General features: G+C 36.4%; 8 protein-coding genes and 1 long non-coding RNA gene across 11 annotated transcripts; 5 read left to right on the top strand and 4 right to left on the bottom strand.

The window, feature by feature from the left end:
- Nucleotides 1–10,812: 10,812 nt before the first annotated feature.
- LOC105950937 (uncharacterized) lies at nt 10,813–16,347 on the top strand. Its single transcript, XM_012974324.2, has 13 exons — nt 10,813–10,983; nt 11,080–11,141; nt 11,433–11,507; nt 12,963–13,041; nt 13,121–13,191; nt 13,313–13,414; nt 13,768–13,857; nt 14,009–14,083; nt 14,830–14,862; nt 14,968–15,045; nt 15,320–15,361; nt 15,692–15,789; nt 15,949–16,347. The coding sequence occupies exons 1-13, from the start codon at nt 10,929–10,931 to the stop codon at nt 15,968–15,970; spliced, it is 882 nt and encodes a 293-aa protein (XP_012829778.2). The 5' UTR covers nt 10,813–10,928; the 3' UTR covers nt 15,971–16,347.
- Nucleotides 16,348–22,074: 5,727 nt separating this feature from the next.
- On the bottom strand, nt 22,075–23,699 carry LOC105950939 (extradiol ring-cleavage dioxygenase). The gene is made up of 3 exons (XM_088819873.1): nt 23,292–23,699; nt 22,632–23,011; nt 22,075–22,555 (listed from the first exon to the last, which is right to left on the bottom strand). Exons 1-3 carry the CDS (start codon nt 23,616–23,618, stop codon nt 22,360–22,362), a joined length of 903 nt encoding a protein of 300 aa, XP_088675999.1. The 5' UTR covers nt 23,619–23,699; the 3' UTR covers nt 22,075–22,359.
- Nucleotides 23,700–34,443: 10,744 nt separating this feature from the next.
- Nucleotides 34,444–37,099, top strand: SKL2 (shikimate kinase like 2). 3 transcript variants are annotated; one of them, XM_012974326.2, is made up of 8 exons: nt 34,444–34,739; nt 34,818–35,026; nt 35,101–35,295; nt 35,550–35,611; nt 35,685–35,751; nt 35,831–35,949; nt 36,063–36,236; nt 36,313–37,099. In XM_012974326.2, exons 1-8 carry the CDS (start codon nt 34,536–34,538, stop codon nt 36,423–36,425), a joined length of 1,143 nt encoding a protein of 380 aa, XP_012829780.2. In that variant the 5' UTR covers nt 34,444–34,535; the 3' UTR covers nt 36,426–37,099. The 3 variants fall into 3 exon arrangements, with proteins under 3 accessions (XP_012829780.2, XP_088675988.1, XP_088675992.1); XM_088819862.1 differs by having other exon boundaries at nt 34,483–34,739; nt 34,800–35,026; XM_088819866.1 differs by having other exon boundaries at nt 34,495–34,739; nt 34,811–35,026.
- Nucleotides 37,100–37,446: 347 nt separating this feature from the next.
- Nucleotides 37,447–39,211, bottom strand: LOC105950941 (NAD(P)-binding Rossmann-fold superfamily protein). Its single transcript, XM_088819870.1, has 7 exons — nt 39,034–39,211; nt 38,754–38,852; nt 38,590–38,678; nt 38,453–38,508; nt 38,210–38,356; nt 37,999–38,124; nt 37,447–37,915 (listed from the first exon to the last, which is right to left on the bottom strand). Exons 1-7 carry the CDS (start codon nt 39,160–39,162, stop codon nt 37,635–37,637), a joined length of 927 nt encoding a protein of 308 aa, XP_088675996.1. The 5' UTR covers nt 39,163–39,211; the 3' UTR covers nt 37,447–37,634.
- A 1,064-nt stretch (nt 39,212–40,275) lies between these two features.
- Nucleotides 40,276–46,471, top strand: LOC105964947 (uncharacterized). The gene is given in 4 exon segments (XM_088819933.1): nt 40,276–40,474; nt 44,157–44,279; nt 44,375–45,900; nt 45,902–46,471. Coding segments are annotated over 4 exon segments (2,418 nt in total).
- Nucleotides 46,472–47,510: 1,039 nt separating this feature from the next.
- Nucleotides 47,511–48,727, bottom strand: LOC148772829 (uncharacterized). The gene is made up of 3 exons (XR_016032947.1): nt 48,414–48,727; nt 48,149–48,324; nt 47,511–48,032 (listed from the first exon to the last, which is right to left on the bottom strand). It is a non-coding gene; the product is annotated as an uncharacterized LOC148772829 (long non-coding RNA).
- Nucleotides 48,728–52,858: 4,131 nt separating this feature from the next.
- Nucleotides 52,859–55,019, top strand: LOC105950942 (dolichyl-diphosphooligosaccharide--protein glycosyltransferase subunit DAD1). Its single transcript, XM_012974329.2, has 5 exons — nt 52,859–53,057; nt 53,146–53,193; nt 54,059–54,146; nt 54,267–54,310; nt 54,662–55,019. Exons 1-5 carry the CDS (start codon nt 52,968–52,970, stop codon nt 54,743–54,745), a joined length of 354 nt encoding a protein of 117 aa, XP_012829783.2. The 5' UTR covers nt 52,859–52,967; the 3' UTR covers nt 54,746–55,019.
- Nucleotides 55,020–56,241: 1,222 nt separating this feature from the next.
- LOC105954707 (uncharacterized) lies at nt 56,242–57,795 on the top strand. Its single transcript, XM_012978388.2, has 2 exons — nt 56,242–56,721; nt 56,806–57,795. Exons 1-2 carry the CDS (start codon nt 56,242–56,244, stop codon nt 57,793–57,795), a joined length of 1,470 nt encoding a protein of 489 aa, XP_012833842.2.
- Nucleotides 57,796–60,165: 2,370 nt separating this feature from the next.
- LOC148772828 (uncharacterized) lies at nt 60,166–61,371 on the bottom strand. Its single transcript, XM_088819840.1, has 2 exons — nt 61,345–61,371; nt 60,166–60,981 (listed from the first exon to the last, which is right to left on the bottom strand). Exons 1-2 carry the CDS (start codon nt 61,369–61,371, stop codon nt 60,166–60,168), a joined length of 843 nt encoding a protein of 280 aa, XP_088675966.1.
- Nucleotides 61,372–70,705: the final 9,334 nt, after the last annotated feature.

Below are 70,705 nucleotides of genomic sequence, written 5' to 3'. Positions count from 1 at the left end.
GAAAGAAAACTTCAAGTCTCTTGAGAAAGAGGGCTTGAACTTTAATTAATAAAACTTGGAGATAGTAATTATAAATAACCGAATGCTTTGAGTTGTTTTGCTATATGTGGTCTATGTTCTTTGCTTGAGTTGTTATGTGTCTTACTTGTTTTTGTGATTTTGTGAATAAACTATGTGCCTTTATGAAATATGTGGAAATATGTGTGCTTATGTGAAAGCTAACTTTGAATATGTGAAATGAAGAATATATACTAACTTCACTTGCACGTTTTTAAAGTTGGAAAATCTTGTATAACATAGATCGAATAAGCACGGGGTATGAGGGACCGGTACCCAAAAAATGAGATGAAGAGTGTGTGGTTTGATTCCACTTATGAAACGGGTTCCAAATAAATGAAGGTTTATTATTGTCTATGGTTTTACTTGATTTTTCAAAGGATATCCGAACGAAAATGTTTTTTCTCACACGCCTAATCAAGTTGCTTGAAATGAATGAAAGTATGTACTGACCTCACTTGAACATTTTTAAAATTGGGAAATCTTGTAAAACTTAGATCGAATAAGCACGGGGTATGAGGGACCGGTACCCAAAAAATGAGATGAAAAGTGTGTGGTTTGATTTCACTTATGAAACGGGTTCCAAATAAATGAAGGCTTATTGTCTAAGGTTTTACTTGATTTTCCAAAGGATATCCGAACAAAAATGTTTTTTTCTCACACGTTGTATGAGCACTTGAATGAATGTATGTGTAAAAGAATGACGACTCCCTTGTAAGGGATTACTCTTATTCCTTATGAAATAATGAAAGAAAGGTCTAAGAGGTAAAATGAGAATGGTCTAAGAGGTAAACCGAGAAGGTAAAGGTAAATCGGTAAATTTCTTAAAGAAATGGTGATTGAGGTATATGTATACTTGTATATGTATCTATATGTATGTATACGTATGTGTTAAGTGTATATTTTTACACTTTATCGTATCTTTTTATTTGAGCTTTTGGTGTGTTTAACGATAATTAGTGCTTAAAAAGTTGATTTATTGTATTTTAGGTACAAATTGAAGAATTGGAAAAGTATGGGGTCAAAACTGCAATTTTGGCGAAAATATGGGTCAAAAGTGAAAATATCAAAATTCTGAAGATTTAAGGCTCGGACCCCCGTCCCAGTTTTAGTGCAAATCGTGGGACCCCCGTCCGAGACTCCGAAGTTGCGCAGAAAAGGGATTTTAATTGCACAAGGAAACTGTCTTCTTCCCCAAGTTTTCCACCCTATATAAGACCAAGCCAAGCACACAATTGGGAATCCATCTTTGGACGCAAATTCAAGAGCATAGAAGATCAACGAAGATTCAAGCATAGTTTTTCTTATTTAATTTATTTATTTTATTTTATTTATCATAAGAATTACGAGTAGCTAAGTCTTTATTTCTAGGATTTTATTTGGAACCCTATGTGGGATTTATGAACTCAATTCTATGATTTTATGCAAGTTTTAATTCCGGATTATTTCTTCTACTTGTTTTATTAAGTTCATGAAACTGGCCACTTTATGCGCTTTTATGTTATTGTTAATCGCATGAATCGGAAGATCGGGTTAATAATTAGAACTGTGGTAGAAGAGCCTTTGTGGTATTAACATAGGAATATAGTTAATCTCTTAGGTAGCCATTATTGAGATTTGTGTTTAATGCTGTGTTCTAGAATTAATTGCATAGGAATATAGTAATTGAATCTAGAGGATTAGAATCGTAATACACGCGGAAGCGGGTTATGATTATTTTAGCATCTCAGGTTAATAATCCGGGTTAATTGCTTGCATAATTGAAGGAATTGGGGGAGTAATAATCACATAGGGGGAAGAATAAAATCCTAGGCTTGCTTATCTTGATTAAATCTTCGTTTCAAATTGCTTTCTTGTTTTTGCCTGTCTTTTAATTTATTTTAATTTAGTTAATTCTCTTTAAAGTCGACTGTGTAGGGTGGGCTTGATAATAATTGGTAGAATTTAGCGTCTAGGATTAGATAATTAAATATTCCCTGTGGGTTCGATATCCGGACTTTTAGTCCACTATATTACTTGTACGATACGTGCACTTGCGTGTAGGTTTTCGACCAACAAGTTTTTGGCGCCGTTGCCGGGGAATATTTTAATTATTTATTTTATTCTAGCTCTAAATTTGAACAATTTTCACGATTCACCCAAATTATTTTTTTTATTTTTTCGTTTTAATATATTTTTTTTTTTCTTTGGTTACATGTCAGGTTACAATTTTCGCGCAACTCAAACGGGATATGAATGGCTTCCGTCTGGCGAATACCTCCAAAATACCTTTAATATGCCGTTCCTTTGTTCAATATGTGGTGGAGAACATTACGCTAACCAATGTTGGTATGCACCGAAGGCGAATAATTTCATAGATAATACCAACAGAGGTTACTGGAACACATACACCAACACGTACGAGCAGAGCAATTCAAGCCAAGATTTCCACAATTTTCAACATCGTGAGCCGCAATTTGATGATTTTCAAACCTATTATGCAAAGCCACGAGAACCCACTATTGAGGAGTGTTATAGGAAATCCATCCTTGAAGATTTTATGAAATCCACTCAAGCATCTATCCGAAGACTTGAAATAATGTTGGAAGAGATGAAGCTCAAGAGGTCTCTTGAAAATATTTCAGACAATATCGAGAATGGTTGCAACAAAGAAAATTCGTCTGAAACTTGTGATGAGAAAAATCCTTTAGACCTAGAAAATAGTGTCGATGAGAGGGAAAAAGAAATTACGAAGACACTTGAAGATGATGAATCAGACAATGAAATCGAGCTCAACTCCAAAGATGTCTCGGAACAAGAGAAGAAAGAGATGGATGTGGTTAATGCAAATATTCAAATTGATGATCTTATTGTTATTCCTGACGTGGCTTTGAAGGCATCAATAGAGGTTGATAAGAAGGCGAATGTGTTTGAAGTGGAGGTTATACGCGGACGTGAGGTTTTTGTTTACCGATTTAAGGGAGCGGGTGATGAAGATCCCTACTTGGCTTCGTACCGATTGATTACAACTAAGAAAGACTACAAGCTAAGGTGGACCCTGACATATTGCAATCCTATCCCTGTATCGGTTGCAATTGAAGTGACAAAGCTCATGGATGGATGCGCAATCTACAAGGCTTTGGATTGGACATAACAATTTCAAGAAGCAAAGTCCGGCTGAAGACTTAAAATTTAGCGCTTCTCGGGAGGCAACCCGAGCTTTATTGTTTTTCGTAGTTTTCGTTAATTTTTTCGTTTCGTTTTTTTTTATTGTCCTAAGCATGCATTCTAATTCACTATTTGAATTTTACTTTTCAGGGTCGAAAACGTGATCGAGGGTCGAGTCGGCCGTCCGAAAAAAAAAAAAAAAAAAAAAAAAAAAAAAAAAAATTGCACCACTGCCTGTGGGACGGCCGTCCCACAAATAGGTGTAAATGTGGGACCCCCGTCCCACAACCAGTAAGGAGAAAAAATTTCGGACGGCCGTCCGAAATTTAGCACAAAAACCGGGACGGCCGTCCGAACCTATTTGGGGCGTTTTAAATGTTTAAAAATCATATTTTCTCCCCCATTATTTCCTAAACCCTCCTCATTCCTTCTCTCAAACTCCCACACACAAATGGAGGCAAGAGAATCGAACCAAAATCTTCAAAATCTACTCTTTCAAGACACGCCCACAAGGTGTTCGATAATTTGCTCCAACCAAATTTTGTGTTCGATTGTCAACCAATTCTTACCGAATCTATTCCAATCTCTCTCCCAACTTTCTTGTCCAACAAAAGAAGCCGCACGAGTGAAGCTTCATCTTCTAAAGGCAAAGGAAAAGGCAAGAAAAGTGCCACCAAAACGACGATTCCTCTTCCAAAGCCGCTCCTCAAACCCGAGACGACCCCGAAGCCTCAAGCTCCCGTGCCGATCGACGATTCCAAATGAAGATGGAGCGAGAGAGCTTTCCGATGATGAGAAGCATGAGAGAGCTAGGGAGGAGCACCCCGATCACATCGACTCCGACTAAATCAGGTGTTTTTTATCCTTAAACTTTGTGCTAATTTCGTTGAGGGCAACGAAAATTTTAAGTTTGGGGGTGAAAAACATGTTATTTTTGTGCTTATTTGTTTTAGTTTGCATGCATTAGGTTTTATTCGTTTTTATTGTTTTTCTCGTTTTCCGGAATATAAAAAAAAAAAAAAAAAAAAAATTGCTTGAGTCGAATGCCTCTATGATTTATGATGATGAGAGATGATCAATGTTTGATGATGAAATTGCTTGTTTTATGTGATAAGGATTTGATGTTTGTTTAGCTTTCGATTCAACGGGACTTAGAAGCGAATTATTGCTAGGAATCACACTTTGTGCATTGCTTTGGTTGAATGTTTTGTATTTTAAATTTGGAATTAATTTGTGCTAGATCATGCTATGTTCGGTTTTAAGACTCACCTTAGGAAATTTATGATACGAAGTATTGAGTAGTGAGTGATTTGGGATATGATTTGGGCCTTCTTTGAACCGTTTGAGCCTTTCAAGCCGACCGTTTTATCGAAATTATCCTTAGAACCTTGATTTGAGCCTCGGAGAAAAGGTGTTCTTTCTTTTAGCCAATGTGTAAGGTAGAATAGGTGGAGATTCTTGAAAATTACCCCTTGGAGTTCAGTCAAAAAAATTTATAAGGTCCTTCTTCTTCTTCGAAAAAAAAAAAGAAAAAAAAAAGAAAAGAAAAAAAAAAAGAGATAAATATATATGCTTCTATATATATATATTATATAAAAAAATAAAAAAAAAATAAAAAAAATAAAAAATAAAAAAGAAGAAGAAGAGACTAGAAGGGAGAAATAAGGACTAGTTGGTGAATTATTTTTGAAAACTCGACCCCTTGCCTCAAAAGAAAAAATGGAGACCTTTGAACTTTTGAGAATCGAGTTTACTAAAGTCCGTAGAGGTGAATTCATTGTTTCAAACGCCTATCTTTCAAATTTTGGCGTAATCACCTAAATTCAAGAAGAATAGCCACACATACCCATATTTCCTACCTCGAACCAAAGAGCCTAACAATTGAAAGCCACAAAGCCCCAATGATCCCAATAGCTTAATGTTCGATATTAGTAGAGTAGAATAATTTGGTGAATATTTGGAGTCAAGCATATGCATGTAAGTATAAATTCTTTCTATCTTTAATTTGCAAATATTGGATGCTTGAAGCAATTGTATGAATTGTGGTTTTTGGTAATGGTGAGTGACTAAGGGTTGTTGAATTTTGAGCTTCCGAATGCCTAAGAATTGTCATTATAATTACAAGTTCTGTAAACGTGAAGTTGACCATTGATCTATGTGATGAGATGTTATCGTTGAGTTATTTGCTTATTGGTAGATTTTGCTTGAGGACAAGCAAAAGTTCAAGTTTGGGGGTGTGTTAAGTGTATATTTTTACACTTTATCGTATCTTTTTATTTGAACTTTTGGTGTGTTTAACGATAATTAGTGCTTAAAAAGTTGATTTATTGTATTTTAGGTACAAATTGAAGAATTGGAAAAGTATGGGGTCAAAACTGCAATTTTGGCGAAAATATGGGTCAAAAGTGAAAATATCAAAATTCTGAAGATTTAAGGCTCGGACCCCCGTCCCAGTTTTAGTGCAAATCGTGGGACCCCCGTCCGAGACTCCGAAGTTGCGCAGAAAAGGGATTTTAATTGCACAAGGAAACTGTCTTCTTCCCCAAGTTTTCCACCCTATATAAGACCAAGCCAAGCACACAATTGGGAATCCATCTTTGGACGCAAATTCAAGAGCATAGAAGATCAACGAAGATTCAAGCATAGTTTTTCTTATTTAATTTATTTATTTTATTTTATTTATCATAAGAATTACGAGTAGCTAAGTCTTTATTTCTAGGATTTTATTTGGAACCCTATGTGGGATTTATGAACTCAATTCTATGATTTTATGCAAGTTTTAATTCCGGATTATTTCTTCTACTTGTTTTATTAAGTTCATGAAACTGGCCACTTTATGCGCTTTTATGTTATTGTTAATCGCATGAATCGGAAGATCGGGTTAATAATTAGAACTGTGGTAGAAGAGCCTTTGTGGTATTAACATAGGAATATAGTTAATCTCTTAGGTAGCCATTATTGAGATTTGTGTTTAATGCTGTGTTCTAGAATTAATTGCATAGGAATATAGTAATTGAATCTAGAGGATTAGAATCGTAATACACGCGGAAGCGGGTTATGATTATTTTAGCATCTCAGGTTAATAATCCGGGTTAATTGCTTGCATAATTGAAGGAATTGGGGGAGTAATAATCACATAGGGGGAAGAATAAAATCCTAGGCTTGCTTATCTTGATTAAATCTTCGTTTCAAATTGCTTTCTTGTTTTTGCCTGTCTTTTAATTTATTTTAATTTAGTTAATTCTCTTTAAAGTCGACTGTGTAGGGTGGGCTTGATAATAATTGGTAGAATTTAGCGTCTAGGATTAGATAATTAAATATTCCCTGTGGGTTGGATATCCGAACTTTTAGTCCACTATATTACTTGTACGATACGTGCACTTGCGTGTAGGTTTTCGACCAACAGTATGATTATATGATTCTTTGTCTAAGTGTATTTGATATTCTATGGAATTCTCATTGAGTCTCAAAGACTCATATAGGTGTTGAATTTCTTGTAGGATTACCCGATTTTGAGCCAGAGGATCGTGGTTGAAGTTGAGTTCGTGGATCGGGAGAAGAGTCCATATGGAGGCATGGTGGATTGTGGGTGCTCTTATTATACTAATGTGGTTTTATTTGTACAATTTGCTATTAAGGATATTCGACACCGTTCTAGGTGTTTATTATCGTTCTCTCCCGCCTATTGGAAGAACTTACTATTGATGCATAATATGTAATGTTACTTAGGAGTAAAATTACCTCTTTTGATATATGTTATGGTATTTCCTCAAAAACTTATGTAACCTCAGGGCAAGTTTTCATAAAAAACCTTATAAAATGCCCGTCGGCTAGTTGTGTGTTATGTTCTGTCTAGTAGTTCGATAATTCGTGTTAATTATCTCTTTCCATACATTATTGCATGAAATTTTACAGGATAATAGGTCTCTCTGTTAGGTTCATTTTGATAGGTCTTTTGTATTATTTGGATAATCCATGAATTAATTATGAATTGTTTCCCAACACTGCTCTGAAACAGAGTTGTTGTAGTATTTACAATAAAATACAAAGTTTTTCTCACTCAAAAGGATTTATTCTACTTGGAATGGAATCCTAACTCACTAATGTGCCTTGGTATAGAATTTGAGGATATTTGAAACAGTAGGGAATTTATAAAGAATTTTCAAAGGTCACTCCTCTGTTTTAGATTTTCAAATTGTACAGTTGTACCATTTTAATTATTCCTTTCAAATGGCTCAATGTATTTAAAAACTGTTTTTATTGGATGATCTAGGCCCTTATTAGAGCATTTGATAAAAATTTCAAGTGTTTTTCACGAGTGGTTAGAGAGTTATTAATTTGTTTGATTGATAGATCGAAACTGTCCAAAATTTCCTCACTTTGCTAAAATGGGACTTAATCTCTAGTCATGCATGCATAGCTTGTGAAATTGATTAAGTGAATGTTGTTTGTTAATATGTGGACACTCTTACTCTGATTCTAAAAGAAAAATTTTGTCTGAATTTTCTATTCCTGATAAATAAATTTCAAAGTCTTCCGCTATCATATTCCAAAATACTAATTATGTATAACTAGAAAAGGGGTGTCACAGTCAGCATATAAATATTACTCTATTACATGATAATAATGAGTTGTGTTGTGTTAATATTATTGTCCTAGAGATTAATATAGCAATATTACTGTGTTAAACTGCAGTATAGTTAATTTTACTGTGTTTAACAGTAATATAGTTAATTTTACTGTCAATCACATCAATATTGCCGTTTAAAAGGGGGGGAGATGTTAAAGGAAAAAAAAGACAATCGAAAAAGACGCGGAAAAATCAGGAAGGAAAAAAAAAAGTCTAACGCCGGAGACCGGCGAAGACAGGGGCTTGATTGCAAGTGTCACCGGTGTTGTGAGCCACTAGATTGTGGATTGTGAATTTGAGACCCTCATCATTCATAATGTTTATTTACAAAAAGACCCCTCATTTTTTCATAATTATATTCACCCCTGCAGTTTGTAGATTTCTTACATTTAACACCCTTTTATAAGGGTTGATGCAAGAAATTTTTTAAAAAAAAAAGTTAGGGGCGCTGACGGACGAAATTGTCCATAAAAATGTGTTTTGGGCCAAAATTGAATAATTTGTGAAATTTTTGGTCAAATTGAGATTAGATTAAATTAAATGATGAAATTGGAGCATATTAAATTATGATGGGTTATTTTAGTATTTTACAAACCTTTGGACCATGTGTGGACTTTTTTTTAAAAGAGTTTATTGTCTGGACCTCTTTATGAATAAGTATTCAATGATGGGCTTATTTGTAAAGTGTCCTTAAATGAAATTCCCATAAAAATAATATGAAGTAAAATGACAATTTTAGTGGGAAGATACTTAATGGATTTATTAAACTTGATTATATTAAATACAATAAAAATAAAAATAATTAATTAAATAAATTACAATTAAACTATGAAATGAGCGGAAAAAACTTCATAAGGTTTCCCAGGAGCAACCTTACTTTTATTAATAAGATATAAGATAAGAATAAAATATTTTCTATATAATTAAATAATAATATTTCCATAAAAATAATATTAAGTAAAATGACAATTTTAGTGGGAAAAATATGTAGTTTTGAGGCCAAAAAATCTAGATACTTAATGTATGTATTAAACTTGATTATATTAAATAAAATTAAAATATTAATAATTAATTACATAACTTACAATTAAACTATGGAATGAGCGGAAAAAACTTCATAACGTTTCCCATGAGCAATCTTACTTTTATTAATAAGATTGGAGTACATTTTATAATATGAATAAATGGTCAGAGCATTAAGGTAAAATTCACAAATGATTGGATTGAAAGAGCGATTGAATTACCCAATCTCACCTCAACAGACCAGATTGCGGATTCGATTAGTGAGGGATAGGAGTTCGAGTTAATGTCACCCTATAACTCTCCATAACTCTATGTTATCTCCACCATTAGCTAAAAGTAATAGTACATTAGAACCCTATCGGAATAATGTATCCAATGCATTATCTCGTTAGAGTTTCTAACTACGTTTCAGGGGGTGAGTGTAATTATCAATACCATAGGGACCTTAAAATTATTTAAGCATACCTCAGGGGTGTGGGTGTAATTTACCCATTTATTAATTATAATTTAGGGCGAATGGCAAAAAGGCTCATCACATGGGACTTAAATGCATTTTGGTCCACAAAAAAAACAGTCTTTCAATTAAACCCATCCCCATGTCTTTAGTCTAAAATACCCTCCATAATATAATTCTTATCAATTCCATCCATTATGCTCTAACTTTATTAATATTACACATTGACCCCGGATTTAAACAAATATATCACATTAACCCCCAAAATATTTTTTTTTTCAGAAAATAATTTTTTTTTCCCGGCCAGATTCCGGCGTTGACTTTTTTTTTTTGAAATTTTTTTTTCCTGAAAATTTTTTCCGGCCGGTCAACCACCGTTGACCGGTGGTTGACCGCCCGTCTCCGGCGTTGACTTTTTTTTTTTTGAATTTTTTTTTCTTAGAAAAAATATTTTAATTAATATTATTGTCTTGGCTACTAAAAAACTGTCTCAGACATATTACTGTTTGAGACAGTAATATTAGGAATATTATTTTCCCGAACAGTAATATTATTAATATTATTGTCTAAGACAGTTAAATTACTGTTGGAGACAGTAATTTAGCAGTCAGGGCAGTAATATTAATTAAAATAATTTTTCTTAAGAAAAAAAATTCAAAAAAAAAAGTCAATTAATAGCTAAATTACTGTCTCCGATAGTTAAATAACTGCTGGGGACAGTAATTTAACAAGGAATATAGTAATATTAATTAAAAATATTTTTTTAAAAAATAAAAAAGTCAATTAGCAGTTAAATTACTGTCTCCGACAGTTAAATAACTGCTGGAGAGAGTAATTTAGCAACGGATACAGTAATATTAATTAAAATATTTAAAAAAAAAGTCAAATAACAGTTAAATTACTGTCTCCGACAGTTAAATAACTGCTGGAGACAGTAATTTAGTAGCAAAGACAGTAATATTAATTAAAATATTTTTGAAGAAAAAAAAAAGTCAATTAACAGTTAAATTACTGTCTCCAACAGTTAAATAACTACCGGAGACAGTAATTTAGCAGTCAAGACAGTAATATTAATTAAAATATTTTTTTAAGAAAAAACAAAATTATAAAAAAAAAAAGTCAACGCTGGAGACCCGGTGACCGGGCGGAAAAAAATTTCAGGGAAAAAAAAATTTCAAAAAAAAAAAAAAAAAAAGTCAACGGCGGTGACGGGCGGTCAACGCCGGTCAACGGCGGCGACCGGCGGTCTCCGGTGGTGGCGGGTTAAAATTGAGGTCAAAATTGAAATTATGGTGAAAATTGGTTAGTTGATGAAATTGGGCTAAATTGGGATATAAATCGTGAAATTGAAATTGAATTGAGTTTCAATGAATTGGGGGTAATTTTGGTATATATAAAAAGATTTTCCTTATTTGCAAATAAGTTTGAATGAGGTGGATTTGTTTGAAAGACAAAAAAATTAGATGTCCCTCTTTTAATTCATGTACCTATTTGTCATTTTCCCTATAATTTAGCGTAAAAGATATGACCTCACTCCACTTGGAAAAGTCCTCAAGAACTCTCGAAAACTAGAAAGGAGGTAAACTGAAATTGTTAGGGTTTCGAATTCCGTTGACCATGGCTATGCAAGCTGGAATGGGATTATCGAGGATCATCCTCGTAGTTGGAGCTGGTATGTATGCACTACGTTAAATACGTATCTTGATTTTGGTACAAATGTTCTGAGTTTGATCTTCTGGAGTAAACTTAAATTTCTTCTCTGGAATAGGTTATACGGGAACAATACTCGTGAAGAACGGTAAATTATCAGACGTATTGGGAGAGCTCCAGGTATTCTATTTTCTTCTGCAAAATTAATTTTATTTTACTGAATCAGTGTATGGGTAATCGGTTGATTTATCATTGAAATTCGAGTTTTCATTGCAAGAGTTTCTTTTTTCTGTTTTTCGATTTTAAGCTGATAATATATTTTATTATATTTGAAGATAGTATGCGATGTATTGATTGGGAAATTTAAGTAATATTTGTCAAACTAGAAGTTTCTTGAGCTGCTGCAATGTATTTCCAGTATGTGTGTGTGTATTCTGTATAACAGTTATCAATTTTGCGGATATTTTGAAGAATTTGATTAAAGGCGCTGAGAAAAGAGGGGATGCAGATGGAGACTCCGACTATTCTGATGCCATTGCTACCCAGGTATTACAAATCACAATTTCAACTGAAAATCTTTATTCCGTTTTAACCAAGGCTTTTATATCACAATTTTAAAATTTAGCTATTTATACTTATTAATCATTCACAAAGAATAAATCGAATTGGTACTTATAATAACAAAAGAAAAGAGAGGAATATACAACTTTATGTAGTCTATCGAAACCATACCATTTCCTTTAGTGATTCTCAAGTAAACTGCTGACTTGTTAGTTAACAATTAGAGTTACCCTGCACATTGTTTTACAAGTAGAATCGACATAGAGCTTTAATAGGATGTGCTATAGCCTATAGGCTTCTTTTTTTCTTTCTTTTTTTTTTTTTCTTTAAATTTGTACAAGTTTGATTTAATTTTAACAATGCAAAATCAAAGATAGAATTTGTAATAACTCAATAAAATGTAAGAATAATACTCGAGGCTGTATTTGAAATTTTAAAAGTAGCCGATAATATAACTCAATAAAATTGCAATAACTGTAGGCTGGATATATCATTTATATTGTGTTAAGATTACTAATTCAGCGAACAATTTCTAATTTAGATCTACAACTGTTCTGATCTGATTTATATATAGTAACATGCACAGTATTCAAAAAAAAAAAATGGATTGCATAATTAGCTAGTTTTTACTTTTTAGAAATACAAGACTGTTGTCGATTGCCCATATATTTGTTATTATAATACGCAACCAGATAATCTCTTGTGAATGGGTGATAAAAGAAAGAGAAAATGCCATATTCAGTTGGAATAGTGCCAAAAAATATAAAAGTTTGGATTCAAACTGTAATAGTTTTAGGAACTTCAAATGAATTGACTGATTTGCCCTCGCATGACATAAATTTAGTGGAGTCATAATGGGATATTCCACCGGATGGAAGCATTCGTCGGTAAAGTGAAAATACCATGCACTTTTGATGGTTACGTGAAAAATATTTGTTCAGAGGGCAATGTGAGAAAACTTTTATAGTTGGATGGCAAAGTGTAACTACCCATTCAATTTTATTGATGTTTATTCAATGGCAATAGTATTTAATTTTGATTACTTAGTAAGATATTGTACTAATACTTTTATATTGTTTGTTTAAATGAATTTAACAAAATGACATCATATTCAATTAATTATAGTCTTGAACAAGTTTGGAGTCATTCTTATTTGAATATTTAAATTGTCTTGGGCAAGCGTGAAAATGGATTCAACCCTTGTTGACATTCTTGTTTCTATGAATAAAAATGATACTAATTTAATCTTCTTGAACTTATGGATGATCTTTGTTTTAATATGCTAAATAGGGCTGTATGTATGTCTGATGTTTGACTGTGAGAATGACTGTTTTGGAGGTAGAAATCAGATCTTTGCTGAAAGATTTATGTATTTCCATGCGACACTAAACGATGATACCTTTGAATCTTTAAAAGTGATTGTGGTTTATTTTCTCGAAGGTTCGTCGCTTAGCCATGGAGGTTCGCCAACTGGCCTCATCTAGGCAAATTACTGTTCTAAACGGGAACTCTGGCCAAAGTTAGTATCTTGCATAAGCATCGGAACTTGAAGGATTTTTAGCTGTGTTAGTTATTCTCATTCCTTCTCTTCGTGACAGGTAATTTGACATCTCTAATAGTGCCAGCTGCTGCTTTGGGAGCTTTAGGTTATGGATACATGTGGTGGAAGGTACAGTTGTATATCTTTATATTCATTTTCTTCCCTTGGTGCATTCTCCTCACAGCTCTTAAGTTATTTTTTGTATTTTACGTTTTGACTCCTCTTTGAATCTCTGTCCTTTAAATGTTAGGGTCTTTCATTCTCAGATTTGATGTATGTAACGAAGCACAACATGACAAATGCTGTTGCAAACTTGACAAAACATTTGGATCATGTCTCTGAAGCTCTTGCAGTAAGTATATGTTTATCTGATTAAAATCATTGCAACCATCACTATTTCTGTTCATATATACAGATTTTGTATATTTCTATACCCGAATTGCAACTCGTGACCATTACTTTGTGACTGGCAATAACTGAAATCATCTTAACCGAAGGCGATTAACTACATCATTAGCTACCGTCTCTTATTTATGTAGTTATGTTCTAAGGTTCTTTCTTGTTTTCCTGTCTTTCAGAAGTTAACCATTGTTGCATCGCATTAGTTAAAATACCCTCAAGACATCTTTACTTGTTATTTTGTACTGCTTGTTATTTTTACCATAAATGAGTGTATTGATTTTCTGTGGATACTTTTTCTGATAGGCAGCAAAAAGGCACCTGACACAGAGAATAGAGAACTTGGATGGAAAACTCGATGAACAAGTAGAGATTTCAAAACTAATTAGAAATGAGGTAAATCTATTTTGCAGTTATTAATATTTAATTGTGGTTTTAAGTTTTTCTAGTAAGTAATTTGTGAAACAGGCGTATGATCTAGCTCAACAACTATAATTCACATGACTATATGTCGGAATGTGACTAAAACATTAAATACGTGAAACAGGTCGGCGATGTGCGGGGTGATCTCTCTCAAATTGGCTTCGACTTGGATGAGTTGCAGAGGATGGTTTCTGGTTTGGTTGGTCACTTTTTGAAATACTTTGTTATTTTTTGATTAGTTTACTGAGATTTTTTAAAATCATTATCGAGATATTACATAATGCAGTCGCTATATTGTAAAGCGTGGGTGTTTTTTATTGTGAGAATGATTTGTAGTTTTGGAGTCATTTAAAAATGTATCTTATTAATTAAAAAAAAAAAAACACAATAATTTATAGTAACAGTTATAGGATATGTTGATGCGCATAGATCAGAAATACCTGAATATAGATCAGCAAGGATACGTTCGGTAAACAAACAAAGTCACCTGTAACTGGGGAATGAGAGAGAACATAGTTTTCTTCTGAAATTATGGGGAGCTGCCAGCCTGTACTTGATTTTGTCATTAAGGAGGAACTTAGAGGCTGTTGAAGTAATTAACCAAATTAGATTCTCGGTGTGTTGAAGTATCTCCCTCCCCATTACTGTCATTTTCTAATACTGACAAGTACGGTGATACGTATTCATCTTACATTCCAAAAAATATTTCTTTAGATTTTTGTGTATTCAGGCAACTAAATCTTGGCTGGTTCATCAAATTATCTTGCTTTCTTGGTTCTGTGATGTTAGGAAAAATATGACACAGTGGATGTGCTCAAGTGTTGAGTAATGTCTATTAGATAATACCGCTTTGGATTTTGAGTAGTGGATATGCTTACATTGTAATGTTTTGTATTGCTTTGTTACTTCCCTTTCCCCCTCCTGATTGTGTATCTGGGATTGCAGGATGGCAAGCTGCATTCATTAGAAGATAAACAGGTGAATTAGCTATTTAACCAAACAAGCTGCTATGATACCTATTTGCAACTAATTGTTTTCTAATGCACATATATATTATAATATTTTTCCTGCATATCACTATAGGAGCTTGCAAATGCTGGGGTAATGTACCTTTGTGGCATTGTTAATGGCAAAAAGGTGAAAATGCCTGAAATGCTTCAGGTATGTAATTTCTTCCCGTGTTTCATCAAATTCTTGATACAAGTAATATATGTTGCATGCAGATCTATAGATTTTTCAGGGTTTAATATTGGTGGGAGGGGATGGGGTGGATGTCCAACTCAGTGCATTGGTGTCATTTTGTAAAAAAATTATGTTAACTAACGCCTCTGTTTTATACTCACTCTCACCACTATTTATTACATCTGTAAATTTTTCAGTGTTTAATGCTCTTTTATTACCAATATTTACGCAAGTCATCCATGGGTTTATGCAGGATCAACTTAAAATTGCTGGAAGCTCGATACCAAGCCTAATGGTAATTCATCATTTTCTAGTCAAATAATGGGCTAAAACTGAGAAGAAAAGATAATCATTATATCATTGCTATCTTGATAGCTATGCTAGCAGGCTCATGGGTTTTAGTGCTCGCGTGTTTGATCTTTTTGGATTCCAATTACAATATATAAGTAATTGGTTATAAATTGGTAGCAAAGAAGTGATAATTGATTAATAATCCTGTCATTTCTTCTTTCAAAGTTGACCTCTAACTTGTGAGTTTTGGTTTTGTTGAATGTTTTAAAGCCAAAATGTGGTAACTAGGAGAAACACAGCCAACTCTAATGTGCATTTTCGTATGAATTTGCAGGGTCTCAAAGATATTGCTGATCATGGAAGTAAGTTATTAACGGATGCAAACACAGCACAAAATGATTCTGACAAGTTGAATACAAAAACCTTGATGAGGTATATATATATATATATTATGTTTTATATATTCTCACATGGTCGGAATGCATTTTGAAGTGTGCGTATCGAAAAGAGGAAGTTGCTTGTTTTCGCACTTGTGCTATCTTGCATTTATTTCAAGCTTGCATTTTAATACCAATGTATGCTGATTCGCAGGACGGCATCGAAAAAGTGTTGAAAGCCGACAATATACAACCAACAATGTGGATTGTGCTTGTGGAGGGAGGAATGTTCATCCAACTTCAAATGTCATATTAATTAATTAATTAATACCCTTGTGCCACTTTGATATTTTACTTTGCCATGTTTATAAATTTCAAATTTGTATACTTTGAGATTTCAAGAACTACACCATTACCAGCCATTGTTAATGTTGGGCTAATAATTTAGTTTGAATACCACACTGTCGGTAAACCCGTAATTTGTTAATGTGTCTATAAATAGTTTGTTTGCCTGAAATTATTTTGAACTTTGACCCATTTATAAGGGCTATATGATTTCAGCGGTGGTACTGCTCAAGATTAATAAGTTTGTTAATTTGATCTTTTTTCTGTATACGACTCTTTTGCTCGAATCGTGTGGTTATCCTCATTTCTCCATATTAAAATCATGGAGCATCTGTAATGTGTTCAAAGCTAGGTGATATGCCTAATTGGGCCAACCCAATTGGCCTACAAGTTATTTACCTACTGGGCCACGAGCCCAATATCGAAGACCAATATCACCGAGGCCCAAACACCTTCAAGTAAGGCTTGGGCCCAACAAAGCAAACCCAACCCAATAAACGACATATAAATAGAGGTTTTCCTCATTTTATTAAGGTACGTCCTATGAACTGAGCAATACTACAATACGTATTCTCTGGACTAATTCTATGATCAGCACGTCTGACTTGAGCGTCGGAGGGGTTTCCGCCGGATCAACCCCCGGCGTAGTTCACGTGTGTTCATTTCGCAGGTACCTCAGGATCATCAAGTTGTCAAGCTACCGATCCGCTTTGCTCTCCCAATACATTTTCTACACTACCCCAGGTGATCTACTTTTTAGCATCATCATTTTGGCGCCGTCTGTGGGAACGATGCAAACCAGATCACGTAGCCAACAAGATCCTCCTGAGGTGTCTGCTCGGAGAGAAAAGGACACAGCAAACGACCTCCCACCTCGTGGAGGCTCTGGCTTGCCACCTCCTCCACATCCCATGGATCCGCCTCGCGAGGTTCAGGTGATCCCCCTTGGGGACCAACCACTCGCCGATCCACCGCTCCCTGCTCCTCGAACGGTTCAAATAACCGAGGATGCGCTTCAACGCATGATAGCAGAAACTTCAACTCGCGCTGCCATAGAGGCCGTGACCCAATATATCGGCACGATGGGAGCAAATGCTCCCAACGCGATATCAGCACCTGCTCCACATGTGGAGCCACCTATGGCACCACCGCCGTCGACTCCCTGGGGGCTTACATATGCCCCCAAAATATTTCGCTCGCCAAGGGTTATCGACTCCCCGGGGGCTTACATCCGCCCCCAAAATATTTCGCTCGCCAAGGGTTATCGACTCCCTGGGGGCTTACATCCGCCCCCAAAATATTTCGCTCGCCAAGGGTTATCGACTCCCTAGGGGCTTACATCGCCCCCAAAATATTTCGTTCGCCAAGGGTTATCGACTCCCGGGGGGCTTACATCGCCTCCAAAATATTTCGTTCGCCAAGGGTTATCGACTCCCTGGGGGCTTACATCTGCTCCCAAAATATTTCGTTCGCCAAGGGTTATCGACTCCCTGGGGGTTCACATCGCCCCCAAAACATTTCATTCGTCATAGCAGGAGCCAACGCTCCTCCTCGTGAGGCCCCACTGGGTCCCCAACATGATCAATTTCTACTTACTTCTCGAACGGTTCAGATAACCGAAGAAGACCTTCAGCGTATGATCACGGAAGATTCAACTCGTGCTGCCACTGAATCAGTGGCACCATATATCGCCAAGGTGGGGCATCTCACCCCAGTGGTTCGTGACCGCCTCATCCTAAATGGGGGGCTATCCCATGCTAAAGTTGGGCATCTCATCTCAAGGGTGGTACATCCACTGACCTTTCATCCCCAAGGGGGTGCACATCCCATCTCAAGGAACGAGGATAATCTCCCTACTAAAAAAATAGAACATCCCCAAGGGGATGCACATCCCATCTCAAGGAACGAGGATAATCTCCCTACTTAAAAAATAGAACATCCCCAAGAGGGGTGCACATCCCATCTCAAGGAACGAGGATAATCTCCCTACTCAAAAAATAGAACATCCCCAAGGGGATGCACATCCCATCTCAAGGAACGAGGATAATCTCCCTACTTAAAAAATAGAACATCCCCAAGAGGGGTGCACATCCCATCTCAAGGAATGAGGGTAATATCCCTATTCAAAAAATAAAACATCCCCAAGGGGGTGAATATCAACCAAATAAAAAAGAAAAAGAAAATAGATGAAGAAGAAAGAAGAAGAAAAAGAGAAGATGAAGAAAAAAGAGAAGAAGACAGAAGAAGAAAAAAGAAACAAGAAAAAGAAGTAGAAGAGAAAAAAAGAAGAAGAAAAAAGAAGAAGTAGAAAAGAAAAAAGAAGGAAAAAAAAAAAAAAAAAAAAAAAAAAAAAAAAAAAAAAAAGTCTAGGAGGCGCGCGTGCACAGCACGCGCGCGTGGCCTACACGCGCCAGACGCGCGCGTGCACTGCACGCGCCAGCAGCAAAAAAAAAAAAAAAAAAAAAAAAAAAAAAAAAAAAAAGGCCAGTACGCGCGCGTACACAGCACGCGCGCGTGGCCTACACGCGCCAGACGCGCGCGTGCACGGCACGCGCCAGCAGCAAAAAAAAAAAAAAAAAAAAAAAAAAAAAAAAAAAAGGGGGAAGAGGAGCGCGCCTTCCCATGCACGCGCGCGCGCCTCCCAAGGCAACCTTGGAGCGCGCGCTCCCATATAATTGGGCACAACTTTCACCGCCTTCCACTAAATTGCGCGTAGATTTCGACTCGCTTCACCAAATCGCATGAGAATTTCAACGCGTTCCACCAAATTGCGCGAGCTCTTTAACGCACCTACCAAATTGCGTTCGCTATCAAATGGAAAAAAAAAAAATTATTTCTCCACACCATGCCAACGATTAACGCAAGAATACAACACCGATCTACTCTCGACAAGATCCGGTACCCTTTTCAACGTGGCTCCCACATCCTCTCGAGAGTGGGGGGCTTGCGAGACAACTCCCACGAGGAGCCAACTCGCTCGGAACTACAACCCGCAGCGAGACAACTCCCACGAGGAGATAACTCGCTCCGTCCTACAACCCGCAGCGAGACAACTCCCACGAGGAGCCAACTCCCTCGGGTCTACGAAACCATAGCGAGTTAACTCCCACGAGGAGAATACTCGCTCTGTCCTATAACCCGTCGCGAGGCAACTCCCACGAGGAGCCAATTCCCTCGGGTCTCAACGCCATAGCGAGATAACTCCCACGAGGAGCAAACTCGCTCGGCCCTACACACTCGTTGCGAGACAACTCCCATGAGGAGTCAACTCCATCGGTATTATGAACCCGTAGCGAGACAACTCCCACGAGGAGCCAACTCGCTCGGAACTACAACCTGTAGCGGGACAACTCCCACGAGGAGCCAACTCCCTCGGGTCTACGAAACCATAGCGAGATAACTCCCACGAGGAGACCACTCGCTCCGTCTTATAACCCGTTGTGAGATAACTCCCACGAGGAGCCAACTCCCTCGGGTCTCATAACCACAACGAAATAACTCCCACGAGAAGACCACTCGCTCTGTCCCACAATTCGCAGCGACACAACTCCCACGAGGAGCCAACTCGCCCGATACTACAACTCGTAGCGAGACAACTCCCACGAGGAGCCAACTCGCTCGGTACTACAACCGGCGGCAAGATAACTCCCGCGAGGAGATAACTTGCTCAGTCATATAACCCGTTGCGAGGCAACTCCCACGAGGAGTCAACTCCCTCGGGTCTACGAACCCACAGCGAGGCAACTCCCACGAGGAGCCAACTCACTCGGTACTACGAACCCGTAGCGAGACAACTCCCACGAAAAGCCAACTCGCTTGGTACCACAACCCGCAGCGAGACAACTCCCACGAGGAGCCAACTCGCTCGATACTACAAGTCTGTTGCGAGGCAACTCCCACGTACAACCACCTCGCTCGATAATAAGACTCGCTGCGAAACAACTCCCACGAGGAGACAACTCGCTCAGAGCAACCTCAATCCGCACGCTCCTCAATCGCGCGTCATCCAATGCTCCTACAACTTCGCTGCAAGACAGCTCTCTTGAAGAGACAACTCGCTCGCAATGCACTACATAATCGCAAGCTCAAGTTAGCACGATTACAACCCTAGAAACACTTAGAGATATTATGAGAATCTATATAGCCTGGCCAGCTTGATTACTCAAAATTTATCTACTTGTTTTCGATGGGTCCTTCATTAAAACGTGGCCACGGTCCAAACATACTTACGACCCACGAGGTCTAACAAGGGGCACGATCCCCATAAAAAAACTCTTGAGAGCCTGATCCCCTCCTCAAGTACATCACGCACAAGGCTATATGTAAACACATACAAGCAACGCGTCAAAAACATTGACAATGTCGATAAATAACAACTCCCACGAGGAGAATACTAGCTCCGTGCTACTACATTATCACGAGACAACTCCCACGAGGAGATAACTCGATCAACTCTATTACCCCCCGACGAGACAACTCCCACGAGGAGATTACTTGATCCGTGCTGCCACATTATCGCGAAACAACTCCCACGAGGAGATAACTCGATCAACTATATTACCCCGCGACGAGACAACTCCCACGAGGAGACAATTCGCTACTACATCGTCGCGGGACAACACCGACGACTCAAATAACTTACATAGCGACAACTTAGTCGCGCCAACGCGCATTCACGCCCCTCCGACACACGCTCCAATGCATTTTCGCACACCATCAGGCCATATGCCAAAGAACGAACACTACAATTTTCACTCTCGACACGATTGAGAACCCATTTCGACATGGCCCCCACATCGACTCGAGAGTGGGGGGCTTAATGATATGCCTAATTGGGCCAACCCAATTGGCCTACAAGTTATTTACCTACTGGGCCACGAGCCCAATATCGAAGACCAATATCACCGAGGCCCAAACACCTTCAAGTAAGGCTTGGGCCCAACAAAGCAAACCCAACCCAATAAACGACATATAAATAGAGGTTTTCCTCATTTTATTAAGGTACGTCCTATGAACTGAGCAATACTACAATACGTATTCTCTGGACTAATTCTATGATCAGCACGTCTGACTTGAGCGTCGGAGGGGTTTCCGCCGGATCAACCCCCGGCGTAGTTCACGTGTGTTCATTTCGCAGGTACCTCAGGATCATCAAGTTGTCAAGCTACCGATCCGCTTTGCTCTCCCAATACATTTTCTACACTACCCCAGGTGATCTACTTTTTAGCATCATCACTAGGAAAAGAATATATATATATATATATATATATATATATATATATATATATATATATATATATATATATATATATATATATATATATATATATATATATATATATATATATATATATATATATATATAAATTGGAGATTTGTCTTGTAAAGGCTTGGTGGAATCTTGAACTTCCTCCACTATTTTACTTTGATCTTCCCTTGGATGGTATTTTATCATTTGTATATTCGACAATCCAACCAAGGACCCATGGAAGAAAGAATTTTGAACAAAATAGAAACAAGGGGTGGAATTTTTTATTTGAATCAGACACCTTGAATTTTGTCCTGAACAAATTCTAGGAGTTTAAGGTTGCGGGGCTAGAATTTTCGAGATTGGTCCGAACAAGTTCCAATATTGGTTGAACCATGATGAAAAAGTGGTAGAGTCTCGTAATGATGCTTCAAGTAGTCCATCATTCAATTCCATACAACTTCATCAAATTCTTATCCTAATTACATCACCTAATCCTAATTAATCATACACCTTCATCAAATTCTTATGTTAATTACATCACCTAATCCTAATTAATCAACTGTGTAACTAGACCAGCTATCATGGATTAAGCATTTGAGTACGTTTAACTTATTAAGTGTGGATTAAGCATTCAAACAATATTATTTATTGCTTCTTCCATTTTTGATCTAAAATTTGATCTGTTAAATATAGAGACAAGTGAAGCAAGTAAACAAATTAGACCCACCCACCCACATATCAATGTTTTCATAATAAAATTGGATTACATATCAAATATATTCATTATACACACTACTGTGTAAACCACAACTCCGAATAAATAAAAGTTACAAACAGCGGCGGTAGATACAGATATAGTATAATCGGAGAAGCCAAGCAACATTTCATTTTATTCCGTAGAGAGCTAGAAATAGTATATATATATATATATATATATATATATATATATATATATATATATATATATATAAACACACACACAGACACACACAGTTATTCAGGTAATAAGTTAAAAGTGGTAGAATGAGTTTAAGTAGTAGATTGAGTGAACTTGTAGGAGGCATAAGAGAGAGTGTAATTAGACCAACTATCATGAATGAGTTCAGCCTTTGAATCTAAACCAGCAGCACCCATCGCTACGTGTAACGGATATAGATGGTCAGGTCTCGGATGTGCTTGCTTCGCAAATGGTGCCTTCTCCTCATACTTGTTCACATCTTCGTACCTTCAACCAAAAAATTCCAAATGAATTGAAAACAAATGAAGACTTTCGAAAGTAAGAAAGGAGTTGTAGTTAATACCTTCCAGTGAGAAGGGATTGTTTGAGCCAATTATTGAACTCGGCAGCCCAAGAAGCAACAGAGTTGTCATCGACGTTTTGCATGGTTCGTAAGTTATGAGTTGCAGAACCAGAACCAAGAATGAGTACACCTTGTTTCTTTAATGGAGACAAAGCCCTTCCAATCTTGTAATGATAAGTTGCATCCATATTTGTTTGTATTGATAGTTGACAAACAGGTATATCTGCATCTGGATACATTAGCATTAGTGGTACCCACGCTCCGTGATCCAAACCTCGATTCTTATCCTCTTCAACTTCTTCCGATAATATCCAAGACTCATCAATCAGTTTCTTCACCTTCTTCGCCAATTCAGGTGCTCCCGGTGCTGGATACTTCAGCTGTATACATCAAATTACAATTTCCATTTACCTCTTATCATTAAGTTATCTACCAACAAAAAAAAATGGTTGCAACTTGCAACAATTAATTTTGTTTATTATAACAAGAATGGATGGATGCAACAACTAGATAGATTATTTATGTTAACTAGAATTCATTTCATGAATTCCTTTTTTGAAATTATCCAAACATCACACAGACAGAGTCAGGGTTGTACATATAAATGAATTTGTGATATTGAATAATTGAATAAATAAAATTGATGAAGGAAAGAAAGACCTGGTACATGGGTTTGGGGAAGTTGTAGAAATCGTAGATGGTGTCGGAAGTGCCGTAAATGAGGTTGACGGTGGGGTGAGTGGTCTCCCAGTGTGCCGACACAACCAATATGGAGTTCGGTTTCTGAGTCAGCACCCTTTGCCGGAAAGATTGGAGGAAGTGTCTCGCCGGCTGAGAATCGTCGATAGCCAGCGTCGGCGAACCATGGGAGATGTAGAATGTCTCATTCATGTTCATGTTCAACAACGACGCCGTATTCAGCATCTTATCTTCTTCGGATGATGTGATTATTGAATTATTACTCACGCATGTACACGCAAACACCATCAGGATCGGATACAAGCTCAACAAAGACACGACACCCAATAATAAATATCCTACTGTCTTGTGTTGCGTGTCATAATTTTCGTGGTAGGTACGTTTTGACACCCCAACTACTCTCATTCATCAAATGATCAAAATTTACTAATTTACTTAAAAAAAAAAAAAAACAGAAAATAAATAACAAATATGTCCAACACAAACATCAATTTTTTGTCTTTCAAATAAACGGAGTTTTTGCTCATAAATACCTATCAACTAGTTTCATATACTCTTCGGTCCCTACTAGTATACTATTTCACAGTAATCTCCCTTTTAAGTTTCACTTACATATATCTCTCTATCCGACTTGAAATATCTAAAATGCCCCTTTTTTAATTCAAAATAACATCAACCAACCATCTCTCCCCATAAAACGTTGTTTTCCACCCAACAAATGTAAACACGTTTTCGTTCTGTGTTTTTTTCCTACCAAAACGCCATTCCTGATTAATCTATGGACGTGGAAATCTTTCAAAGTTAGATTTGGTGTAGCGTATTCAAAATTTTGTAAATCTTTCTTATTGTTTTTCCTGGCTAACAGAAAAAGTTTCTTTGATTCATGTTCTCAGAGGACATTCAGATTATGCATTCAAAGAGTATAAAAAACAGAGTATCAAGCTTACAAAATAGAGTAACCCATACGTTATATTCATACAACGATACGTTCGACTAGTTAGAACATATGCGTTTTCTTTTCCAAAGACATATATATGTTCCCCTAGATAGAACATATACATTTTCATTTCCAAAGACATGTTTATTCGTATAGTTTGCTTGTTTTAATTTATTGATTTACTGTTCAACGACTGTAAAATATGTCCAGAAACATTTTTGAGCAAAATATATACGGATTTGAATCATTAGGAGTGACAATATTTGATCAATTTGATCAATTTAGATCAATATTTGAATCATTATAACTCACGGACTTCTATATGACAATATTTGATCAATTTAGACTAAAAAAAACCTTATTTCTGGACATAAGTTTGGTAAGAATAATCATATGTTTGAGTATCAAACCATATACCTTCACATATAAATTCCGATACTATTATTATTTTAACATTTAATTTATTTTATTTTATATAATAATAATTAACCGCGTGATGACCGTAAAATGTGTTTATAATGATATTTGAACAAATTATAAAAGTATTTGCATCATCTGTAGTCCGAGATCCTACCAAATTAAATGATTAATTTACTCGTATTGAGTAGGAGTGACATTGTAAATAGAAGTGACATTGTAAATAGAAGTGACAATTCTCTAGAGAATACGTAATTCGATGAACCCAATATACCGTGTTTTGCACATTATAATCCATGGACATCTAATATGGTATTATTTAAACATTTTAGACTCCAAACCACTCAATTTATTGATACGCGTTTTCCTTACGTATAAATTACCGCAAGTGTACAGTATCGCATTTTGTAGAACAGTGGTTTCAAATATCGATCCACAGGGACCTACAGATTCACATGTTGACTAATGTAATTATATTATCGTTATATTATCTAGCCGATCATAAATGGTTGGAATTGTGATTAACCCTAAATTAACAACAAACAAAGTTGTGAACATGTAAATATATAGAATATACGTAAATAGAATAGCGACAACTCTTAACGGGAGGGTTTCAATTTAAAAAGGGACTTCTAGGGTAATATCCACCAATGTATAATTAACAACGATCTACAAACCCGTTATTTAAAGCCAAATTCCTATTCGTTAACCCATACGCTAAAATACTCTAACCCCCATCTCCAATGTAGTTAGAGTGTACCCACAGGTCCGACGTCTCCGTTCAGAACCTGATATTAAGAGAGCAGTTAGGTCAAGTCCTTAAGGGCTACCCGAGATGTATCACGTCTCCGTTTCCACAACCCAAGCAATGTTTTCCTAAGTTCAAACAAGAAATCCTCTCTCGAGTTCATTCCTATTTAAAATCAATCCAAGAGATGATCAATCAATCAGAAGCATTTAATACAGGAAAACATAAATGAAATCAAAACACGACAAATAGATAACAGAAATGGAAATTGAAATTAATATATACAATGTTTCATTACCCTAGAACAAAATGTTCTTAGTTCATAACAAACATAGTATCAAAAAGAATGTACACAAGAAATGAAGAACAAAACGTAAAGAAATTGCTTAAGAAAAACCCAAGTCAAAACCCCTGTCAAAGATTCCCGCGAAGAACTGTCGAAAACCGTAAAAAGTCTAAGAAGAAGTGAGAATGAAAGAGCCTTCCTATTTATAGTTAATGCAATGCTTCATCAAGAAGCTTCGCATTAACAAATATATGCTCTCGAAAAATGTGCCCAGATCGGGATACGGAGCTGCTGGATCGCGATCTGGAGGCCTCCAGGAACTGCCCACCTCCTTGCCAGATCGCGATCTGGATCTGGAACAAAACTGCACTGTGAGACCCCCCAGATCGCGATCCGGGAAGTCTGGATCGCGATCTGGATCTTGAGCAAAAAGCACACTGTGACAACCCCCTGATCGTGATACGGGATTGCTGGATCGCGATCCGGGTATGGATCAGAAAGCCTATTGTGACAACCCAAGATTGCGATACGCATACCTTGTACCGCGATCTGAGTCTTCTTTGCCACTTTATTTGGCTTGAAAAATCGGTTTCACTTTCAAATGGCTTCGACTCGACAAAAATAGCTAACAAAACCTAAAGAAAAGAAATAAAACAAGAAAAGCATAATATGAATAAATAAAGCCGAAAACTCGGACGAACGAAGACCAAAACTCGAAGATTCGATAAGTAAAAATTGTGCAAAACGAACACTTATCACATCCTTAAACGTAGATATTTACTCGTCCCGAGTAAATCAAAACAAAACTACAACACAAAGGAACAAAAACAACAAACTAAATCTAGGCCACTAACGTAGGGAATCACGATTGCATTTAGCGTATGCAACAAGCCTTTGAACCTCTGGGTACAACCAAAGGACGAGTTGTGTCTTGTGAGGGCTTTCAGACAACACACTCACAAAGTTGCCGGATTGGTCAAAACATTGCAATTAATTCCAAAGATAAAACGATCTAGGTAACCTAAAATTTTAGAATAACATACTGCTTAAGATATTCGACTTCCCTACCGACGCAATTAGTTGTTTCTACACCAAAATATTAGATAAACTCAAGAATCCGTAATCAAACTTAAAGCACAATCATCGAAGGTTTTGAGTAGAAATGTGGACGAAAAGTAAGTTTTGATTCTAAAATTCAAAAACTCGAATCGGGCACAAGTAAGTCTATTTATTCAATAGAAAAATGACAACAACATTTTTTTGGTGATTTTCATCACAATTTTTTTTAAAGGAGACAATCGTTACTCGTGCAAGGCTCGATACCACTGTGTTTTCTCTCTGACCCATGTATCGAACTTTAGTCCAGGAAACCCCCAAGCCAGTTAGCTCGAGAGACTAGGCGACGATGTGCACCCTACAGGTTAAGCTCGAGTCAGACAGGCCGGGAAATCAGAGCGTGAATCACGACAATTCCATTTTTTTTTTAACAAAACAACAACATAATGTAAAAACGTAAAAACTATTATTGATTTTTTTTAGCCAACAACTCGAATCGTGAAAACATAATTCAATTCTAACTCACCCCCCAAACCTCAGACTATTATACCCCTCAGAAAAGTGTGCTCATGCTTAATCGGAAAAGATTCAAAAGGCTCTCAAAACAAGTTGCAGAAATGCGGTAGGAAGGTTCATCTATTAATTGCCGGTTATGCAGAACTTCAATTTTAAGGTTAACTAACAAGTCTACTAATTCATTAACTGCTTTGCTTCAATAGAATCCGAAAATGCAACTTACACTCGATCCTATATCAAATGCATGTGACAAACATAACACTAGTACGAAAATCGAAATACAAAAATGAAACTAACTTATATGATATGCATGCAAAAGTTCAAATCAAAATAAGATAATAAAAACAAAGTCTAGCAAAATAAATCGTAAACGAAATACCAATCCAAGGACCATCCAAAACAAATGAAAATACAAAACAAAAGAAAACAGGTTCAACAAACACCACCTGAAAACTCCAACTCTAGCATAGTCCCTATGCTCAAAAGCAGAATAAAAAATAAAAGGGAAAGAAAACACAACGTCCCCTAGTCGTCATGGTCCTCCTCAATTTGTCGTCCCTCATTGGTTCCTCCTAGGCCTACGTCACCAGTGTAGTGGCTGCCACTACGGTAGATGGCCGTACCAAATATTTTTTTGCTACGGTAAATCCTAGTATTTCCAAGGCCTCCAATTCGGTCCTCTAGTAAAAAGTACCTTTTTATTACAGTTTTTTACCGTAGCAAAAAACTTTCGTAGTAAAAAGCAAATTTTCTTGTAGTGCATATACATCCACATATAAACTCCGATACCGTTATTATTTTAACATTATAATTTATTTTATTTTTGTTTTGTATAATAATAATTAACCGCATAATGACCGTAAAACGTGTTTCTAGTGATATTTGAACAAAATATATAAGTATTTGCATAATTTGGAGCCCAAAATGCTGCCAATTTGAATGATTTACTCGTATTGAGCAGAAGGTCTTGAACTAGGAATGACATTAAAGATAGAAATGACCATTCTCTTGAGAACACGTAATTCGATGAACCCGATGTACATATTTTTGCACATTATAAACCATGGACGTCTAATAGGTATTATTTGATTATTTTAGACTCCAAACCACTCGATTTATGAACGTACATTATGTAAGCACAATGTCTACGTCTACGAGAACACGAGGTATGCATAACACATATGTTCTAGCGAACAACGGTGAACATTTACAGTGCTTTAGTCATACGATTCTTCGTAAAGTCTAATACAGTTATTTTTTCAATATATATATATATATATATATATATATATATATATATATATATATATATATATATATATATATATATATATATATATATATATATATATATATATATATATATATATATATATATATATATATATATATATATAGAGAGAGAGAGAGAGAGAGAGAGAGAGAGAGAGAGAGAGAGAGAGAGAGAGAGAGAGAGAGAGAGAGAGAGATATCAATTTTCTACATATTTATTGACAATATAAATCCATTTATATTTAGTTTATTGATGTTTTTAAACATGTTTTAGAGACATGTAATGGCTACCAATTATTTATAAATTAAAAAATTCTTAAAATTTAATTATTGAAAATCATCGTATTATACATACACAAACGTATGTCTAGAGTACCGAATAAGTATCGTCAATTGCTATATAACGTATATGTTATGTACCAAAAAAGTATCATCGTTGTGTGGGTCAATGTTCGCGGCGGAAGGAATTGCATGGGCAGATTGCTCGTTGCCCGTGTCGTTTATCCCAAAGCTGTTACTGATTCACAATTACACCGATCATACAACGCACAATCCATATCCCCAGATGGAAATTCGTCAAGAACAAAAACCGATAATGAAAAAAAGAAAAAGAGGAAGAAAAATGAAGAGGAAGAAGAAGGAAGAGAAAGATGATGATGAAGATGAAGAGGAAGAAGAATACGATGAAAAGAATCAGAGATGATGAGAATCTGGAAAGAAAATTCTCGTTTTTTTTCCGACGTTGTTTTAATTTTATTTTGCGTAAACTTTTGAGTTGTTTGGGAACTATAATATTTGATTGAAGTAGGAATATGAAGTTTTTGGTTATAAGTATAGTAATATATATAAGAAAAAAAAATACAAAATCAATTAGCGAAGGGCAAACATGTCAATTCAAGTGGGTAGAAAAGTATCTTGTGATTAGGTATTTAAGAGCAAAAACCTCCAAATAAATCCACCTCATTTAAGTTTATTTGCAAATAAGGAAAACTCTTTTATGTATACCAAAATTGCCTCAAACTCCTTGAAACCATAATTCAACTCCAATTTCATGATTTACACCCCAATCTCACAACTTAGCCAATTTTCGTAATTTGACCATAACTCGGGGGGTGGGGGGTGGTTGGGGGGGGGGGGGGGGGGGGGGGGCTGTAATTTGTCCTTTATTTTAAGAGATGTCAACAAAAAAACATTTTTCTACCTCACTACCATGAGTTTGGCTCACGTGGTCCTAGAAGATACCCCGAATTCGACGACTGAAAACCCGCAGACCGAGGAAACAATGATGGACCTGGACAACTGGACGAATTCCGACTTCTTGCGTAGGAATTATATCCTTAATCATCTCGATGATACTCTTTATGATATTTATTCAACTTGTTAAACCGCCAAAGAATTATGGGAATCACTTGTGAAAAAATATAACACAGAAGATGTTGGTGCAAAGAAATTTGTAATTGGCAATTTTCTTAAGTATGTTATGGTTGATTCAAAATTTGTAGTGAAACAGGTTGAAGAAATCCAAGTGTTGATGCATGATCTACATGCAGAAGGATGTTCTATAAATGAACACTTCCAGGTTGGCGTAATCATAAAGAAATTACCCCCTGGTTGGAAAGATTTCAAGATCTACTTAAAGCACAAGCATCGTGAGATGTCGATGGAAGATTTAATTCTAAAGCTTCGAGTTGAAGAAGATCATAGAAAAGGAGACAAGGTTAAAGCTCCTACTATGTAGGCCAAAGCCAATCTGATGGAAGGAATGCCGTCGAAACCAAGATTCCAGAAAAAAAAAAAAAAAAAAAGGAAAGAACCTTACAAAGCATGGTCCTGCAAATTTCCATTAAAGGAAGTTGTTGGGTAATGAGGCAATAAAGAAAAATATTGCGGACACCATAAAGATCAAGCCAACCCCAACAACCAGGCAAATGTTGGAACATATGATAACAACTTTCCTTTAGTTGTTTCTGAAGTTAACATGGTTCGAGATGTTAAGGGCTGGTGGATAGACACAGGTGCAACAAGGTACATTTGAGCTGATCGAGATTTATTTTCTGATTATGTGCATAAGGTTGATGGCGAAAAACTATACACGAGCAATGCTTCGGCATATTCGGTGGAAGGAAAAGGCAATGTGGTGCTAAAATACACATATGGAAAAAAAACTCTAACTCTCTTGCATATCCTTCAAATTCTTGAGATTAGAAAGAACTTGGTGTTGGCCAAATTCTCACCAAAAAGGGTTTTAAACTTATATTTGAATCTGACAAATGTGTGTTTACTAAGGGAAAGGGTTATTTGGCTGATGATATATTTAAACTTAATGTGATTGGTATGCATGGTGTTAATAAAATAAATAAGAATTACGCTTATCTAGTTGATTCTCTTAATTTGTGGCATTTTCGACTAGGCCACATAAATAATCGCTCGTTACATAGAATAATGCAATTGGGATTAATTCTGAAAAGTGATAATAATTTCAATCATAAATGTGAAATTTGTGTTGAATCTAAATTTGCTAGAAAACATTTTAGGACTGTACATGGATCTAAATTTGTTGAATCTAAATTTGAATTACTTAGACTAATACATAATGATCTTTGTAATTTCAAATCAACTCCTACTCGTGGTGGAAAAAAAATATTATTTAACATTCATAGATGATTGCAGTAAATATTGCTATCTATATTTACTTCAGAGCAAAGATGAAGCCTTTGAGATGTTTAAGACATACAGGGTAGAAGTTGAAAACCAGCTTGAAAAGAAAATAAAAACACTCAAATAAGACAGGAGTGGTGAATACGAGTACACTTTATTTTCTGATTTTTTGTGCTCAACATGGAATTATACATGAAACAACAGCTCCGTATACACCACAATAGAACAGTGTTGCCGAACGGGGAAATCAAACATTTAAAGATATGATAAATTCCATGCTTAATAGCTCGGGGCTTCCACACAAATTTGTGGGATGAAGCTTTACTTACTGCGAATCATATATTGAATAAAGTTCCACATAAGAAGACCAATAAATATCTTTATGAAATATGGAAAGGACGAAAGCCATCGTACAAAACTCTTCAAGTGTGGGGTTGCCTAGCAAAAGTTCAAGTTCCATTACCAACATGGACTAAACTTTGACCGAAAACAATTGATTGTGTATTCTTAGAATTTGCTCTTAATAGTGCAGCATATAGATTCTTGTTTATTAAATCTGAAATTTCAGATATACATTCGAATAATATTATTGAATCTGTTGATGTTGAATCTTTTGAAGGAATTTTTCCTTATAAAGAAAACAAGGACACCTATTCTGTCTCGAATAATAAGAGAATTCGAGATAATGAATCTTCTTCTTTGCTTGTTCAAGATAATGACTTGGAACCTAAAAGAGGAAAAAAAAAATTAAAATTCTAAAACAATTTGGCGGAATTTGTTACATGCTTCATTGGAGCAGAACTCGAAAGCTTTAAGGAAGCTATGGCTTCACCCGAAGCCCATTTATGGAAGGAAACTATAAATAGTGAGATTGAGTCCATTTTACAGAACCTCACTTTGCAATTGGTGGATTTACCACCTGGAAACAAACCAATGGGTTGTAAATGGATATTTAAAAGAACTCTAAAGGCCGATGGTACCATAGATAAATACAAAGCTCGTTTGGTAGCCAAAGGGTATCGGCAAAATGAAGGCTTGGATTATTTCGATACTTATTCCCCGGTATCAAGAACAACATCAATTAGGATGTTAATGGGATATCAACAATACATAATATGGACATTCATCAAATGGATGTTAAAACATCATTTTAAAATAGAGAATTAGATGAGGAGATATATATGGGGCAACCCGAACAATTTACGTTCCATGGTCAAGAAAATAAGGTTTGTAAACTTGTCAAATCTTTATATGGGTTTAAACAAGCTCCAAACCAATGGCATGAAAAGTTTGATCATACAATAATGACACAATGATTCAAAATAAATGAGTGTGATAAGTGTGTTTACATTAAGAACACTAAAAACTCTTGTGTGATTGTACGTTTATGTGTAGACGACATGCTTATTATGGGAACGAGTAAAGATGTAATAAATTCAAAGATGTGAATTTTGTTGAATTCAAATTTTGACATGAGACTTAAGTCAAGCCGATGTCATTTTAGGAATTCAAATAAAGAGAAATAATGACGGATATATTCTTACTCAATCTCATTATGCAGAAAAAATTGTAAGAAAATTAGGGCGATTCGAGTGTAAGCCTATTGCTACTCCTTTTGATGCAAATTGAAAATTAAGGAAAAATAGTGGAAATGCAGTCTCATAGTTAGAAAATTCCCAGACAATTGGAAGCTTAATGTATTTAATGAATGCTACAAGGTCAAACTTGGCTTATTCATTAGGCATGCTTAGTAGATACACAAGTAATCATGGGCGTGATCATGGGCATGATCATTGGCAAGCATTAGTCAGAGTATTACCATGGATTATGGTTTGGATTTTACAAGATATCCACTAGTTATTGAAAGTTATAGTGATGCTAATTAGATTTCCGATAGTACTGAAACTAAGTTCACAAGTGGATTTGTTTTTACATTGGGTGGTGCAACAGTCTCATGGAAGTCAGGCAAACAAACGTGTATAACACGCTCAACAATAGAATCTGAATTTATAGGCTTAGATAAAGCGACTGAAGAAGCCGAATGGTTTAGAATTTTTTGCGAAAATATTCCATTGCGGAAAAAAACCAGAAGTCTCTGAACATAATACGAAGACATAACAAAATTAAACAAATGCTCTCTAATGGGATTATAACCATTGATTATGTAAAGTAAATAAATATAATTGATCGAAAGGCCTACTAAAAGAGCAAATAAAGTTTACATCAAGAGGAATGGGGTTAAGTATTGGAGTTATATCAAATAACCTTTTATTTATATATTATCTTTGAAAGATTAAAAATCAAAGAACTTACCATTCATATCAATTTACAATTTAACAAGCAAGGCCCATATATAATCTTAATTTAGTTGTAAAGAAAAAAAAAGTTAAAGAAGTAAAGAAAAACAATTGAATGTAAAATAAGTAACATTTTTTTTACTGAAATGCTATTTGCAGTATGATTTTTACTAAAATTGGCTTATCTGCAGCGGTAGTCTCATTTCATATTTTTCTAACTTTCTAAATAACTCGAAACTCTCTCAATTCAAAAAATTCGAATCTACGAATCTCAAGGTCGTTTTACAAATTTCCTACCGAGCAACAACAACAACTTCAATGGCCGATCCAGACTACTATTACAAGGTACAACAAGCACCAAAGTAGAAAAAAAAAAGTTTCTTTTTTTTAGAACGAAACCCGTAAAAAAAATCAAAAAGGGAGGGGTTTCGTCCTACAAAAAATGAAACCTCAAAAAAATTAGAGGTTTAGTCCTCCACATAACGAAAATCTGAAAATATTTGAAGGTTTCGTGCTCTAGAGCACGAAACCTGAATTGTTTTCAAAGGTTTCGTGCTCTACAACACGAAACCCTCCAAAATTTTCTAGGTTACGTGCTCTAGAGCACTACACCAAAAAAATTCCAGGTTCGTGCTCTAGAACACGAAACAACCACTTTTTTCTTCTTTTTTTTCGAAAAATCACTATATATAATCCTAAACACACAATTTTAACTAAATTGTAAATAAAATTGATTGAAAGTACTAAGATTAGAAAAAAAAAAATTACCATGATCGAGACGCTACGGATTGGAAGCGGAGATTTTTTCGAAGTTTGAATGTGTTAAGTGAGTTTGGGAGAGCGAGAGAGAAAGCATTTAAAAGAAAAAAAAAATCAAATGAATGAGATTCCGGTGCATTCAGTAAAACTCCATCTGCAAATAGCAAGGATTTTTTTTTTTTTTTCTTTCTAATTGATAAGCATTATGAAGTGCAAGTAATATATTATTATCTGGCAAGTGAGAAACACGCAGCAGAAAATGGCCACAACTGGGCGATTCCTCTGTCCGAACGCAAGCACCAAGTCTCGACTTGTTTTTCCGGCGAAATATTGTCTGCCATTAATTACACCTTGTAATTTCTTGTTTCTGAGAACCCATTTTGTGAACAAGAAACATAATACCCACCACATACTTCTTTGTAGCAACACTCCTTTTGTATCCACTGGTTCAACCCATTATGAGGTAATAATTACTGCTTCTAAAATTGGTTCTTGATTTATTTGATTTAAGAAATAATGATAGTTAAATAAAAGAATGCAGTTTAATGATGATTCGAGTGAAGTAGAGTTGAGATTGGAACTTGGAGAAGAAAGCAGCACAATCACACCTGGACAGATATTTGTAGATGGTACTGAAAACTCTTTGGTTATTAAGCTCAAGCATCCACATCAGCATTCTTCTGGCTATCTCAAGACTCTCTTTCAGACCAACACTCTTTATGGCTTCATTAAACCTTCCGAAACAATATGGTAATTAATATGGTATATATATATATATACATTTGAGATAAATGGTTGAATAAATAAATAATTACAAAAAACAGGTATATAGATGATGCTCAATTGGTAGTGAACTTGAAGAAGCAAGACTCAGAACTAAAATGGCCAGACATAATGGAATCTTGGGAGTCATTAACAACTGGATCCATCCAATTATTCAAGGGAACTTCTATCTTTTTAGTTGGTGATTCTACTGATATCAACCATAAAATTGCTCGAGAGTTGGCCGTCGGTCTTGGGTGCGTATTATATATTGCGCTCACCTTTTTTTCTTTTTTGGACTAATTAAAGAAAAGAAGTATGGTCGGTAGACGTAAATTTAACTCCTTAAGTAATGTATAATGTATATATATTTCCTTAATTCTCTGTCTAAATAGTTTTCATATTTACTCAATCCTGATTATAGTTTGAGCTAAGAGTCTTGTTTCTCAGAATTAAGAGATAGATTGATTGGGGTGATAAAGAGTTTTGTGTTTGTATATTGGTTTGATAGATATACTCCACTGAGCACAAAGGAGCTTCTGGAAGCATACTCCAAGCAATCCATTGATTCATGTGAGTTCTCAACTTGACACACTAAATAGATGCAATTTATATTATAAGGATGGATAAAATGGGGATTGTGCAGGGGTGGGGGAAGAAGGATCTGATGCTGTGGCAGAAGCAGAGTGTGCTATATTAGAAAGCCTTAGCAGGTAATTAATTGATTAATGTTGAATTGATTTTGAAATTGGGAGTTGTAGTAAGTAGTATGTAATGAATGACGAAATGCAGTCAAGCGAGAACAGTAGTTGCAACATTAGGAGGTAGTCACGGTGCAGCCACAAGGCCCGATAAATGGAGACATCTTTATGCCGGATTTACTGTTTGGCTCTCACAGTCTCAGGCCACAGGTCACACCCACACATACCAATATCAATATCAGTATATCAGTATATCAGTATATCAGTATCAATATGAATGAAGGAAAACAAATATATATGTATGTATGTGTGTGATGTGTCAGATGAAGAGTCGGCAAAAGAAGAGGCGATTGCGGAGAAAATGAAAATAAAAGGGTACAGCAATGCAGAGGTAGTAGTGAAAGTAAGTGGTTGGGATCCGACATACTCCAAAGCTGTGGCTCAGGCTTCCCTCAGCGCTCTTAAACGCTTGCTTCTCTCCAATAAAAATCTCCCAGGTAGTACATTATATAATAGATGATGATGATGATTGAATAGTGGTTAAGTATATAATAATAATTTGTTTGTTTGTAGGTAAAAAGAGTTTGTATATAAGACTGGGAAGCAGAGGTGATTGGCCAGATATAAAACCTCCTGCATGGGATCCTTCTTCTTCTTCATCCACCCCCAGCACTCTTGCATTATGATCATACCAATCCACACTCGTATTTTTTGCAAGTTTCTAATTTTGTCCAGACGAGGAAATCGGTGCTTTCTTTAAACATTCATTTCATTTTTTTCTTTAGCAAATACCATAACTAAGTTTCCCACTATACTACCAAGGTTATTCTTGGAAACTCCATCTATTCTGATTTAAAATATTTTTTAGTTGTCAGAAGAGTAGTCGTCGTCATAGTTTTTGGTATGAATCCAAATGTGATTACAATTAATCTCTCTTGTTTGAAAACAAATTCATTTCTACCCTAATTATAAGCCATAAAACGGACGCTAATCATTTTGGAAAATCGTTTGATTTTTAAAGCAGTGGATTGGATTATCCAACTAAAAAGTATCATTGAATTGGAAACAAGAGAGTGAAGTTTTTGAAAATTTTGCTGAAAACTTACACCAGATTTGGAAATATGATCACAAATGTCTGGGTCCAGCCTATAAATTTGGCAAAAGTTGGAGGGCAAACATTTTCTCTTGAACGGAAAGACAGCTGGCTGTAGGTGCCATGATCGAATCGAAGCACGTGTGTTGATTTCAAGAAAGAGCATGATCTTGTATTGTTGTGAGATAATAAAGATCAATTAATATTCCCCCTCGAGTGGATGTAGGCTTAATTGATAGCCGAGCAACTTTAAATTTGTGTTCACCATCCTCCTCTTTATTCCTCTTCGTTTTCATGCACGTTACTGAGAGTTCTTAGATCGACTTTGCTTTTGAGTTCGATTGAGCTCGATTCACAACAACTTTAGTTAATTGAAAAACAAGGATCTTTATAAGGCACGTACGTAACAAGAAAGAAATATGGGGATGAAGGATCTCTGGGGCTTCAGTTATGTTATATTTATGCAGGGTAAATTCAATAAACTCTATTTCTAACTTGTCAAGATTTTTGTAAGTTATTTAAGATTCTTTAGATTTCTTATGGAAAGTAAAGCATTCCAAAGAATCTATATTTTCAGTGTTAATTTCCGCAAAGTATATTTTTTCAACAGGTTAGCCATAATAGAGGCAAGATTAAAAATTGAAATAGGTATAAGCGCACTCCACAAAAGTTTATTCACATATTTGACAGGTAAATGCTAAAGCTTCAATACGGAAACACAAGCATAAGAAAATGGATGTAGTTGTTATAATCAAAAGTTGTGAGTTACTATAGCAAAAGTAAGAATAAAAAAGTTTGATCATCATGCCTTAATCGATGAGGCGGCCTCCTTGATCTGGTCAATAGTGAAAACACCAAAGAAATCATCATCTGTGACTGCGTTTATAGCAGCATATGCAAGATCGTTCACGCTGAGTGGTGGTGCCAAAACTAAATCAGACGCAGGCAGTGAGTTTAGCGGTTTCGTGAAATTCTGCACAGCACTCAGAAATTTCTCAAGAGGTTCTCCTATCAACTCAAGCGGGATTTCGTATCCATCAATCTTTCTCTTCCCGTATATGAATCCAGGCCTCAACACAACACCTGAATTTTGGATTATCAATTTCCAATCATGAAATTCAAAAAATGCATTATGCAATTTAATTATTAGATAATTCATCATCCACCTGAATTTGGATATTTTGAAAGAAGTTCAGCTTCAGCTCTCCTTTTTCCAGTGAAATAACCCGTCGATAGCATGAATGATGGCAGATTGTAATCATGAACCGAGATCAATATGAACTTGGGAATGCCTAAAAAAATATATATCAAAATCAACGACAACATTATCGCTTGCTTGCTGATAAAGAAGGAAATGAAAAAGTAGTGGTAGCTCACCATATTCCTTAGCAGAATTAATAGCGACAACGTTAGCTTCCCCGTTTATCCTTTGCATTTGTTCCTCGCTGCCAAAACCTCCAATTGTGGAAACAACTGCAGTAGCCCCAACAAGAACTTCATCCCAATTTGCATAAAAAACATCTCCTGCATGATTCAATAAATTCAAAAATCTTTGATTATTAAAGAAGAATGTATGATTGCTTAAAGGTAAAAAGGCTGTGAATCTCTAGAAGAACCTGCCTGTGACCCAATTGACCTGATCTACCCATGGCTCTGAATATGACGGCCTCCCCGATCTGAAAACAACTTCAGAATCAATTATTAATAATCAGAGAGAGAGAGAGAGAGAGTTATTCAGTTTTGTTTATTGATTGCACCTGCTGAGACTGATGACCTCTATACCCTTTGATACTGCAGCCTTGCATATAGCAGAACCCACAAATCCGCTGCCTCCTAATACTACAATCTGCTAATAATAAAACAGTTGGGCAAAGTTATTTTTAATATGAAATCGAGCAATATGAAGAAAGATAATACGCACTCGCTCAGCCTTAACATCAGCCACAACATCAATTGTGCCCACACTTGAATCCTCTTTAACCCCAGAACCAGCAGCGTAACTGCACTTGACACCACCTCTCTTTAATCTACAAAAACATTAATCCAAATAAACAAGTATCTTCCTCGTACTCAATTAGGATTGCAGAATTTGTGTAATTGAAGAATGCTAACAAAACCAGTTTCAATGTTATTTATTCAAACATCATCAAGCAAACAAAATTAATAAAAATTGGGGATGAAATAAAAATGAAAAAAAGAACCAACCGAGAAGAAGAATAGAAATTGAGAAAATAATGTGGATTCCCAGAAACGGAGGCAAAGAGGGGTGTGCTGCTAGATTGAGAAGAAGTTGCAGAAATGGAGGAGGTGATGCAACTAAGTGACGTCATCCCCCTTTACAAATCCTTGAACTGAGTGTGTGTGAACTGTGAGCCAGAAATCACCAGATTTTCAGAAGAATCCACATCAGACGAATTTTTTTAGCTATCAATATTCAACACTGATTTTCCTTTTATTTTCCTTTTTCCTTTTTAAAGTAAAGTTTTGTTTTTTCTGGACCAAGCATATTAATGTGTTGTGGTCTAATTGCGGTCATGTTTATTACTTATTAGTACTATCTTTTTAGGGGCTCTTTGAGAAAACCCCCTCATTATTTTTTTTAATTGAGGGAGGTCCAAAATATTTTAGTCCATTTGAGAAAAGTCCACACCCATTTTCAGCCATTATGCTTTCCAGCTTTGTCCCCACCCGCCACATCATCACTGGGTCACGCTCAGCAATTTTTTTTTTTTTTTTTTTTTTTTCCGTTTTTTTTCTTAATCGACTATGAAGCATAGTCGATTAAGCCTTAATCGACTATGCTTCATAGTCGATTAAGGAAATTATTTAATTATTTAATTTTTTTTTTGTTTTTTTAATTTTTTTTTTCTATATCAGGTGTATTAATCGACTATGATGAAGCATAGTCGATTAAGAATCTGCTACTAAACATAACAAATTACAACTGCGAAAAAATGCAAAATCAACTATATTTTAGAAAGAAAAAAAAATATACAAACGTTATAAATGATTTATACAATTGAAACAATAAACAAGAAATCCAAAAAAAATAAAAAAAACTGGAGTCGATCAACCTTAATCGAATACCAGAACATAGTCGATTAGCTTAATCGACTATGAACATGTACATAGTCGATTAAGGTTTCAGCCACAAATAAACCCAAAATCGGCCTCCACATCGTCCCCACACCACCCAGAGCTTCTGCCATGGCCGAACCCGTCATATTTTGAGCATGTTCAGCTCCACCAATTAAGAAAACTAATTTAATTTAATTTAATCCCAATCCTAAATTAACTTAATCCCAAAAGCAACACCAGAATAGAGAATATAACTGATTATATTCATTCTTTATTACTACTTTAATTTTCTGTGTTCGTTTTCATTTCTATTTGCTAGAGAGAGAAAGTTAGAGAGAGAGAGAGAGAGAGATTGATGTATAGAAATGGCGGGTTACGAACATCAGCAAGGCTCCGGCGGCGGTGGTAATTCTTCTCGCTACGTTCATCAGCTTCTCACACCACCGACGGACCTCCACTTGCAGCAGAGGCCGCCGCCGTTGCCTTCTTCTCGTCTTGAAATTCATCACGAGCCGTCTGCTAATTCCAAGGACGACGACGCCGCCGCTACCACCAGCTCCGGGGGTACTCCCTCCGCCAACCGCCGCCCGCGCGGTCGTCCTCCGGGATCCAAGAACAAGCCCAAGCCCCCAATTATCGTCACGCGCGACAGCCCCAACGCGCTCCGATCCCACGTCCTCGAAATCTCACTCCAGCTGACGCGTGCGCGGAGACGACGGCGGCGGCGGCGGCGGCGGCAGAATCCTCCTTACTCTCCTGTTGAGCTTTCTCCTGTTGAGATTTCTCACTAATTTGTGTGTGTGTGTGTGTGTGTGTTTTTATGTGTGCGAGAGAAAGAGGGGAGAGAGAGAGAGAGAGAAAGAGAGAGAAGAGATAAGAGTGAGAAAGGGTGGTTTGGGAATTATTAAATAATATTTGGGTAGAATATTAGGTAAGGGGGTTTTCTCTAATTATTTTTGGGATGGGGGTTTTTCTTAACTCATTTACCTAGATGAGGGGGGTATTGCTAATTATCCCATCTTTTTATGCTCTACCAAAGCTTCACTAAACATTTTAACTAAATTAATTGTGAGGCCCATTTAGAAAATGCACATACATCTTTTAATAAGTGAATATGCAACGGTATTTCTTCTACCGATAAACTCATCGTACCATACTTAATACATGATCGATACATACAAAATACTATACTGGAATTTCGGTACCATAGTTGGTAAATTTTTTCTAAAACTTGATAACCCAAACTCAATCGTCCGGCTCAAATGTAAGACGCTTAGGCGCTTCATTTAGCTTGATTCACAACTTTCTCGCTCACCTTCAGATTGGGCTCGCAATCGGGCAACCAGATGCTTCGACCTGCATTAAATATCGGGCCACTCGTTGAAGATAAAAGTACATCAAACCCGTATGAAGTGTTACCATGAGCCAATTGTATCCATTGAGCAAATATGGGTTCTATTAAAATTTGTTTTTCCAGAGTCCAAAAAACAAGCATGCATGACATCATTATGAACATAAAGTCACAAGGTATGGAATTACAGAAATAGGCTGGCCCAACTTAAATGAGATATGATAGCTTCCTTATGGTCTAACATCCTTGCCAATATTATCTTCATTTTGCTCCAGGTTGTAATCCATAATGAAAAATATAGCTCCATGACCAAAAGCTCCTGTCATGATGAATCCTGCGGTGCTTCTTTCTGAATTGTTTTCACTAACTCGGCCTTATGTTTTCCTTGAGATAAATCCAAAGTTATGCTACAATTTCAACATACAAAATACTTGAACGAATTTCATGTGAGGTATTAAGAAAATCCAACTTTTTATCAAATCATTACGACATTCTGAATTAGAAATATCAGTTTTCTATGTTGAAGTTATGAGTGACCCATCAACAAACTTAAGTGTATTTTTGGCACGAATTGCCATGGTGATTGCAGGACTCTGTGATCCATAATTGTGTCATGTCAATAAAGGTATGACAAGAACAATATCAAAACTGTCGGATTGATAAATATTATAAACTTCTATAGACGAATTTGTGGGAAGAAGGCTTTCACAAGACTTGGTGAAGAAAGAGATTTTTTTCCTACTAGTACCATATAAGAACAGTATGGAGAAAAAGGAAAAATTGATTTTCATTCATCTGATTTGAGACATATATATACAAAAAATTAAATTGCCGTATACATTGAATTAATAACTCGCATAATGAGATAATAAATAAAAAGATTGGAAAATATTCTAGTAAATCCTAAACCAAAAGCATAACCAATAGGTACTTATTCACAAAGAGATCCAGACAAAAAACTCATTTACCAATAAGTCCACACATGGTTCATATTTTTGTAAAGGACTAAAATAACCCCTCATACTTTAATATGCTCCAATTTCATCCTTAACTTATTTTAACTTCAATTTGACCCCAAATTTCACAAATTATTCAATTTTGACTCAATACTTTTTTTTCAATTTTTTTTTCAAAATTGGGTCAAAATTGAATAATTGAAAAAAAAATGTTTTGGGTCAAAATTGAATAATTGGTGAAATCTGGGTCAAATTGAGATTATATTAAGTTAAGGATGAAATTTGAGCATAGGATAAATTACATCCACAACCCTGAGGTATGCTTAAATAATTTTAAGGTCCCTATGGTATCAATAATTACATTCACCTCCTTGAAACGTAGTTAGAAACTCCAACGGGATAATGCATTGGATACACTATTCCGATAGGGTTCTAATGGACTATTACTTTTAGCTAGTGGTGGAGATAACATAGAGTTATGGGGAGTTATGGGGGTGACATGGCTCCCCCAATATTTCTTAAATCACCCATAACTATTTGTTGTCTCCACCACTTCCTGAAACCAATAGTCCGTTAGAGCTCTATCGTAATAACTTATCCAATGCATAATCCCATTAGAGTTTATAACTACGTTTCAAGGAGGTGAGTGTAATTATCGATACCACAGGGGCCTTAAAGTTATTTAAGCATACCTCAGGGGTGTGGGTGTAATTTACCCTTTGAGCATATTAAAGTATGCTCCAAAAAAAATCAAAATTGAATTTTTGTGGTCAAAATTGGATTTTTTTGGACAAAATTGATTAAATCGGGGTTACAATTAAGAATTGGATATAAATGGTTGAGGGTAAAATTGGGATATACATGAATGTTTCCTTTATTTATAATAAATATTAAATTGATTGACTTATTGGTGAAAGAGATATAACCCCAAAATCTAGAATAATAATGATGTTGGTTGATTGGGGACTTATGCATAAAAACCCCTAACCAATAAGTCTAACAACTAACAAACTAATTAAAATTGTGTTTAGAATGGTCCAACACCCTTATATTTAGTTTTATCTAGTTTTATCTCGATTTGCAAATTATTAATTTCTCCAATGAATGGAACATTATATTTTGCTCTTTCGTGGGAAAATTACAGTTTATGTCCCTAAACTTTACCACTAAAACGATTTATGTCCCCAAACATTTCAATCCGCTATATATGTCCTCAAACTTGCCACTTTTGATCACTTTATGTTCTGCCGTTAACGTCGGCAGCTAACTTCGACGGAAATTGCACGCGTGGCTCACGTGACGTCTATGTGGCCGTTAAATGTGACGTGGAATAATATATTGACAATTAAATATTGACGTGGCACAATATAGTAATTTCCTCTAACTCATTCTCCCAAATCCCAAATCCCAAATCACGTTTCACTCATAAACCCTAATTTTCCCACACTTCACATTTTCAATCACCTCAACTCATTCCCAAATTTTCAATCCAATCTGCATTATTGCTCTAACCCATACTAAAATCGAAGTCACAAACCCATGAAAAATCCAAACATTTTCACATTTGAAGAGTTTGTTCCTTCTCAGAAGCTACGCTGCTTTGGGTGATTTCTAGAGAAGAAAATGTCAAGAAGGAGCGAATCCGGCCTTCAGTGGACTCCAAACTACAGTAAGTATCCTTAACTTTGTAGCTATGTTGTTAAATTATGTGAAAATGTGATTTTTGATTTGTCTAATTTTTGTTTTGTTTTTTTTTTTTTTTTTTTGTTTTTTTTTTGTTTTGCTTCCTCAAACACCGTAGTTGAAATGGGTGAACCTACATGTTTTAGCATGAAATTTTTTTATGGTGGAACTATGAGGCATGAACCAACTAGAACATATATAGGAGGGCAGGTAGAATGCTTTGATTTTTTGGATATTGACCAATTTGGTATATTAGATATGTGGGATTTTGCAAATGCTTTAGGGTACACTGAGAAGGGAAGTTTCAAATTTTGGCTAAAACATGAGAATTGTTTTAGGCCAATTGAAACTGATGTTGATGTTCTTAGCATAGCTGACTGTATTCCTTCAAACTTTGAAGTTCAGATGTTCATTGAAAAGGTTAATAACTCAGAGGGGGTACTGAATCTTTCATAAACGATGAAATTGGGATAGATGAAACTGGGGTAGAGTTAAGTGATGAGGGTGATGACAGTGAAGATGATGACATTTTTTATGAGTCTGAGTATGATATGGAGGATGATGATAAGCTATTTGAAGCTTATGTTGATCCTGAAGCTGATTTTGGTGGTTTAGACAAGGGCAAGGGTAAGATAGATGATGGTAGTGAATTCATAAGTGGTGGGATAGTTGATAAGCTATATAATGAAGAAGGGGAGGAAAATCTTGTTGCTAGTGATGATGACTTTGTCAGTGGTAGTAGTGATGAAGAAAGTGTTGGGGTGAAATACCCTAAGTTCAATCCTAGGACTGAAAAAAAGAATCCAGAACTTAAACTAGGATTAATTTTCAGTAGCAGGGATGAGGCTAAGTTTGCCATTGAGATTCATTGTTTTAGGAGAGGTATGATGATAAAATTTCAGAAGGTTGACAAGATTAGGTTGAGGGCAGTTTGTAAAAAAGATGGATGTGAGTGGTTTTGCTATGTGGGAAAGATGCAGGGGGATGGTGCTTGGCAAATTAAGAGCTATAATCCAAATCATAACAAATGCTCTTGGAATTATAACAACACAAGCATTAAATCAGGGTGGATTGGGAAGACTTTTGTGAAAAAATTGAAAGAAAATCCAAAATTGGGCACAAGTGAATTTAGAAATGAAGTCTGTACCACCTTAAAGGCCAATGTATCTAGATCACATGCCTATAGGGGAAAGCAAAAGGCTCTGAAACTGATTCAGGGGACTTTAGAGGAACAGTTTAGCAAAATAAGGGATTATTGTCAAGAGTTAGATAGGAGTAACCCAGGCTCTACTGTGAGAATGCAGTTGAATGATGAAAACAGGTTTAAAAGATTTTATATGTGTTTTAATGCATGTAAAATTGGGTTTAAGAATGGCTGCAGGCCAGTGGTTGGGGTAGATGGATGTTGGTTAAAGGGTAATCATGGGGGTCAGTTGCTTAGTGCAGTTGGACTAGATCCAAACAATAATATCTATCCAATTGCATATGCAATAGTTGAGAGTGAGACAAAAGAGAGTTGGATGTGGTTTTTGAATATGCTGAATATTGATCTCAACTTTAGTGAAAATGAACACACATGGACATTCATGTCTGACAAGCAAAAGGGCTTGATTCCAGCCTTTGAAACCTTGTTCCCAACTGCTGAAAATAGGTACTGTGTTAGGCATCTTCACAGTAACATGAAAAGGGATGGTTTCACTGGATTGGCCATTAAATCAGCATTATGGGCTACAACAAGGGCAACTAGAGTTGAGGAATTTAAGAGGAGAATGCAAGAGTTGAAGGAGATCGATGAAAATGCCTATATTTGGCTAGCCAAAAAACCTCCACAAAACTGGTCTAGGTCTCATTTCACTACCTATCCCAAGTGTGATATTTTGTTGAATAATATGTGTGAGTGTTTCAATAGCTTCATACTGGATGCAAGAGAAAAACCAATTATCTCTTTACTTGAATCTATTTGAAACCTTTTGATGACAAGAATTCAGATAAATAGAGAAAAAAACAATTAAGTGGGATGGTCCTCTCTGTCCTAAGATTAAACAAGTGTTGATGAAGACAATGAAAGAAGCTGGAGAGTGCATTCCAATAAGGTCTGATGAGTGGAATTTCCAAATTATGGGACCTTCAACTCAGCACAGTGTTGATGTTAGAGAGAGGAGATGCAGCTGCAGGAAATGGGATCTCACTGGAATCCCTTGTAAACATGCATGTTCTGCTATCTGGTGCATAAATGAAGATCCAGAATCTTATGTGCACAGTTGTTACAAAGTGGAGACCTATCTGAAATGCTATGAAACTCCTATCTTTCCTTTAAATGGACCTGAATTGTGGCCTGCCACTACAATAGAGCCTCCATTACCACCCAATTACACAGAGAAAGTAGGTAAGCCTCAAAGAATTAGGAGGAGAGAAGCAGATGAGCCACATGTTGCAAAAAATCCTCATAGGCTGGTTGGAGTTAAAAGATCAAACAAGTGCAGAACATGTGGAGGCACAAACCACAACTCTAAAACATGCAAAAAGAGGAAGTGTTCAAGAAGGGAGCAAGGGTGCTGGTATGAGTGCTGAGCAAGGAAACCAAATGAATGAAGTTGAAGCTTCAACTCAAGCTTTAGTTTCAACTCCACAAGTACCACAACCACCAATTCACACTGCAAAAGATAAAGAAAAATTACAGGTTTATAATTGTATTTTTTTTTTAAATAGCTCAATGTATATAATATATAAAATTTCAGTTATGCAAGCTATTTTTTCAAAATTGCAGTTTAGAAGACCTCAGAAGAAAATGACAGAAACAGACAGAAGGAACAGTTATGCAAGCTATTTTTAATTTATATTTTTTTTTATTAATTACAGCCAAGTCAATCTTCTCCAACAATCCAGGCTCCAATGATTGTAAAAGGAGGTGTTAATTTCATAACACTATCCAATTTAGCATCATCAGTGACCAATCAACTTAAGGGAAACTCAGGCTCTGAAATTGGTGCAAGTTCTTCTAAGTCAGCCTCTGCATCTATCACAAATTCCAAGGCATCTTCCAAGTCAGTAGTTGCTTCCAAGGCATCTTCCAAGTCAGTAGTTGCTTCCAAGTCAGCCTCCAAGATGAAGAAGTGATCAAGTTTGAACAAGATTGTACTTGTGTTATTTTGTATGTTTGTTAACTAGTTTGATGTTGGAATGTTGAATATTTGGCTGTTTAATGTTTGATGGTTTGTTAGGATTTGAACACAGTTTGATGGTTTGTATGACATGTTTTGGTTTGTTTGGATTTGAACACAGTTGGTTTGTATGAGATGTTTGATTTGTTTGGATTTGAACACAGTTGGTTTAATTTGTATGAGATGTTTGATGACTCTTTTAAGTTATTAAATGTTTGATATTTGAATTTCTATTTGAATTTCAAGTTAATGAATAAGCTTAATTATGTATATATAAGTTCTATAATTGATCAATACATACAAGGTACTTCATGGAAGCCAACCAACATAATAAGCAGCAAATCAAATGACCAATACAAGAATCACTACCAAATTCACCAAACTCAAGAATTATTACCAAATTACCAAATTCACCATTACAAGAACTTCTAACAACTGAAAATTGATCATTCAAGAACTACTACCAACTTCACCAAATTCACCAAAATTCAAGAACTACAACCAAATTACCAAATCCACCATTACAAGAACTCCTAACAACTGATAATTAACCATAAACAAAACATTAGAAACAACATCCACATTCAAACAAAACATTACATAGACCCCCTTTCTATGCCAATTTTCATGACATATATGGCAATGAACAGAAGTATGACCATAAAGACTCCAACTTGCAATTTCATCCTCTTATTGTACATTGCAATCAAACCCTCCAGTTTCTTGGCTCTTTTCTGAACAATCCTTCTTTCCTTTGCAAGTTCACCTTCTAGCTTGTTTAATTTTTCTTCTTTTTCTTTGTAACAAGCCACTTCACCTTCAACTTGGTTCAATATTGCTTCTTTCTCTTTGAAGCAAGCTAATTCACCCTCTAGTTTGTTCACTCTCCTAAGCAGTCCGGGGATAATCATCTTGGATCTACCGCATATTTCAGGATCCAACCACTTGAATACACCACAGTAGGTTGATTTCTGTAACGAATCCCAAAACTTGAATCAAAAGAACACATTTAACCCCATAATTTGTTCAAGCTTGAAATAACAAATCCAATATACTGTAATGAACAAATAAAAGGAAAGCATTTTACCCCATAATTTGGGCAAGCTTGGTATCTTCTCCCTGGATTGTCTGGCGTCCATGACGTAATCACTGGCAAACAAAATCCACATTTACAATTGATTGTGTAAAATGTTGAATGAGCATCAGAGCTCGTTGAGGATGAGCTCCGACAGCCATAATTAGATCATTTACTCATATTTTATGCTACATCGAAAACATTGAGGTGAAATCAACACTACAAGTATATTAATTACCAAAATCGACAATTGTTCAAATAAATAGAGGAAACTTACCAAATCGAAAATTGTTTTGCAATTGTCACGCTTTAACTACTCGGACATTCAAAAATTTGGGAAGACGATTTTGCTATTTTCGAATTTCAACTCAATTGAAGGATTCGAAATGGGGTTTTAGGGCTTCGATTTACGGGTTAATTGGGGATATGGAGAATTAGGGATTTTACAATAGAAATAGGGGAGGAGAATGACGTGTCGCTCCACATCACGTTTCGTCGGCCAAGTAGGCACTGGGTGTTGAACAGCTCGACATTTAACGGCCACATAGACGTCACGTGAGCCACGCGTGCAATTTCCGTCGAAGTTAGCTGCCGACGTTAACGGCAGAACATAAAGTGATCAAAAGTGGCAAGTTTGAGGACATATATAGCGGATTGAAATGTTTGGGGACATAAATCGTTTTAGTGATAAAGTTTAAGGACATAAACTGTAATTTTCCCATCTTTCTATAACTTTAGAATCACACTAAATAAAAAAATCATATTTTGTTCCCTGCAAGATACTCCAATTTCAAACTTATATGCAAAATTTGTATATAACATATTCTTTTTTTTAAAACTCGATCAATGTAAAATAAATTACTGACATTCTCTTGCGGACATAAATTGAAAGGCCACCCCGAATTTTTCTTTTTTCCATTCAAGAAGTTTGAACGCAAAACAACAAGGTTGAGTGATGATTTTGTGGTATTTAGGGTGTGGATGGTAGTAATAGATCAATCTAGGTAAATAGCAAACGTGAAAATTGGACAAGAACCCACGAAACACAACATTAAATAAATCATTCTTGAAATAGAAAGAAAAAAATAACGGGAGAGAGAAAAAAACAAACTTTTTTTTAATTGATAGAGAGAAGGGAGAGACTTTGTGTAAAGAGAGATTGAGAAATTGTATTTTAAGAAAAGATTACCCCGCCAAAATTAAGAAGGGGATATACTTTTACATAAAAAATATGGGCTATTAGGGAGAACCCCCTCTAGCATTATTTTATTGAGGATGGGTCCAACTCTTTTTCCTTTATTAGTGAGAGACCCATCCTTTTTTTTTCTCTTCAAATTTACCCTTCTTCTATTCACTACATATTATACACTACTTTGATGCATTTTTTTTTTCTTATTTAAATAATAATATTTAAAAAAAAAATTAACATTTTATTATATTTTTTAAAAATATTTTTTTACAATATTTTTTTTGTCTTCAATTAAAAGAACTATATTTCAATTAAACAATTATTATTAAAAACAACTGTTATTAAAACAATTATGATTAAAACAACCATATATCTCCCACAACTCTCATTTATCAAAATCAACTATTTATTATATCAACTATTTATTATAAAATCAACTAAAAAGTAATAAAAACAATTATATTGTTGTACGAAAACAACTATATTGTTGTACGAAAACATCTATATATCTGTAAATAGCACCAACACAATTTCAACAAAAACAAACATCCATTATACTATTAATTGAACACAAAATTAGCCTTCAATATAAGAATTCAAACAAAAACTCCAAAAAAGAAAATTGAGATTCGAGAATTGGGTTCCACAAAAAAATCAGAGAAGAAGAAGAACAACAACAACAATGAAACAATGTTGGGGGCGGTCTCTATTGAAATCTCATACGCAATATCAACCCTAGCGCTGCTGCATAGTCTCGTCATTCTCCCTAGCAAAAACCCTAATGTTGTCCTTGACGAGAGAATTCAAGGGGTGAAGACAGCCTTCTTTTCGCGGCGGTGGAGGGACAAATGCCGTTGGGAGAAGAGAGTTGACAGGGCGAAATAAAGATTAAGAGAATGAGTGGTACAAGGGCGGTGGTATTGAGCGCAACGACGACGGCGATGAGATGGCAGAGGGTTGGAGGCGGCGGTTTTTAGAGAGAAAAGAGAGAGAGAAATAAGAGAAAGAGAAAACGTGAAATATGTTTGGTTATTTTAGGTATAACATAGAAGGGCAAAGTAGGTATATTAGTCATGTCAAATACAATATTAATTAAAAAAAAATATATTTAATATAAGGTAGGGAGTCTCACTAATAATGAAAAGGAGGTTATATCCACTTTAGTTACTTAGGGATTTTTCACTAATTATTCCTAAAATATAATATAGATAATAATGATACATTTTAACGAAATTATATAGTGGTATAAAAAAAATCATTATATCTTTTTAGAATTTATAAGTCAAACTATAAAGATTGTATCTTGACCCGTTAAAATCGAAATTCAATACAATAAAATCAAAAGGTTCAATAAAATTCAATTATGATAACACAACCATTAATTGTCATATTCAATATTATTATTATTTAAAATAACCACTATTAAAAAATGTATCTATAATAAATATTTGAAAATACAAAGAACTGACTAAATAAAACATGAACAAATGAATGACTACAAGCCGACTTATGTTATTATAATCGGTGGCGTGTGAAAAATCCGAGTAAAATATAAATATCTTCTTAGGACTATATAAAATAGATTAATATCTTCTTAATTTAATTTTATCATAACAAAATATAATAAATTTAAATTTTCTTAAATTGTAAAAAATCAAAAAATCATAAAAATCAAATCGTAAATCGTAAGATTTAATCAATGTTTTGATGTTTAAGATTTGTATTAAGATTATAATCAATTTGGGTATCGAATCGATTAGAATCGTAAGATGTGAATGGTAAATTGTAAGATTTTAATAACCACAAACTAAATAATTAATTGATCAATAGGGAATTAGTGCAATATAATCTAATAAAACCTAGGGCTCTTGATAAAACCCCTCAAACCTTTTATTAATAGGAAGAAGTCCAATCCGTATTTCACTCTTTGAGATAAAACAATCCTCCTTTCTTCTTTTCTCTATTATTAAAATTGTATTCTCACTATTTTATTCCCACTACTTCCATCCCCATTTATTTTTCCTTTAAAAAAAAAAATCGTTTTCTAATTTTTTATTTTTAGTTTATTTTTATTATTTTTGTAATAATTATTTTTTAAGTATTTTTTACCTCTTTTTCCCTTTGTCAGGTGTATTGATCGAGTATGAACAGGTGTATTGATCGAGTATGAACTAAAACATAGTCGATTAAGAAACGGACAAATAAAAATAACAAAACTAAACTAAAGAAATAAAAATCAACTATTTCTTACAAAATAAAAAATATACAAAAAATGTTATTTTATACAAATTGGAATCAATACAAAAAAAAATCCAAAAAGAAATAAAAAACAAATTTCCTCTGCCCGCGCTGTTATCCGCTTAATCCACCCAGAAGACCCTAAATATGTTCCCCATCGTCACCACACTGTCACCACACCACACCATCACCGCCCCCAAAATCTATCACAACCACCTGCCATATACAAACACACCACCATAAACACAAATATACAAACCTACCACCGCCGCAAACAACTTCACAAATACAACTACCGCCACAAACATCTTCCTCGAAACACTCAACGTCGACGGGGATTGGAAGCGGGATGGAGAAGGTGACATATCAATAGACAGGATTGAGAGCAGCGAATTCACAGGGGAAGAGGCTCGTTATTTTGGCGGCGCCTCGTCGGTACTTTATTTCCAGATCGATGGCTATGGATTTGGATGGAAAAGAAAGGAGATAAAAAAGAAAAAAAAACAGAGAAGACGGTATATGAGAGAGATAGGAAGAATGAAATTATTGCTCTGAAGGATAGTATTGAAATTTAATGTATAAAAATTAGCTAGAGTATAACCTACGGGGATTTCTCAAATTATTTATTCGAGGAGGGTCTACCTTATATGATTTTTCCGAATGAAGGCGGTCTTACTAATTTTCTTTCAAATCTAGGGTAAATTGCAACCAACCCTTGAGGTATGGTCAAATTACGAAAAAATCCGTCATGTTTGGGTAGTTACAACCACCCACCTCAACTATAAATCTTCTTACATGTTCACTCTAACGGTGTTAAATTTAGTGGAATCTTTTAGACTATATGAAATATTCTCAATTTCGTACCCGTTTCATCCCTATTCTAGCTCCACATTTTGAAGCAAGATGATCATAAGATGTGTTTATTGGCTTGTATATATCAGATTGTGGTGCATCAGAAACTGCATTTTTGAACAAAACGAGTACAAACAAGAGAACTTTCCACGGAATCTAGAAAATATTATGTTGAATTTGACACCATAAGGGTGGAAGTGTAAGAAGATTCATAGTTGATGAGGAGGTAGTTGCAATTATCCAAATATGATGGGTTTTTTCATAATTTAACCACACATCAGGGGGTGTTTGTAATTTACCCTAAAATCTATATAATCAAATACAGGTGAATAAACAATGTGGATAGTAAGAACAAATAATTCTATCCTACACAGTAAATTGATTGATGGGCTTGGTAATTAATAGATCCATGCTTCAGTCGGTTTCTTATTTTGGGACCGAATGGGCCAACAAAAAATTGGGCCGGTTTTGACTCGGAGTCTCTCTCTCTCTCTCTCTCTCTCTCTTGAGAATGGAATATGTGAGAGAGAGAGAGATCACAAAGTGTGAGAAATGGGGAAATCGACGACGACGACAAAGGATGCTCAAGCTCTTATTCATTCTCTCCGTACAGCCTACGTCGCTACCCCCACTAATCTCAAGGTCGTAACTCTACTACTTACTGATTTATTTATTTATTTATTTCCACATATCTGATTTTGGTTTGGGGTTTGGGGTTTGGGGTTTGCAGATCATCGATCTCTACATTGTCTTTGCAGTCGTTACAGCTATAATTCAGGTATTGCTTGAAAAATAACACACTCTCTGAATAACTGACTAATTGGGATTTGAGTTGATTGATTTATATTTCGAGTGATAGCGTCTTCATTTTAGAATAATTTAGCGGTTTTTGTTTTTTGTTTTTTCTAAATCAATGATGATAATCAACTAACTGAAGGAATATTTTTGAGTTTTATTTGTGGATTGGCAACTGAAGGAGGAACCCATTCCTCAGTTGTTTTCTAAGACCAGATTCACATTTCTCCAACTGTCTGTTTGGGAATTCATTACTTTTGTAATATATTTGGTTTTATATGGATTACAAAATACAACTCTTCATTTAAGCACTTTAACCATATAATGTACTTAAATATTAAGAGCACACAAGTTGCCTTAGTTTTGGTCGAAGAGAGGTTGATGATCTCTTCGTTTGTTTGCTTAGTTAAAAAATATTAATGTCTTTTTGAAATCAAATATCAGTTTCTTTGATGGTAACTTGAAGAATAAGGGTAATCAACTGGTTATCAGTAATGTGATGCTTCTGATAAATGGTTTTATGTTTGTTTAGATAATGGGTTTATTTGATATCATGTTTGTAACATGATATTGATGTTATCATCTGAGTGGATATTATATTGGCATTCTAACGTGTATAAGATGAAAAAAAATAGCTCTCCATTGACTCAAAATTAAATCTTGTCAATATATTTAGTCAATGTGGACTGTTTTGTTATCGTATAATCACGCAAATTGTAGATCTCTGATTCATTGGATTCTTTGACAAACATATATTCTCGTAAAATTAGCTTTTGTTCCATGTCTGGTTTGTTTGTGGAATGAAATGTGAAACTGAAATGCTGTTTCATTTATGTGGTAATAAGTAGGTAGGTTACATGGCTATTGTTGGGTCCTTCCCCTTCAACTCCTTTCTTTCAGGTGTACTTTCATCTGTGGGGACTGCTGTTCTTGCAGGTATATATATTATTAGTTATTATTGCCCACATACCATTTTTTCCTTCTTCTCCTGCAATATTTATTTATGTTATATCTGTAGAAACTCATTTTATATTTTATTGTATTGGTTGGTGACAGTTTGTCTTCGAATTCAAGTAAACAAAGAAAACAAGGAATTTAAGGTAATATTTCTCATTAACTTTATATGTCCGATTGAATCAATATTTTGTTCATTTTATGTGAGGGTAGAGGTTAGATAACTGAAAATTGCAAGTGTTGCTAAGTAGTAGGCTTATGTCTCATTTACTTGGTCTTTGTTCAAGTTGACATTTTGTGTTTATGTTAATACCGAGCATTAAACTAAGCAAGTTGGATCAGGATTTGGCAAGAATGAGCGTGGGTTTTTATTTATCTTCCTTATGGCTATAAAATAAAACAAGAAAGAGTGGGAAACAAGTAGCATAGAGTTATTGAATCTGTTCGAGTTGATACTTATTATTATTATCATCTATTTATGTTTTCTGAATTTGCAGGATATAGGTCAAGAACGTGCTTTCGCAGATTTTGTGCTTTGTAATTTGGTTCTCCATTTGGTTATCATGAACTTCCTAGGATAAGCCACCATTTGGTACTTGAATAGAGACGCAACGTTAATCAGATTGGGTTTTAGTAATTAAACCGAAAGGGTATTGTACAACAACTTAAGTGTAGTGGATTAGATTGGGTGTTATCCATTCCTATTCACTCGTAAAATATGTCAATTAGATTCATGTTATCCAGACTCCAAATTTTCAATCTTTTCGGTAGTGGCATTGTAATCAATTCTTACAAGTGTATGAATTCAAATGTTGAACAGTGCCTACAATAGAGTACTAAAATCATCGCTTCCTATTCTTTTGGGTAAATTACAACTACCCTTGAGGTATGGTCAAATTATGAAAAAATCCCTCTTATTTGGATACTTACATCTACTCCTCAACTATGAATCTTCTTACACTTCCACCCTTATGGTGTCAAATTAAACATAATCATTTACATTCCGTGGTGTTGTTCTGGTTTGTATTCATTTTGTGTAAAAATATAGTTTCTGATGCACCACAATTTGATATATATAAGCTAAAAAACACATCTAATGTCATCTTGCTTCAAAATGTGGAGCTCGAATGGGATAAAACGGGTACAAAAGTGATAATGTCCATATAATCAAGAAGATTCCACTAAATTTGAAACCGTAAGGATGGACATGTAAAAAAAAATATAGTTTAGGGGTTACTGTAATTACCTAAACAAGAGGGGGGTTTACGTAATTTTATCATACTTCATGGTGGTTGTAATTCTTTTTTTTCTTGTGCCAGTTATGATGAACCATAAATAGGTTCAACCTGCCTCTAGTGGCTCAAATCACGAACCCACTAATAAGGGTGTTACTATTTGCAGCGGTACTTTTACTGAAATTGGCTTATTTGCAGCGGTACCTTTTTCATTTTAATTTTTCCAACTTGCAATTTCTCTCTCCTACTCCCAAACATTCTCTAGAAATTTGAATTTCGTAAAATTTTTTCGACATTCAAACCATACAAACGAGGCTCGATTCCGGTAAGTTTTCGATTTCGTACTACTTTTAATTAGTTTCATTTCCAATTTAGGTAAAAATACGTGTTTAAGAATAGATCTAGCAAATTTCGGAAAAAAAAAAAAAAAATTTACGGTACGTGTTTTCTGGAGCACGGAGACCTCAAGAACGTTGAAGTTCCCGTGCTCTGCAGAACGGAGACCTCAAGAATTCTTGAATTCTCCGTTCTGCAGAGCACGAGAACTTCAACGTTCTTGAGGTCTCCGTGCTCCAGAAAACGGATACTTCAAGTACCCGTTCTCTACAAAACGGGAGTTCCAAATTATTTTTGAAATTTAAATTTTCCGAAAAAAAAAAAAAAAATTATTTTTGCGTTTCCCGTGTTCTGGAGAACGGGCACTTGAAATTTTTTGAATTTCCCGTTCTGCAGAACACGGGAACTTGAAGAATCTTCAAGTTCCCGTGTTCTGCAGAACGGGAAATTCAATTTTTTTTTTTTTTTTTATTATGTTTTTTAATTTATTTTTTATTCTTTTACAGATGGCACGTCAGGACAAGGGGAAAAGGCTTATGGGTTCTTCTTCGAGTTCGGATAAATTTCCGAAGATTAAATTTCGTTATGGCGGGCAAGGCGCGACGGAAGCCGAGGCGGAAGCGGAGCGCATTCGTATGACTGCATCTCATCGTCGTAGGAGAGTTATGGAGCGCGACACTGGTTTACCGGTCGTGGACGAGATTCCCCACATAGATCAGAGTTCTAGATCTATGGCGGGTAGCATTCGATCTGTAGGGGCAGATTCTCGTATCCCCTACGAGGGACACGAGGAGGAGCATGACCATGTTGACAGCGATTTTGATGATGTTCCCGTCCCGGCCGCGCGCGCACGGAAGTCTCGGTACGAGTTTGACACTTTCAGTGGCCCACTTGAGTTACATGGTCCGGCTCCAGGAGGACCGACTGATTGGAGGATGATTCCTAGTTTCAAGAGTCATATTGCCTACTACATTTGGGCAGGACATGTAAGTTTAAATATATTTATTTTTATATATTTTAAATATATTTATTTTAATATATTTTGTCTGATTAAATTAGAAATTGTACAGGAGCGCAGCGTGGGGCGATGCGAGTCAAGGATTACTGCGCTTAATGCTTTTAAGAAACATGAGTTGAAGCAACTCATGGCTCCTTACGGGCAGGATGAGTTAGAGCTACTGGAGGCATCTGGCCTAGACTCACTCGAGTACTTCTACATTAAAAATGTAGACAAGGGACTCATGGGGGCATTTATAGAGAGGTGGCAGCCGGAAACGAACAGTTTCCACATGCCTTGGGGTGAGATGACGATCACCCTACATGATGTCCATTTGATTTTGGGGTTGCGTGTTGACGGTTTAGCGGTGCACGGTGATTCTGTTGAGGAGAGGCCTATGAGTGAGTTGTTGCTAGCTGAGGTTCTTGATTTGGACATGGTCGAGGCGCATGCCAAGCTCGGCAATAGTGGGATAAAATGGTCGGAGTTTGTGGAGCGTGTGCGTAGTCGGTCCCGAACTTGTCGGCAGAAGGTGGTAGGATATTTGACGTTTTTGATCGGTATGGCTTTGTTCCCCGACCGGAGTGTAGACAGGTTCAAGCCAACGTGGATGAGATATTCTTCCGATCTCGAGCACGTCGGCGAGTATGCTTGGGGTGCAGCTGTATTGGCTCATTTATACCGACAGTTGGGCTTGGCTAGTAGGACTTTAGCCTGGCCGCCGTCTGAGACTGCCACTCGGTACATGGAGTGGTACGTTCCTCGTACTCATCAGTACGTGATCAACCGGGATCCAGCGCCAGAAGGACCACCGCCAGTCGTACGCCCCCCTCCTATTCAGCCGGACTTTTATGACATTGTGCGTATCATCCATCCGCACATGCACGAGATACCCCAGCATCTACGTGTCCAGTTACAGCCTCGTGTGGAGCCACATGCACGTTTTCTAGGTTTATCCCCCACTGGAGATTCCGACGACGACGACTTTATGGAGATGCCACCACCGCGTCGGCGACCGGGTGGGACGAGTGGCACTTCGAGGAGGTCTAGGGGTAGACAGTAGACGGCTTTTGTTTGACATTTAGTTGTTTTTTCTGACATTTGGGTATGTTTTGTATTTGTTTGACATTTATTTGTTTTTTCTAACATTTGACTATGTTTTGTATTTGTTTGACATTTATGTTATTTTTGTTTGACTATTTTATTTATGTTATTTTTGTTTTGGGTTTAATTTCAAATACATTCCAACCAACATACTATAATATAATACAAGGTCCAAACATACGAACTAAAATAAAATAATACAAGGTCCAAACATACAAACTAAAATAAAATAATACAAGGTCCAAATACATACCAACTAAAATAAAATGCCTATCCCAACCTACATAAACGACGCCACATGTATAGGCGTTCTTCGAACATTTCCGACAAGTGGGCAAGATTTGCGGCTCTAACATGTCGCCACTGTGGAGTGATAGGTGGTAGAGGACAATTAACCGGTAACTGGATAAGGACAAAATGGTCTCCTAACAACACCATATGGATCATATGGGATAATTCACCTGGACCAACTAGAGGTAAGTAGGTTATATTTCCGCCAATGGCGTATAAGACCAAAGCCGCATTGTATTTAGTCGCTATCGACATTCCCATATCCAGAAATGACATCCATTTGTCCCGACTGCACGGTCCTTCTTGCCAATCGCATTTTTCTATCCATCGGATGACTTCATCTTGACCATTTCGCGATGCGTACGTACCAAAATGCTCGTACATATCGGCAATCAAATCTCTCCTTACACGACTCCATCTGTTCTGATCTCGGAACACTGCTTCTGCAACACATCTGTACCCACAACTTCCATCTGCTATAACATTAACATACGACACAATAGATCCTGCCACAAAACCTGGGATGTAAGATCTGAAATTGAGCTCATCGCCCGGTTCCTTTCGAGGCATCGGTGTACGATTCTGATTGGCAGTGGATTCATCACTTGATCTACCACTCCCTCGACCCCGCCCCCGTCCACGACCAGAACCGGGATCGGTTACTTTCGATGGTGGGGTTCCGGTAGAAGTACTTTTTCGACCCTTAGAACCTGCAGACGATTTACCCTTTTCTTCACCAGTAGACGGCTTCCGCTGGAATGGTGGGAACTCCCAACCGGATTTATCTCTCTTCGTCGGTTTATCCTTTGGCCTTCCTTTCGGTATAACATATGCAGGCTCTGCCAAGTGGGTGGTGTCTGGATGAATAGTGCTATTCATGTAATCAACAGTCATCTTTTGAGTCATATAATCTTTTTTCTAACACTTCCGTGGCTAGTCTGATTATTCGGTCTCTCATATTTGTTTCACGATCCATCTGTGCTTCGGGTATTTCTGGTTCTTCAACGTGCATGGTACTCCAAAATGGATGTAGATCCATAGATATAAATGTATCACGTTGCTGGATTTTCAACGCAATTCGGCATGCACAAGGAAGTGCATGACTATCCCACAAAACGTGATCACAAAGAGATGGGTCTTGAAACCCCGGTTTTTTGAGCTCATCATCAAGCAAATTTAATGCTTTATGTGTGACTTTGCATATCAAACCCTGAAATACCGGATACGATGATGAGTGCAACCGGATTGAACTGCATTTTGAAAACTCACCCTTGATCTTGGTTAGTTGATACTCAACCCCGGAGTTGAGCTGATATTGAATGGTGTTCACACCACCGGTAGAAGCATTAATCCAACCCTTCGACGATTTATGAGCACTTTCCACCCTGTTAATAGCCATTAAAATAACAACTAATAAATAAAAGCGCCCACAATATAATATAAAATACAAGACGATAATGAAACCCAACATACCTAGATGTCGACGTGTTCCCAAAATGCAAAATCTTATTAGTCCATGCTTTGACGAATTTGTGCTTGTAAATTAGCCAAGTATCGTTAAGGTATGATATCAATTTGGGGTAACAACCATAGCGTCTAACCATTTCCTCGTAATTATCATTGTAATCTTCTTCTGTTTTTGATTCCACTAATTTTGCCCAATGTATGCGCCGAAATATAAGCCCGTGTTTAGTACTACCAATAAATCTCGATGCATTTTTTTCCACGTTTCTATTGATGTGAAACAAACACAAGAAATGAGCGGAATCTGGAAATATTACGGGCATTGCTTTGATAAGTCCCAATTCACGATCCGTCAATATCACATTAGGTACCAGCCCCCCCAATGCACATTTCAAACAACGCAAAACCCATTTGTATGTGTTTGCATCTTCATGTGACATGAAAGCAACAACAATTGTAAAATTCATACCAACAGGAGTGATTCCAATTATTTCCAAAAGTGGCATCTCATACCTACGTAAATACATAAATATCAAATGGAATCAATCAATGTAAAATAGCACAATAATAAATACTAATTAACAACATACCTATTGGTTTTGTAAGTGCAGTCCATCAATATGACGTGAGAGAATAACCGCAAAAGTTTCAACGAAATAGGAGCAGCGAACATCAAATCAGTAAGTGTATCATCACCTTCATTACTTCGATACCAATATTCATATCCAGATTCTTGAAGGTTCGACATCACGTGTTGTATCACAGTCTTCCCCGCCATATTCTCTTTTTTCATCTTCTCAAGTTGGTTGTAGACATGTTTCACACTCGTTGATGTCTGTGGATTATCCTTTCTCAATCGATCCATAATTAATGCCGGCTTCACGTGGCTCCTTCTAAGTAATTTCACTACCTCGTATTCTTCTGGTGTCAAACGACTATCCGGTCCTTGTCCAGTAGGATACGGTAGTATCGGATGAGTGTGAGTGCCACTTTTTAAATTCATTCGCCATAGTCCATCGTTTGCATTTTTGCTACAGTATATACGAAAAGGACATCCACATTTTTTTGTTCCCACATTCCGTGGTATCGCACCTACGGTTCGTTTTTCACGTCCCTCCCCAGACAAATGACATCTAATTACTACATACACGTTTTTCTTGCTTGAAGTTACTATCAATCGATGACCATGAGTAGCAGCCATTTTTTTTGCCCATTCCACTAATTCTTTCCCAGTTTCAAACTCAACACCTACATTGAAATGTTGACTGTGATCCTCAGAAGTTGTTGGTGTGTCTTGAGGAACATCGTAACACATGTCGGGATCCTCGTACTCGTTGTACGCTTTGTCACGATTAGTTGTAAACTCATCGTCAAAATCACCTTCAGTACCCTATTAAGATATAACAAGTAATAATTAGTATATAAATAACAATATTAAAAAAAAACAAAAATTTATTTTTTACGGATTCCCGTGCCGGCGGGCACGGTGGTTCAGTGCTCCCGTGCCGGAAGGCACGGTGGTGCCCTACTCCCGTCCGCCAGGACACGGGAAACTCAAACTCCCGTCCTCTAAGGCACGGGAGCACGATATTCCCGTGCTCCCCAAGACGGGACCTATATTTGGTTTTTTTTTTTTTTTTTTTTCTCCCGTGCTGTACAGCACGGGAATCCCTAATTTTTGGGATTCTCGTGCTACACAGCACGGTTACCCGACGAAAAACAAAAAAAAAAACCGCAACTTTCTTCGATTTACCTCGTAAAACTCGTCAGAATCGGCCATAGTGTTATATGTTGTCGTCGGGCAGTCGATTCATCAAAAAAACACGAAAATGTTAATTCTCGACTTTTTTTAGTTGAGAGCGTTTTCAGTTTTCCAAAAAGTTGGAAAAGTTGAAATGAAAAGGTATCGCTGCAAATAAGCCAATTTCAGTAAAAGTCCCGCTACAATTAGCATTTCAGTATTTATAAACGACCAATCCTTCAACAATTAGAATAGATATAGGAGAGCTTGTACCAAAAGTGAAATCCCTCATCCTGAGAGCTTCATCCCTTGGCCCGACGAGTATTTTATGGAGGATTGTAAATCATGGTAATTCAACGGCCCGTTAGGGTAGCGGACCCGGACTTGATGCCCACATGGAACCAACCATCACTGGAGTTGAAATTCCCACACTGCGGCTGTCAGAATTCGATCCTAAGACCTTGTACTAAATTACCACCCCGGAACCAGTTGAGCTACACCAATGCGGGCTAGACACATGAGAGCTAAACGTATTGGAAATGTGTTCAAATACTTATATCCGCTCATAGTCATATAACATCAGACAAATGATTAAGGGATAGCATTGGGACCGGATCATCCTGTTTTATCATAAAAACGGATTCCAGTGAGTGAATGCCACGTGGATAAAAATATTAATTATTCTCTTTTTTTTAGCCCATTTTTTCACATTAAAAGCTCTTAATCGTAATTAGTAGAGACAGAGTTAAGGTGGTGTTTGCAAAAGCTTATTTAAAAGCAGAAGTTACTGATTGTGAATTAAGTTGGTTTTAAGTGCTTATTTCTAAACGTTGGGGGTGTTTGCAAATATTTTAGAAAATAAATTTAAATAGAAAAAACAGGATTATGGATGCTTTTAATAAAATAGCTAAAAATAGTATTTTAAGAGAAACAAAAACAAAAGTTAATTTTGCAAACACCTAAAAACAGATTATGAGAAGAAGAAAAAAGCTCATAATCACTTTCAAAAAGCTTTTGCAAACACCACATGATGTGTCTAATTGGGCTTTAACCCAAAAAGTCCATGAGGCTTATTCAAAGGAAAAACCCAACACAAAGGCACTTAATTAAGAACCTCATAAGAAGCTATGGGAAGAAATCTAAGGTTTTTGTCCCACATTGGTTTTCTACAAGAAAACCATACCAAACTCCACCTATAAATATGTGTTATCAATCACATAACAAGGTGAGCACTATTTAGGCAATTAATTAATATTATTTGCTTATATTGTGATAGTTTTCTGACTTGAGCGTCGGAGGACAATCGCCGGGCCACCCCCCGCGTGTCACATAGTGTTTTCAACTGTTTTGTAGATTAACGAGTGGAGCGATCCCTTCGACTACCTCGGACGCGTGGCAAGGACTCTCGGCATTCCCGATATTGGGCTTGAAGATTCCCGGACTTAGGAGACCTGTGGGCTTCAAGACCATTGGGCTGACCCAACATTTTGGAGCAGCATCATTTTGGCGCCGTATGTGGGAAGGCAAACTAGATCACGTGTCATGACGAAGAGGATCAAGGCGATCCCAACCACTCGCCTCAAGGTAGCGGAAGAGTCTTAGAGCCGCCTCGAGGAAGCGACGGAGTCTTAGAGTCGCCTCGAAGAGTGGAAGAGTCTTTGAGCCGCTTCGAGGAAGCAACGGAGTCTCAGAGCCGCCCCGAGGAGCGGAAGAGTCTTAGAGCCGCCTCGAGGAAGCGACGGAGTCTCAGAGCCGCCTCGAAGAGCGGAAGAGTCTTAGAGCCGCCTCGAAGAAGCGACGGAGTCTCAGAGCAGCCCCGAGGAGCGGTAGAGTCTTAGAGCCGCCTCGAAGCAAAAGAACTACGAGAGTGGCCAACAAAGAGGTCAAGGCGATCTCAACCAGCTTCCTTGAGGAAGCGACTGAGTATCAGAGCCGCCTCGATGAAGCGACGGAGTCTCAGAGCCGCCTCAAGGTAGCGGAAGAGTCTTAGAGCCGCCTCGAGGAAGCGACGGAGTCTCAGAGCTGCCTCGAAGAGCGGTAGAGTCTTAGAGCTGCCTCGAACCAAAAAAACTACGAGAGAGGCCAACGAAGAGGATCAAGGCGATCCCAACCGCTCGCTTCAAGGTAGCGGTGGAGCCTCAGAGCTGCCTCGAAGGAAGAGACGCCTCGAAGCAAAAGAACTACGGGAACGGACAACGAAGAGGATCAAGGCGATCCCAACCACTCGCTTCAAAGTAGCGGTGGAGTTTCAGAGCTACCTCGATGCAAAAGAACTACGGGAGCGGCCAACGAAGAGGACCTAGGCGATCCCGACCACTCGCTTCAAGGTAGCGGTGGAGTCTCAGAGCTGCCTCGAAGGAAGAGCCGCCTCGAAGCAAAATAACTACGGGAGCGGCCAACGAAGAGGGTCAAGGCGATCTCAACTAATCGCTTCAAGGTAGCGGTGGAGTCTCAGAGCTGCCTCGAAGAAAAATATCTACGGGAGCAACCAATGAAGGTGGTCAAGGAAATCTCAAACAACCGCTTTAAGGTAGCGCATGAGTCATAGAACCACCTCGAAGGAAGAGAACAATTGGAGCGGCCAACCTTGCAGGATCTTCAGTGTCGGTCATCTAGATGATTGCAGAGGAATTACAAGCCTTAATGGAGAAGACGGTGGCCAAAGTAGCAGCTTGGGCAGCAGCGGACATTGTAGCTCAGTATATCAATGCTCAAAACACAACTGACTTTGAAGGAACTATTCATATGGGAAGCGATCCTACGAATTTCGTGCATGTCCGTACCACTCCGCCAATCTTCGAGCTCCATGTCTCAGAGTAAAGAGTATCGCTCAACGGCCAAAGTTATTCCTCCGAACAGGCTCCTCGAAGAAACGCTCACCACCACCCGCCTCAGCGTAGCACATCCTCAGACCGCGCGCCTCGAAGATACGCTCACCACCACTCGCCTCAGCGTAGCACATCCTCAGACCGCGCGCCTTGAAGATACGCTCACCACCACTCGCCTCAGCGTATAGCACATCCTCAGAAGGCGCGTTCACCGCCACTCGCCTCAGCGTAGCACATCCTCACATCGCGTGCCTCGAAGGGAAAATCGTCGCTAATCACAGCGTCCACCAAAGCAAAGAGCCTGAGCCCCTTAAAGGGAAAGCGACGCAAAGCCGTCGGACGAGAAGCGGTTATTCCCGGTCGTATGACTATCGTCAAAGGCCTCGAGGCGGGGGACACCGCGAACATGCGCACCCCCACTAAAACTCCCCTCGAAACTAACTCGGAAGTAGAGCTTCCCGACACCAGGAGACAAAAAGGCATCGAGCAGGCTCCGACGACTGCAACTCAAGGAGTCCTCGACGAGAAGTCTCGAGGTCGACGGCCGCTCACTTTGGGGCATTGTCCATTCAAAATACCCATTTGTTCATGCTATTATGGAAGAAGTGTTGCTTCTCGGATTCAGGATCCCAATATCTCCCAATTCGACAAAATTGGGGATCCCCGAGATCACTTGAATAATTTTTACGCCAAGATTGACCTCTACGGTCTTAGTAACGCAGCTCACTGCAAGATGTTTCGGACCACCAAGCTGATCAGGTATAAATTTGGTTCAACGGCTTGCCCGGATCCTCCATAGACAATCTGGACCAACTAGCGACGATTTTTCATCACCAATACTCTATAAGCAAGAAATACGCCAAAATTGGTCGTATCCCTTCAAGGTCATACAGCGGGACGAAGAGTCGCTCGTGAATTACCTGCAACGACTTGTCAAAGCAGTACATGAAGTTCCGTTCCTTAATCACGAAATGTTAACCGGCATACTGCAATACAATTTTAAGCATGTTCGTTTTCAAGAGTACATCGCAGGCCGACCCCCTATGACCCTAGAGGAGATCCTGAATCGCACTGAGAAGTACATTCAGACTGAGGAGACTGCAGAAATGAGGGTACTCCTTAAGCAAAAGTGCCATGAGGGAATCCACAACTATAATAGAAAAGAAGAAAGGCGTCCCGCCAAAAATCGCACCTTCGAGAAGTTCTCACCTCTCAAGGATAAGCTTGTTGACATAATGATCATCATAGAACATAAATGAATTCTACAACCACCGAGATGGATGAAGGAGAATCCAGAACAACAAAATTTGGATGATTACTGTGAATACCACAGAGATCGGGGTCACACTACTGAGGAGTGTTTTCAGCTTATGCGAGCGCTCGGAAGACTTGTCCACAACGGGCACTTGAGAGAATTCCTAGAACAATCACAATCCTGAAAAAAATACTTTACTTAGTATTTCCTATTGCCCCACGCGGGCCCCATGTAATTTATTTTCAGCAATAAGTCGGCGGCATACCGCCCCGCACAATATTTTCAAGGCATACCGCCAGCATGATTCTTAATAAACTATTTTAGTCGGTGGGATACCGCCACCGTAATTTCTACATCAACCATTTATCTTCTCTACTCATTCTCGTTCGAGGCATCTACAATCGATTTAAAAAAAAAATCAATTGACTCAAAAAATAGCTAAAGGGGAAGATATCAAGAATCACAAAGGGACTGGCCAACCCGAACCTTGGTTTCTCGCTCCCCAAAACTCCAAAAAATAGAGCAACTAAAGCTTAGGGAAGTCTTACCCGCCTCAAAAAACTTAGGTAAACGGGCAGACTTCCTGCATAAAAAACTTGAGGGTCTGATCAACCACCAAGTGCAAAAATACGGACTTCCCACTAGGCGATATAGCCAAGGGATACCGTCTCATCAAAAAAGATGAAGCATAATTCATTTTTTACAAAAATACGGACTTCCCACTAGGCGTTAAAGCCAAGGGATACCGTGTTACCTAAAAAGTTAAAATAAAGACTTATTCTTTACGAGAGCCGAGCTTCCCACTAGGCGATAGCCAAGGGATACCGTCTCACCGAAAAAGATAAAGCAGAACTCATTCTTTACAAAATGCGTGCTTCCCACTAGGCAATAAAGCCAAGGGATTTCGCCCCGCTAAAAAGATAAAGTAAAGCTCATTCTTTACGAGAGACGGACTCCCCATTAGGCTATATAGCCAAGGGATACCGTCTCACATGATAAGTTGAAACATAACTCATTCTTTAGGAAATGCGCGATTCTCACTAGGCAACAAAGCCAAGGGATATCACAACTTCCTCCAATAATTTTGGCGACTGATCGCCGCCGTACAACAAATGGGCCTCCCTTCAAAAATTATCATCACCTAACTGCAGCGCCCGCCTCTGTAAGATCCCTGTAGCCGACTTCAAAATTTCCTGCGACCTTGAAACTCAAGGAAAAAAAGAAAATTATTTCGTCTTCGAGCGACTATTCCTAATTACTCCCAGCCAGACCCACGGGCCCGTGGCTCAACCTGGGAGTGGGGGGCTTAATGATGTGTCTAATTGGGCTTTAACCCAAAAAGCCCATGAGGCTCATTCAAAGGAAAAACCCAACACAAAGGCACTTAATTAAGAACCTCATAAGAAGCTATGGGAAGAAATCTAAGGTTTTTGTCCCACATTGGTTTTCTACAAGAAAACCATACCAAACTCCACCTATAAATATGTGTTATCAATTACATAACAAGGTGAGCACTATTTAGGCAATTAATTAATATTATTTGCTTATATTGTGATAGTTTTCTGACTTGAGCGTCGGAGGACCACCCCCCGCGTGTCACCTAGTGTTTTCAACTGTTTTGTAGGTTAACGAGTGGAGCGATCCCTTCGACTACCTCGGAAGCGTGGCAAGGACTCTCGGCATTCCCGATATTGGGCTTGAAGATTCCCGGACTTAGGAGACCTGTGGGCTTCAAGACCATTGGGCTGACCCAACATTTTGGAGCAGCATCACCACATAACTCTCTTCAACTCTTTTACTCATTAATTTTTTTAATCTAATATAATATACTTCTAGATATTATTTATAAATACTCAAAACATATATAAAAATATATTTAAATATAATTATATCTCCATCATGTACATTTCATAATAACATAATAAAAGTTTAAAAATAATAAGATCATAATACAATAAAAATCCTTATAAAATATAAATAAAAAAACACTTTTTTTGAATTTAAATTTATTCTTGAACATTCCAAGCATATACCATTAGAATCTTTAACAATAATGGTTAACATAAACAAAATAAAGCATAAACTCATATAATGAAACTTAATAATAATAAAAAAAAATACTGATTTTTGCCATCAAAGTTTGACCCGCCTTCAGGTTTGACCGTCTCGACCCCTTCTTAAATTCTTCTCCCCTAAAGAGGTTGTTCTATTCACTGTTACATGTTTTGTTCTTATGACAATTTCTATTAAAATAATAAATAGTATTAAATTCTTTCTAGTCTAAAACAATCTCTGATTTTTTTAATGAACTACTATATTAAATTTTAAAAATAATATTATATTCTGTAGTAATATAGTGTATTATAATTACAAAATATAAAACTAATCTTAAAAAAAGGACTTGAAACAAATTTCTGCTAACTACATTCAAGAGCTTTTAATGTTAAAAAGATGGACTCCACAAAACAAGAGAATAATTAATATTTTTTATCCACATGGCATTTACAGAGTTTAATCCGTTTTTGTGATGGAAATCGGATGGTCCGATTCCAATTTAATCCCAATGATTACGGGATAGCATTGGGACCGGACCATCCGATTTTATCATAAAAACGGATTCCACTGTGTGAATGCCACATGGATAAAATATTAACTATTATCCTTTTTTTGAGGAGCCCATTTTTTTCACATTAAAAGCTCTTATTTGTAGTTACCAGAGAATTAACTCTCTTCAACTCTTTTACTCGTTAATTTTTTAAAATTTAATATAATATACTTTTATATATTATTTATAAATACTCAAAATATATATAAAAAGAGATTTAAACATAGTTATATCTCCATCATGTATAACGTAATAACATAATAAAAGTTTAATAATAATAGGATCATAATACAATAAAAATCCTTATAAAATATAAATAAAAGTGCAATTTTTTTTTTGAATTTAAGTTTATTCTTGAACATTCCAAGCATATATTATTAGATTTTTTTAACAATAATAGTTAAACATAAACAAAATAAAGCATAAACTCATAATTTTATTAAAATCCCAAGTCTTATTTGAATTGTAAAAAATAAAATTAATAATAATAATAAAATATTAATTTTTGCCACCAATATTTGACCAGCCTTTAGGTTTGACCGCCGACCGCTTTTTTTTCTCTCTCCCCTACAAAAATTGTTCTACTCAATGTTACATGTTTGTTCTTATGACAATTTTTATTAAAATAAAAATAGTATTAAATTCTTTCTTGTGTAAGATAATCCATTTTTTTTAATGAACTACTATATTAAAATTAACAAATAATATTATATTTTGTAATAATATATAGTGTATAATAATTACAACATATAAAACTAATTCTAAGAAGAGGACATGAAACAAATTTCTGCTAACTATAATTAAGGGCTTTTAATGTTAAAAAGATAGGCTCCACAAAACAAGAGAATAAATAATATTTTTGCGGAATGAATTTTTGCATTCCAATTTTTCTGGAACGGAAATTGAAATCTATTTTTTTTACTTCTGAAAAAAATTAAAAAAATTCTGCAAAACCATATTCCGTCCGATTTCCACCCTAGACTCAATTAACCATACTTTATTTCATGTTATACTCGTTTATCCAAATTAATCTTATGCCCAAAATTCTCACTAAAAACCATTTTCTTTTTCCATTTCCCCCATTTTTATTTTATGGGATTATTAGCTTGATGTCCCTAACAAATATTTTGTATCGGTCATGTCCAGAATTTTTTGATTTTCTTAAAATTATTCAATTGTGTAAACATAATAAATGATGAGTTGAAGAAACAATTTTACTTTTCAGGCACCGAACAACTTATACAGGCAACTTAGACACGAGAACTTAGTCTGATGACTTAACAATAAGTGGGCATATACACTCAAGAGTACATAGAGAGCTTCAACGGGGGAGTTTAGATTAAGAACTTAACAATATATGAACATGCATTCAGCATACGGAGTTTAGATTAAGAACTTAACAATATATGAACATGCATTCATCATACGGAGTTTAGATTAATTAAGAACTTAACAATATATAAACATGCATTCAACAATACATAGATAACTTAGACAGGGAGCTTAGACATAGGACTTTAACAATACATGAATAGATGATGAATAGATGCATTCAACAGCTTAGAAAGAGGTGTGAGAGAGGATTAAACAATACATTAATATACATAACACACAAAAAGCTTAGAGTGATAATTTAAACCTACATGAATAGATGCACTTCACAATACATAGATAGTTTATACATAGAACTTAGATGAGTATTATCGTTGATGGTGCAAGATGTACACCCTCAAGATATTCCTTCGAACTCAATTCACTCAACAGTCAGAGAGCTCACTTAACGCCGGTTTTAGGGCATGTGATGATAAACGAATGAACGAAAAATAATGGAGAGAGATTTAAGAAGAAAGTGTATTATTAATAATCAACCGTAAATTATATAAGACTAGTACTACACCCGTGCGATGCACGGGGTAATCACCGTAAAACAAATATTGAATAATAAAAAGGTTCTCGAAATAGTAAGATCAATTGTTGATATGTAATACAAAGAAGTAGAAAATATTAAAAAAAAATAGAAAACTAATTTGTTGGTGTAAGTGATGAAATAAGCCGAAATAAATGAAAAAAACTAAACATCGAAGGTTTTAATCCCCACAATAAGAACGAATATCGTTGGTCCCAAACTTGTACAACCATTATAACATATGAGCGTTAAAATCTTGAATTTGATCCAAACAATCACTTATTTTGTTTGACACCTACTGCCCTAAACGCATGCAACAAATCCAATACAATGCAATTGACCTGCATATGTTATACAATGATAAACATATTAACAACTCTATTCCAAGCAAAATGGCCCGACGTACAAATAAATTTTGCTATTCTAGGAAACTTTTAGAAAATTCATATAAACATCTGATGATGATTCTACCAAGTGGGTTTTTTCTAATATTGCGAAATCTATAACAATTTTGGTTCAACTCATTTACGCATTTTTCCAGCAAAATGGTTGGTTTTCCTAGCTTATTAAGGTTTGTTTAGTTTTAAATGCACGTTAACAACTCTATCCCAAGCAAATGGCCCGAGCAACAAAACTCATGACCGTAGCTCATGAATCGCGTAAGATTTCGGTGATCCGACGTCTTTGCAACTCACAAAAATCAAATTTTACTATTTTAGGAAATTCTTGGAAAATTCATATCAATTCATAGAAACATCAGATAAGGATTCCGTCAGTTG

The sequence above is a fragment of the Erythranthe guttata genome, chromosome 1, assembly GCF_056151865.1.
Source record: "Erythranthe guttata isolate IM_541 chromosome 1, IM_541, whole genome shotgun sequence".
Taxonomy (NCBI): Eukaryota; Viridiplantae; Streptophyta; class Magnoliopsida; order Lamiales; family Phrymaceae; genus Erythranthe; species Erythranthe guttata.
The sequence above is the reverse complement of the archived record's forward strand: the minus strand, read 5'-3'. Positions and strand labels throughout refer to the sequence as shown.

Coding starts and splice junctions, on each gene's coding strand:
- LOC105954707 (XM_012978388.2), top strand. CDS start 56,242: ATGGCACGTCAGGACAAGGGGAAAAGGCTTATGGGTTCTTCTTCGAGT. Junction 56,722..56,805: donor ACTACATTTGGGCAGGACAT/GTAAGTTTAAAT, acceptor GAAATTGTACAG/GAGCGCAGCGTGGGGCGATG.
- LOC105950939 (XM_088819873.1), bottom strand. CDS start 23,618: ATGGTGTTTGCGTGTACATGCGTGAGTAATAATTCAATAATCACATCA. Junction 23,012..23,291: donor TCCCCAAACCCATGTACCAG/GTCTTTCTTTCC, acceptor TGATGTATACAG/CTGAAGTATCCAGCACCGGG. Junction 22,556..22,631: donor CAATCCCTTCTCACTGGAAG/GTATTAACTACA, acceptor TTTTGGTTGAAG/GTACGAAGATGTGAACAAGT.
- LOC105950942 (XM_012974329.2), top strand. CDS start 52,968: ATGGGGAAATCGACGACGACGACAAAGGATGCTCAAGCTCTTATTCAT. Junction 53,058..53,145: donor CTACCCCCACTAATCTCAAG/GTCGTAACTCTA, acceptor TGGGGTTTGCAG/ATCATCGATCTCTACATTGT. Junction 54,147..54,266: donor GGGGACTGCTGTTCTTGCAG/GTATATATATTA, acceptor GGTTGGTGACAG/TTTGTCTTCGAATTCAAGTA.
- LOC105950941 (XM_088819870.1), bottom strand. CDS start 39,162: ATGACGTCACTTAGTTGCATCACCTCCTCCATTTCTGCAACTTCTTCT. Junction 38,853..39,033: donor TCTATTCTTCTTCTCGGTTG/GTTCTTTTTTTC, acceptor TGTAGATTAAAG/AGAGGTGGTGTCAAGTGCAG. Junction 38,679..38,753: donor CTGATGTTAAGGCTGAGCGA/GTGCGTATTATC, acceptor TATTATTAGCAG/ATTGTAGTATTAGGAGGCAG.
- SKL2 (XM_088819862.1), top strand. CDS start 34,536: ATGGCCACAACTGGGCGATTCCTCTGTCCGAACGCAAGCACCAAGTCT. Junction 35,296..35,549: donor GAGTTGGCCGTCGGTCTTGG/GTGCGTATTATA, acceptor TTGGTTTGATAG/ATATACTCCACTGAGCACAA. Junction 35,950..36,062: donor CTCACAGTCTCAGGCCACAG/GTCACACCCACA, acceptor GTGATGTGTCAG/ATGAAGAGTCGGCAAAAGAA.
- LOC148772828 (XM_088819840.1), bottom strand. CDS start 61,371: ATGGCCGATTCTGACGAGTTTTACGAG. Junction 60,982..61,344: donor ATTCTGACGAGTTTTACGAG/GTAAATCGAAGA, acceptor ATATCTTAATAG/GGTACTGAAGGTGATTTTGA.
- LOC105950937 (XM_012974324.2), top strand. CDS start 10,929: ATGGCTATGCAAGCTGGAATGGGATTATCGAGGATCATCCTCGTAGTT. Junction 10,984..11,079: donor CATCCTCGTAGTTGGAGCTG/GTATGTATGCAC, acceptor TCTCTGGAATAG/GTTATACGGGAACAATACTC. Junction 15,046..15,319: donor AAATGCCTGAAATGCTTCAG/GTATGTAATTTC, acceptor GGGTTTATGCAG/GATCAACTTAAAATTGCTGG.